Source organism: Miscanthus floridulus, chromosome 15, assembly GCF_019320115.1.
Source record: "Miscanthus floridulus cultivar M001 chromosome 15, ASM1932011v1, whole genome shotgun sequence".
In the NCBI taxonomy this organism is placed as follows: domain Eukaryota; kingdom Viridiplantae; phylum Streptophyta; class Magnoliopsida; order Poales; family Poaceae; genus Miscanthus; species Miscanthus floridulus.
The window spans coordinates 71,554,825-71,611,228 of NC_089594.1; the positions used below are offsets into that span (position 1 = coordinate 71,554,825).

At 44.8% G+C, this 56,404-nt stretch overlaps 1 long non-coding RNA gene and 1 pseudogene across 1 annotated transcript; one reads left to right on the forward strand and one right to left on the reverse strand.

Annotated features, from left to right (window-relative positions):
- Positions 1 to 22,411: 22,411 nt before the first annotated feature.
- LOC136506606 (uncharacterized) lies at positions 22,412 to 27,332 on the reverse strand. The gene is made up of 3 exons (XR_010771671.1): positions 27,194 to 27,332; positions 26,791 to 27,080; positions 22,412 to 22,631 (listed from the first exon to the last, which is right to left on the reverse strand). It is a non-coding gene; the product is annotated as an uncharacterized lncRNA (long non-coding RNA).
- Positions 27,333 to 35,894: 8,562 nt separating this feature from the next.
- On the forward strand, positions 35,895 to 55,667 carry LOC136507629 (cytochrome P450 81D11-like; annotated as a pseudogene).
- The last annotated feature ends 737 nt before the right edge of the window (positions 55,668 to 56,404 follow it).

A 56,404-nucleotide genomic window follows, 5' to 3' on the forward strand; every position in this document is an offset into this window, starting at 1 on the left:
GGGTCATTTCGCTGCGTGCCCTGCGAACGCCGTCGGTGTCGGGTCCATTATCGTCCCATTTTTGCATGGCCGCGGCATCGTGTAGTGCTCGCCACGTCTGTGCACTGTGCGTTGCTCCTTTTCCCCAGCATCCGGTCGGCTCTCGACTCTCACTCCTCGTCCCTCGTACCAGACCCCCCCTTCCCCTACCTCTTTTCTTCTTTTGCAAACATGGTCGCCCGCACGCCTGCCTCGTCGAGCGGACCCCCTCTCCTCTCCTTTATTTCCCCCTCCGTCGCTCACGCAGGGAGCGCAACATGTCCAATCTTATCTCCACTCCGGTGTGTTGCGCCCCACCTCCGTTCGCCTCTATAAATGCCTTGGTCCTTGCTCTTCTTCTTCATCCCCATTCCCCCATATTCGGAGCATAGCTATGAGATCCAGTCGACATTGTAAAGCTAGGTTCGTCAGTTTGAGGTGATGATGTGATCTGAGAAGAAGAAGAAAGGATCCGGTTCATCGAAGAAGTTCAAGTTCCCTTGGTTAGTAGGTCTTAGGATTCACGATGTTTTACTTCTCAGTCGTCTGTTTCTGAATTTGTTGGTGCTACGCTATGTTTTGGATAATCATTATCTTGTTGTTTCTCCATTGTCCTCATCTATCTCGACTTCTGGATTAGATCTCGGTTGTACCAAATTGCTCCTAACCATGTATCCCTGGCTCCCCGTGTGGTTTAGAATTCGAAGTCGTGTAATCTTTCGTGTAGTCCCTGGTCTACGGAATGTAATCGTGTTTCTCCTTTTCTTCTTCGAGTTTCGAATCTCGGGTCGAGATTCTTTTTAAGGGGGTTGGTTGTAACACCCCGGTGTTACGATCGCATTTAGCACCGCGTTTTAGGCCTAATAAAATTTACCGAAACGATTATGTCGGATTTTAAAATTTTAAATTATCTTAAAATATATGCTAGTGAGTCTAGCAAGTAAATGGTGAATGGCTTGTTCTGTTGGATTGAGCATGAAAACAATTTTAGTTACAAAATAAAATATCACTTGTAATTAGAACTGAAATAAAATTTGGGAGTTAATCGTGTTAAAACTTAAAATAAAATAAATAAAAACCAGCTTTTCACGTCGACATCTGAGATTATATTTAAAAGCGATGTTGTCCTTGCTGCATTATGTTCTGGACGTTTGAGTACAGTGGTGCATCTCCCTTGCTCTGAATAAATCCGTTATCCGAATTAGTAACGTCGCGCCATTGCAGAGTGAAGCCGAGTCAGTCCTGCCTCCCCGCTTGCTCGCTCTCTCGGACTCTGCTTGTCTTTTACGCCAGTACTCCCTGCTCATCGCTGCTACTGCCGTTGTACTACTTTTTACCTGCCTCCGTTGTCCCGTCGCTCTACAACGTTGCCGGGGCACGTCGCGCGGTCCCTAATTAATGGAAGTTGACCGGGCTGCTGCTGCCGTGCACTGCCTATCTTGATTTCTTTTGTCTGGCCTCTACCAACATGTCTGTACTGGCTCCTGTTGCTGCCTCTGTTGGACTGGCAAGTTGCTGAACCATCGGCGTTGTTTTCGGCATCGCAGCACTTACAAGTTGCCTGCATTGGCCATGCATCTGCTTGCGTGCGGCGTTGCGATGCAGCTGTAGAGCTTAGCTTTTCCCCCTTTTCTATTTCAGTGTCGTGGCCCTGTCTGACTACCTCTGCTTCTCTACCTTTCTTTTCCTTTTACCAAAGCAAGGCACGCACGCAAGCATTGAACATCATCGTCGTGAACGCCGCTAGTGCCAGGCATCCAACAGGTAGCAGGTCCTTGCTTGTTTGCTATCCCTTGCGCTCGCTTGCCTAGGCGTCCGCTCCTTTGCCATGGACGCAAACACACGCCGCCCCTCTCCCTTCCTACTGTGCCATGGAGAAGGTGCCCCAGCCCTGGAGCGCCACCGCCGGGCCAGTAGCTATGACTCTCCCAAGCTCCAGCGCCACCTTCCTTGCTCTCCCTCCCGTGCGCCGTGCCTGGAGCACCGCCCGCGGTCCTGCGCTGGACCACAGCCGCTGCGCCTCGCCGGCGGCCATGCCGCAGCACCCAGCCATGGCTATGCCACCGTCCGCACGTGCGAGCCTCCGTGCCCGCGCGCCCGAGCCGCGTGCGATTGCCCTCGGTCCCGCAGCTGTGCGCCGCACATCCGGTCACCTACGCCCCTGTCCTACTCGCTCCTCCCATGGATACGCTGACCCCGCAGTGCCACTCCATTCCCGATCGGCAGCGCCCCTTGTCCCGCACGTTGCCGAACAGAGTCGCATCACCTTGTCTCCACCCCAGCGCCGCAGCCGCCATTGCCTACCTCCTGGCACGCGCTGCCTGGCCGCGGTGGCCTTGGTCGATCACTGGCCGCCGGAAGCTCTCGTTCGCTCCTTCCCCGCGCACGTGCGTCCGCCGTGCGCCACCTCCAGTGCAGCGAGGCCGCTGCCATGCCGCCGTGTGTCGAGGCTGCTGTCGCTGCGTCCCTCGCCTGCCCTCGTCGGTCATCTCCGCGTGAGCGCGTGCGAGCCCACGGCCGTTCCGAACCGCCACATCCTCCGTGCCGCATGCCCGAGCCTCCTGCACCACCGCACCGTGCATCGTCTAGCCGCCCTCGCCTGGCCGGCGTTACCACGGTCGGCGTGCCCGCCACCTCGGCTCTCGTGGGCAAGCTGCCTGGGGTCCACTCAAGCCTTGCCGCGGCCTGGCGTGGTTGCGCAGGCTCCCCGGGCAGCTCGCCGATGGGTGGTTCGCCGTCGTCATGTCTTCCCCAACCCCAATGCGCCATTGCCGCCACCGCCGGTCGATGCCCTGTGCCGTGCTCTGCTTTGTGGAGGTAGAAGAGGGTAAGAATCCATGACGGAAATTTATGTAGGGTCCTTGCTGCAAATACGTAACTTGTTTGAATAGTGCTCGTGGACCTCAGCGCGATTAGGGAAAGCGTAAGGGGCCATTTTGCAAAAATTTCTATCGCCATGTCTGCTGGGCCATCCGCGTGTGCCCGTCCACCGGGCTGGTTCGCTGGGCCGCGCGTAGCTGCTCGCCGCCTGGGCCGTTCACGCCCGCGTGGGCTGGCTGCTTGCAGCCTGGGCCGTTCACGCCGCATGGGCTGGCTGCTCACTCGCCCAGGCGACATGGCCGCTGGCTCTGTTCGTTTCTAAAAGCCTTTGTTAATTTAGTTGGAAATAAACTTGTAAAATTCGTAGTGAATCCTAGAAAAATCGTAAAAATATCAAACCAGTTTTGTTAGTCTCCAAACATCATACTCTACCTGTTAGTATATTTTGTTCATATAGTTTGGTAATATTTTTGGGAGCTATATAATTATTTTAAAAAAATGCTTAATATTGTACAAGATGAACTTGTAGGAATTTCTTGGGTAAATTGGTAATAGCGTTAGCTCTGAAAATTCGACAGTAGATTTCTAGCAATAATTAGTTGCTAGATAGACAATGAGGTCCTAATCCGAATATAGTATATCGGATAGAAGGAATGAAGAAACAACGTTGGTTTATATAACTAAAAGAATTGTTGACAAATAACGTCTTATGCGACAACATTGATATGTAGCCTAAGTACGGTCGTCGTTAGAACTAGCTCGTTCACTTGAGAGACATAGAGCATATTTATACGAGTCACGATTGCAGTCAGTTGATCATACCCTTGCATTTCATTACATTGCAAATCATGATAGGGACGTCGATGGATCACGGAGTCATAGGGAGTTGCTGGAGAAATGGTGCTTTTGGAGATCATGTCGCCATGATGGAAAGCTAACTTCTGATTATATTTTACCTAGGCAAGCCCCGGTGCATAACCCCTACTTTCTGCAGTTTAAATTATATTTGTGCATTAAGTTTCAAGGAGTTGAATGAAACCACTTGCATATATATCTTCATCCCATGAGTCTTACTAGTATGACAGGATCATGTAGATTGCTATGCTACAGGACTCCGGTAGAAGTCGGGTGATTGTCTGTCTCTCGCGAGATATAGGAAATATGTTACTGCATGATCATCACTTGAAATATAAATGGTGGAAAGGAAAATGGTGACCGGGCAGGGATATGGTTTGGGTATTGGTGGGTGTAAGAAGTTGTGTCGCCGTGGAGGCGGGTCATAATTTGGTTACACCGTTTTTCCCTGTCTGGTCGGTTAAGGACCGATCGTTGCATATGACTCTAGGCAGGTCACAGACTTATTATCCCGAGCACATACTTGTGTATGGGCGCTTGGAAGACTTGTTGCTCTCTTGTCGCGGATCCGGCTCTTTCTGGACTGATTGTTAGGGTTTGTTTTTGGTGGAGGAGGTCCTTGCACCACGCTGAGTCCGAGACTCAGGGGCGGGGGCTTAGAGTCCCAGTTTAGACGGGGACCTAGACACCCGGGACAGGAGAGTGATGGGTTGGTCCTGCTTGTGCCCGGGGTACAAGCGGGGTGTGTGTTTTCGGGGTACCCAGCTGGGGGCATTGATTCACGAATCACCGAGAAATCCGGTACGGCTTGTCTGCGGTTTAGCATCGTAGTAAGAACTAAAAGATGAAAGATGGACAAAGGAAATCTGATTGCTTACCACCTGCTTGAAAGTAGCACAGGTGCTTACGTAGAATGGTTAGTTAATGAACCAATGCGGCTATTAATAAAAACCGAATATAAGGACGCACGTTTAGTAATGCTTCCTGCAAATGCAATGAACTCACAAGCCAAATAGCTTTGCATATCCTTGGAGTCTTTTCTTTTCTCCTATCGGGTAAGTCTTGCTGAGTACAATTGAGTACTCATGGTTTTATTCCCCTGTTGTAGGTGACAGGTGGATGCTAAAGCTGACTCTTGTGTGTGGATTCCTCCTGGTGGGCTCAGAGAGGATTTCCTTTACGCTGCGATCATAGTTTTTATTTATAACTCTCACTAAATGCTTTTATTAATGGAAGTTTAATAATCTGTTGTCATAGTCTATATGTCAATACTTTCTCATGTCATGTTTAGATATCTATTTCCGCTGTAACTCTATTCACATGTTTCTATTCCGCTGTTCAAGTAAATTGTTTGTAACTCTAATAATATGATTTCATTCCGCTATCATATTAATAAATATTATACTCTGATGTTGTATTAAAAGTGATGTAAGAAATGGTTACGAATGATGTAAGCTTTATTCTCTCATTTGTGATCCTGATGGCAAAAATGTGGATTTTCGGGTTCTCCCCTGGGGTGTGCCCGACGGAATCGAGTAATTTAGTGTTCTCCCTCGAGTGCTTAGTGTCTAATGGAAGACAAGCGCTCCTGTGAGGCATTAAATTAGGCGGTTCTGCCACAGCAAGTATGACGCCAGAATGGATGACTAAGACTAATGCTTTCTTGGAGCATTCATTTGGCGAGGCTGCTAGAGGGTCGAGTCAGATGCCATGTCCCTGCAGCAAATGTGACAACCGTGTAAGAAAGAATAGGAAGAACATGGGGGAAGATCTTTGCAAGTATGGATTCACGCCAAACTATACCCGCTGGATCCACCATGGTGAAGCCGATCATATTAGAGAGGAGGTGGTGAGACCATGCCTCGAGGCTTTTGATGGAGATGTGGGGGTTGTAGACTGGATGGATGACTTTCAGGAGGCACGGTTCAGTGAAGGATTAGAGGACGAGCCAGAGGAATCCGCAAAGGCGTACTACGATATGCTATCTTCGGCACAGAAGCCCCTTCACGAAAAGACAATGGTTTCGCAACTGGATGCCATTGGACGCCTAATGGCGTTCAAGTCGTAGTGTAGCATGAGTTGAGACAACTTCGATGGTATGTTGGCAGTTGTTGGATCCCTACTTTCGGAGGGTCACATTCTGCCGAAGAACTTGTACGAGTCACAGAAACTTCTTCGTGCCCTTAAGATGCCGTATGAGCACATCCATGCTTGTCCGAATGGTTGCGTCCTATTTAGGAAAGATCATGAGAAAGCAACGCACTGTCCAAAGTGCAAATCCTCTAGGTATCTGGAGGTCGACACTAGTGATGGCAAGAAGGAACAGCTTGGTATCCCCGCGAAGGTCCTACGGTACCTTCCTGTCATACCAAGGATCCAACGGTTGTACATGATAGAGGAGTCCATGAAACAGATGACATGGCACAAACATGGCAAAAGATACAATGCTGACAAGATGGTACACCCATCGGATGGCGATGCATGGACCCACTTTGATGGCATACATCATGGTAAAGCTGAGGAGGCTCAGAATGTATGTGTAGCGCTGGCAACAGATGGGTTCAACCCCTATGGATTGCTGGCGGCCCCGTACAATTGTTGGCCCATGTTCATGATCCCCCTCAATGCCCCCCGGTGTCATGTTTCAACCCAAGAACGTATTCTTATCACTAATAATTCCTGGACACCCAGGGAACAAGATGGGTTTGTTCATAGAGCCTCTCATTGATGAATTGATCCTTGCTTGGGAAAAGGGGGTACTGACATACGACCGAGCTACAAAGAAGAACTTCACAATGCATGTGTGGTACCACTACTCCCTGCATGACTTCTTGGCGTATGGCATATTTTGCGCGTGGTGTGTTCACGAGAAGTTCCCATGCCCAATATGCAAGATAGCTGTGAGGTTCACTTGGCTGAAGAGGGGTGGCAAGTTTTCTTCATTTGACCAACATCGTCAATTCCTCCCTCTTGACCATCCATTTAGACGAGACGTCAAGAACTTCAGGAAAGGGGTTCAAGTCACCGACCCTGCACCTCAGATGATGACCGGTGCCGAGGTCCATGCTGAGATAGAGGCTCTCAAAGGTGATAAAGAGAAAGGTGGTTTTATTGCATATGGTGAGGAACACCAGTGGACTCATAAATCGAGCTTGACTAGGCTCCCCTATTTCAATGACCTTCTTGTTCCACACAACATTGATGTAATGCACACAGAAAAGAATATCGCCGAGGCACTTTTTGCAACACTCATGGACATTCCTGATAAGTCAAAGGACAACGTTAAGGCTAGACTAGACCTGGCAACGATGTGCAATAGGCCAAAGCAAGTGATGAAGCCTCCCGCGCTCGGCAAGATATGGAGAAGGACTCCGATCGATTTTGTCTTGAAAAAGGACCAAAGGAAGGAAGTACTATAGTGGATCCAGACGTTAATGTTCCCTGATGGGCATGTGGTGAATTTGAGTAGGGGAGTGAACTTGTCCACTATACGAGTCTTAGGGATAAAGAGTCATGACTACCACATATGGATTGAGCGGCTCCTTCCTACGATGACCCGGGGATACATCCCTGAGCATGTGTGGCGCATGCTGGCAGAGTTGAGCTATTTCTTCTGCTAGCTTTGTGCCAAGGAGTTATCTCGGGGCGTGATTGATGACTTGGAGAAAGTGGCACATGTGTTGCTCTGCAAGTTGGAGAAGATCTTCCCACCCGGCTTCTTCCTGGCAATGCAACATCTGATTTTGCACCTACCATACGAGGCACGAATGGGGGGCCGTGCAGGCCCATTGGTGCTATACAATTGAGAGATGTCTAAAGATTCTTCGGAAAAAGTGTAGAAATAAAGCCAAAATTGAGGCTTCTATGGTAGAGGCATTCATTCTGGAGGAGGTGTCAAACTTCACAATAGCATACTATAAGGATGGCCTTCCCAGCATGCACAATCGTCCCCCTCGTTACAACGTGGACAAGAGTTCATCGAACCTCAGCCTTTTCAAAGGGCAACTTGGAAAGGCAAGCACATCGAGCACCAAGACCTTGCGGCATGATGAGTGGTGCACTATCATGTTGTATGTGTTGTTGAACCTTGACGAAGTGAAGCCTTATGTGCAGTAAGTTCTCAATGAGCTTGTTACATACGCCCTTGTCACTATCCTCCATCTATCGAACCCCCTTATCTCTTGTTTTTTTAGGGAATTTCTGAAAAAATACTGGAGAGGGAATAGGGCTCCTTCCCCTCAAGAAGAAGATAGTCTTCTCAAAGATGGTGTGCCTGATTTCATATCATGGTTCGATACGAAGGTACCATCCAATTTACTGCGTTCAATCTTTGACATCCCACTTTGCTCCTACGAGCGAGTAATGTAACGATCTATCCGGCCTCACCTTGTAGGCCCGTAAGGATGCGGAAATGGATGCTCAGTTGAAAGGGCTCGCCAAAGGCTTCGCCTACAAGGTCAAGTCATTCACCGTTTATGATGTGAATGGCTATCGCTTTCACACAAGAAACTACGGGCGGAGTCGGCCCAATTGGAAAACCATGAATACCGAAGTTCGTACGCCCGGCACCGATGAGCGCGACTACTATGGCATAGTAGAAGAAATATATGAGCTCAATTTTAAGTGTCGCAAAGCTCCTAATCAAGTCATATTCAAATGCCATTGGTTCGATCCTAATGTCACGAGAACAGCCCCTAAGATTGGACAAGTTGAATTTCGATAGGATTCTATCTATCAAGGAGAGGATGTCTATATTGTGGCTCAACAGGCCACACAAGTTTATTATCTCCCATGGGCATGCCAAAAAGACCCCAATCTTATCGGTTGGTACCTTGTGCAGTTGGTATCGCCGCACGGTAAATTGTTTGTCCCAAACGATGAGGATTACAACTTTGACCCAAACACATGGGAGTTGTATCAACCAGAGGGGCTAGAAGGGAGGTTTGACATAGACATGTTTTCGCTGATGGGCATGGAAGTAGACAATGACATTGACCAGGACGATGGAGATGAGGACGATGAAGAAGAGGTGCAAAATGCTAAGGACTTACAAAAGCTTGAGCGATTACAGTTAGGCGATGACAACAATAGAGATGAGCCCGATTTACTCGACAATATTGATAGTGATGACGACACCTATGATCCAGCCGCTGCCGATCGTGAAGAATATTTCTAATTCATGTAATACTATATTATTATTATTATTATTATTATTATTATTATTATTATTATTATTATTATTATTATTATTATTATTATTATTATTATTATTATTATTGCAATTATGTTTCGTTCATTTTGCATCTCTTTATAAGTACTTGTAATTTAACTATGCTAATTGGTTTACTCTTTGAAATTGCAAGCACACGACATAATGCCGGGCGAAAGGCAGGCCCATCAGGGGGTCAACTCCCTCTACATGAGGGAGCGCTCACCACCCCACGCTGAGGAGGACCCCTTGCTGGAGCCGCCGATGAGGAGGACGAGGAGCGGCCACCCCTACAGCCGTCCGAGGACGAGGGTGCAGCCGGCTGCCACCCCGTCGATGGACAAGGACGACTAGGTGGTGGGCCTGTACATAGGAGGGGGTGGCACTTCCTCTGACTCGTTGGACCATGAGGAGGAGGCGATAGCGACACTAGGGGGTTCCACTAGCACTGTCTCTGGCTCTACCTCGTCGGGAGTCTACTTGCGGGGGCCCTCGCTGCTCTCGGCACAGCCGATCCCACTTCACCGGTGCCCGGTGATTCGACCCAGTGGCGACAAGTAAGTATTATTTCACTACTATTTCATATGACATGTTGAAAATCAAACTGGAGACCAACAATTCTCCTTAATGACTCTTGCAGCAACTAGAAAGTTGTGCCCGGAACGGGCCGGCACATCAATGGCACCCTAGGCCTTCTGATTCGGCAGCACTACCCTGGCATGGTCACCTACACCTTGGTGACTTCACCGCCCTAGACGTGGGACCACTTCTACGCCGCCGAGGATAGCGAGTTCGTCACCGTTGCGGCGCGGATCAAGGCCGAGTTCTGGGTGAGTATTCATCGCACTAAATTGGTCAATACTATGCATTCATTGGTCGTTCTTGAAATAATGAAACGATACATGATGTCTGTATGCAGGACTTCTTCAGGTGCGATGAAGGGTTTGAGGACCGGGCGGCGCGAGTGCAGGACAAGGTCTGTAGGTCCTGACTCTTGGACCTGTACAATGAGACGTGGCTCCAGTGCATCATCAACTACAACGCCGACGTCCTTGGTCAGGTGGTGAGGAAGGCCAATGCCAGGACCAGGACGCTCACCAAGGAGCAGTACCTCTTGGTAAGTACGAAACATTAATACTGACTCCTTCCATGAAGAATAGGTAGGCTTCATTTCATCTTCTGACATATCAATAACTTGATGGCATGCAGCAATGTCCTGATTGGTGCGCCAGGCACCGCCTCTGCTGGGAGGCCATTGTGGACAGGTGGCTCTCGGAGGAGTGGGCGGAGAAGCACAACATCCGTCGGGACTGTCGCCTGTAGATGGGTGGGGCGCCACACCACCAAGGCAACCGGAACCTCAGTGCGTATGCCCGGACATGGGTAATCTTCTTTGTGTTTTCATCTTTATTTATTTAATCTAACGCTCAATTCTCATTACTTGTAATCATCTTTGTGTTTTCCTCGCAGTCCCAGGCACACCAAGGTCAGGAATGCAACGAGTTCATGGCGTACGCCCTGGCACACAAGGGCAAGGCGACGACCCTGGAAGTCACCTACAACCCGGCGGACAGGCCCAAGGCGTACACCAGCGCGAGCGTCCATAGCAAGCTTAGCGAGTACACCTCGGCAGCCCGCGAGCATCATGGGAAGGACTTTGATTCGGCCACCCAGCCCCTAGACACAGACCTCCTGATGAGGCTGGGAGGATGGGAAGCAGCACGGCCGGTACTGGATGGCGGACAGCACAGTCGACTCCGCCTCTGTTCCCAACCTCACCAAGATTCGAGCAAGGAGCATGAGTTCTTCCCTCCCCATATGCTCTCGGCAGCAGAGCTCACAGCAGCAGATGGTGAAACTCCAGGTTAGTACTGTTTTATTCGTCATTCATTGCTTTTACACATCTACCTTGCCTTTGCATTATTTAAACATTGCAGGTGGAATGTTGCAGGCCGACTTGCGGAGGTTGGAGGCCTAGCAGGCGGCCCAAGCAGAGGTCCATCGACTGGAGATGGAGGCTGTACAAGCCCAGAGGGCGGCCGAGACGCAGAGGCTGCAGGACATGTTCAGCTTCATGGAGAGCCTTCAGACCTTGCCAGGTGTGGTCGTGCCCCAGTCGCTGCTCGCTCCAGTTGTGGCTCCTCCTCCTCCTATAGGGACTCCGGTGAGTATATATGGTTGTTTATTCCTTTAGCTTGTGCGGCCCTTCTGTAGATACTCATGAATTCGCTTCTCCTTTGTGCAGCAACAGTCGGCGGGTTCGAACCCGACTCCTCAAGGTGGCCCTTCTCCACAGGCCGGGTGGACAACTGGCCCTCCTCAAGGTGGCAGTTCACACTCCGGGTGGGGAGGCTGGCAGTATGTATCGTTTATTTATTTCTTTTCATGTTGCATGGACTTGTGTTAGACTTAGCCTTATGTTGGACTACTACTAGAGACATATATATATTATGATGGATATTGTCATGGATGATGCGAATGTATGATGGATTATGGACAATGGATTTGTATGTGATGTATTATGGATGGTGGATGTGTATGTGATGGATTATGGATGTGTATGTGATGGAATATGGATGTGTATGTGATATATCCTGTGCTGTGTGTTGATATATATATGTGATTTCTTTGTTTGCGCTGATGGAAAGTAAAAAAACAAAAAATATAGCATTTTTCCCCTCTTTGTCGAGTACCGTGACCACGACACTCGGCAAAGCTGGGAAGCAGAGACCCAATTTCCCAGCTTTGTCGAGTGCCAGAGCCATGGCACTCGACAAAGATTTTTTAAAAAGAAAAAAGAAAAAATTTCTTTGCCGAGTGCAAGAGTATGGCACTCGGCAAAGAATTTTTTTTAAAAAAAGAAAAAATTCTTTGCCGAGTGCCGCTGAGGTGGCACTCGGCAAAGAGGCCGTCAGAGTTGACGTCGGTTTTTTTTTGCCGAGTGCTGACGTGACACTCGGCAAAGGCTTTATCGAATGCCCGATATGTGGCACTCGACAAAGAAACCTTTGCCGACGGGTTCTTTTTGCCGACTGCTCTTTGCCGAGGGCGGCACTCGGCAAAGCCTTTACCGAATGTATTTCGGGCTTTGCCGAGTGCCGCAGGCACTCGGCAAATTGCTGGTTTCCAGTAGTGTGTATGCTAGCTGTTGCATTTGTACCTAACGAGGTATACATATGTGATATGTCCGTGTTATCACGGAAGATGGAGATCGACCGGAGACCCATCGTCGATCCAACAGCATGCCTGGCGATTTGTCATGTTCGATATATTGGATTGTTTGATCCCAACTCGTGAACGAACGAATGAATGAATTAAGCATCTAGTTAACCACCTCTACTTTGAGACATGCCCCTTGCATTTGGCCTTTTGTACGTGTACTTATGGCCCCCCACTTGTCATCTAATAAAGCTGAAAACTGATTAATACACGTACGTACGGGTACGGCCCCAGCTACTGGTACTGATACCTACTAAGAACATGTAAAATATAGTTTAATTTAACGCAAGACTAAAACTACGTACAGTTTGTCAGACAAATGTTTTTTTTTCGTGTAATTTTGGTATTAGTAAAATTTGGAATATATCTAACTGCGTGAACATGCATATAGAAATAAAACAGCATATATAGTATTATATAGTGAGTGTAATGCTGGGCGGAAAACACGGGTCAGTTTATTACATGTTTTTTTTTCTTCGTTCAAACATGCATGGCTCATCTATCTGTTGTCAACTTGTCATCCTTTACCCCTAAAAAAATCCTTTACAATTTAATTTATACTTATATATATATATATATATATATATATATATATATATATATATATATATATATATATATAGGGAGAGGCTATTCAGTAGCCGGCTACAAAATAAGTTATTCTGTAGCCACCTCCATTTACTATAATTTTATATACTAATTTACCATAATATAAATACATATTTACGATAGTTGAGTTACTATAACACATGGGGATATTTACCATAACGTTATATTAAACCACTTAGTAAGGAGTTACTATAATCTCGTAAAATAACATAGTAATTATCGTAACTCAAAGTGGCTACAGAATAAGTTATTCTGTAGCCAGCTACAGGATAGTAGTTCTATATATATATATATATATATATATATATATATATATATATATATATATATATATATATATATATATATATATATATATATATATAAGCGCAAACCGATGCGATTTTTTTTCCCATTAGGGGACCAATAGCTTTACATGCATATATAGATCCTCGAGGAGAGGGGGGGGGGGGGGGGGGGGGGGGGGGGGACACCACTTGGCCGGTCTATTAACATGCATAGTCGTCGGTCTGTTGGGTTTTGGAGGTATTCATGCACGTGCAGCTGCCACAATACCGCCCGGGAATAACACTGCGCAGAAAGGATTATTACAAAAAGACGTTAGCTGGTGTATATATCCAAAATTCCAAACACACAATATAATGGTCCCGGCTGATATTCGTTGGCTCCCATCAATGTTCCCATAAAGTAGTGTATGTAACAGCTAACCAGTTTGACCTTGTAAAAAAATGCAGGGAATTTTAGTTCTTTTTAATTTTGTGGTCGTAAGTTGAACTTGTCTAAATTTGGCAAATAAGCAGATATTAATATAGGAGTATTAGACTAAGGGCTTGTTTGACCTATTAGCTGCTAATAGTTAGCTAGCTAATAGGTCCCAACTATTACTAGATGCTATTATTAGCTACTTTGGTTCAACCGGTGAAACAGTTGTTAGTTGTGTATTCAGCTAATAATTACCTAAACTAGCTATTAGGTAGACCGGCCTGTGTTTGGATCCAAAGAACTAATGATTAGCAGCTAACTATTATCTATTTAGATCCAAACAAGGCCTAAATTAGACTAGGTTAACATCAAGTATATCAAATAACTAACTTTCGGATTCATATAATAGAGCAACGTTGCGCGCGCGCGCGCACACACACGTACGTGCCCTTGTGTCTCGCGATGGCAAAAAAAACCAAAGAAGTTCTTTTTCGGTGAGGGGAACACACTTCATTCACCATGACCAAGTCGGTGTAGAAGGCAGTGGTGATCGTAAAGACAAACTAAAGATCAGACGACTGAGTGTATGTGATCGGACAGCTTGCGTTCTGAGCTACGTACTGCTGGAACTCAAGGGGGGGAAAAACCCCCATCGAGCAACATGTCTCACCCGGCGTCATCTCCAACTCTAAAGGACATGCATGCATATGCAATCATGCATGCATGGCAGGATACCTGCGTGGCGGCAGTAGTGCGTACTGTACATATTGTGGTACGTACGGTACGCGTCCTACCGTACTGCTATATTGTGGATCCATCCATGCATGCATAGACGACAGTGCACTTCTAGTCCTGGCAAACAATATACGCCGAAGCTCTTTTGGGCGAGGGACGAGGACGATGCATGCACACAAACACAAGCAAGCAACACTTTTTTCCAAGCCCTGCATCTAGCTACTGAAGTACATGGATGCAGCATATGCTAATCTGGCCGCCTTCGCATGCGTGATTCTGATTGATTTGGCATTTGAGCCAAGAAGGCCTGCAAAAAGCTTTCAAGAAGTGTTTTTTTATAAAATAAAGCTACAAGGATCTATATATGATGACTACCTTTTTCCATTTTCTTTTAAAGACCACTAATAAGCTTATTTCAAGCTCCAGCTAGGCCCCTTAAACTTACTTACAATCCAGCTGGTAATTTTGCATATCAGCACAGCCAGCGGTTGTGTGGCTGGCCCTTGCCGGCATTGTCGTACGTACTTACAAAAAGGCTATATAAAGTACTACCTCCGTTTTCGTTTACTTATCACCGAATTTTTACTGTAATAATTTTGATCATACGTTTTTTTCTGTAAAAGATTTTTAGATACATCAAGTTTTCACATATATGATTCTTTATTGAACATACTTCATTAGTGTTATATACATTGAAGTATCTAAAATTTTTTAGAAGAAAAAACAATTGATCACATTTGCTACAGTAAAAAGTTTCTGACGATTAGACACAAACGGAGGGAAGTACTAGCAACTTGCAAGCTGAGGTACGCCCGGCGAGGCCGGTGCTGTTAGTGTTCTGTGGTTAGGGCATCTGGGCATGCATGCACCAGCTGTATCACCGGTACGGCCGTGTAGGAGGCCGAGGTGTAAGCAGTGAGGTCATGAGCTCAGGACTCGAGATATCAGACGACGATGGTCGATCGATGGCTGGCAACTGGCTCAGGCTCAGATCGATCAGGAGACTTTGGGCCCGTTTAGATGTCCCCTAAAACCTAAAAAATTTTGCATAGTATCTATCACATCGAATCTTACGACGCATGCATGAAGTACTAAATGTAGACGAAAAAAAACTAATTGCACAGTTAGGTGAGAAATCGCGAGACGAAACTTTCGAACCTAATTAGTCCATAATTAGATACTAATTGCCAAATAAAAACGAAAGTGCTACGATAGCCCAAATCCAAAAATTTTTGGATCTAAACGGGGCCTTTGATGACCAGCCGGAGCGCAGGACTGAACACTGAAGTCTCTGCATGCATGGATCAGTGTGGAGTGAAATGCAAGTCTGATGCAAGAATGCTGTCGTGTTGCGCATGAACCCAACCTGAATGCTTCCAGGATAGGGATCAAGTGAATCCGGTTGGTTCACTTATTCCGGTTAAGTTCGATTTCAGACAAGGAATCATTCCTTCGCCTCAAAATCATTGTTCGGTTACACAAGAATAAAACCTTCCTCACTTCAGCATTAATCATTCATCAAGTTAATGCATCTTTTTTTTACCAAGTCAGCTGGGCAGTCCCCTACCTATTTTTTTTCTTTTCAATTGAATAAAAGAATGTAAAGTACAAAGCTTAAAGAGAGAAGGAAAAAAAGACAAAAGACAATTACAAGGCATAGTTAATGCATCCTATAGAATGGATCGCTCATATACCAGATATTGCACACTCCTTACAAGTTCACACAAAGAAACATTGCACATCGGTGCTGTTGATTTTCAAACTGGCTTGAACTCACATGCATGTTCATTACATAAACATACGAAAATATTTGAATCTTTTATCGTATACTATCAAACAAACTGAAAATAAATACCCAGCTACGAGTCTTTACATAAGAGACCTCCGAAACCAACACGTGAACAAACATTGGTAGAGAAACATTGGTTCTTTCACTAGTTTCGTCACGTCATCACAGCAAACATTGGCTGCATGACTGCAACAAAATAGATGGAAATGGTAAGTTGCATAAAAGTTGAGTCTCGCCTGACTTCTGAAACTAGCTAATTCAGCTCATTTCCGATCAAAAAAAGAAAAGAAAATATATGCTGATAATAAGATGGTAGCAGCATCGATTGTTCATGCAATGCAGCATGTCATCATGCAGGCGAACTGACATGCAGAGAGAGGCTCGTCACATCCTCACTCTCACAGAGTCACAGTTCCTTCCACTCTGAACTAGTACAATTAAGGGTCCATTTGGTTGGGTTTTTGGTTTTAGCTTTTGGCCTCAAAAGCCAAAAGTCTAACCAAAAGGGTTGTTTTTTCAGGTGATTTTTTCAGAAGCAGCTGTTTTTTCATACTACATTTTTGAAAGCTGGTTTGACCCTGCTTTTGGCTTTTGGCTTTCTACTTTTCGAAATTGGTGGAATAAAAAGCTCTTCCATAGTTATTTAATCAAACAGCTTTTAGCTTTTCTACAGCTCACAGCTCACAGCAGCTTTCCCACAGCTCATAGCCCACAGCAGCTTTTTTTCCACAGCCACAACTCAACCAAACACACCCTAAAAACCTAGGAACAACTTCTCTTCCTGATTCTTAAACCACTTGGTTCCCGATAATAAACTAATAAAAAGATCACCTTTATGCAACACTACAGTCTACTACTTGCTAATGAAACAACTAAAATCACTACAGAAAACTGGCTCTTTATCGAGTGTTTTTATGTTTGCCGAGTGCATTTCCTCGGACACTCGACAAACAAGCTCTTTACCGAGTACTGCGAAAAAAATACTCGACAAAATAATTGCACTCGATAAACAAACTCTTTGCCGAGTGCTGAAAAAAAACACTTGGCAAAGAAGTAAGTTTGCCGATTGTTTTTTTTTTTGCACTCGACAAAGAAATAAGTTTGCCGGATGTTTTTTTTACACTCGACAAAGAAATAAGTTTTTCAAAGTACATCATAACAACTTTAGAAAAACACGTTATGGAAAAGAAGAGGAGGAAAAAAAAAGGTTTGCCGAGTGTCAGATCTAGGACACTCGGCAAAGCTCCTATACTAAAACTCTCGGCAATGCTCCCCGGCCCCAGGCGTCTCGGCCTCTCGCCGCTCTTCCCTGGCTTTTTCTCTCCTTTATTCTCTCTCCTCCCATGCATCGACACAAACGGTGCTGGCGGCGGCTTTCCCACGGTTCTCCCCGGCGCCACCCTCCACACCGCAACCCACCGGCGTTCCCTCGGCCTCCCCACCGACGACGTCGATCTCGTCATCCGCACCGGCGGCGTCGACCTCGTCATCCCCACCGGCAGCGTCGACCCCGTCATCCCCACTGGCGACGGCCCTGTGGGAGTACCTTTGCGCCCCCTCCCCCATACCTTCGCCCCGCGGGGGGCGAGGCTAGCAGATCCCGGCGGCTGCGCCCTCCCCCTCCCCTCCCCTCCCCTCCCTCCGGTGATGGCAGCGGCAGGGGGACCTGCATCCGGCGGCACCACGGCTCTCTCCGTGCACACGACAGCCACCGACGGTGCCGCGGCCTCACCCGATCTACGCGCAGGGTGGCACTCGGTGGTGGGGCAACCCAATCTGCGCGCACGGCGGCCCTTAGTGATGGCGCAACCCAATCCATGCGCATGACCGCTCCCTCGGCTTTTTCGCCTCGGTCCGTGACTCAACTGCGCGGCACGTCGGTGCCCTGCTCCGCTCCCTACTCGACTGCCCAAAAGGGAGCAGCAGCTAGCTCCTCAGGTAGGCCTTGCGTCTCCTTGGCATGTGGTGCGGACGCGGTGCACCAGCGAGGCGACGAGGCGATGCGAGCGTGGCCGCCCGACCGTGGCGTGGGATGGCCACCGACGAAGCCAGCATCCGCGTGGGAGCCCTCCTAAGTAAGCCTGCATCTCGTCCGCAGGAAGACTTCACATCTTCCAACTTGGATGTGTACGGTATGTCGTCGTTGTACCTACAACTTTCTGAGCATCATGGCGGCCGCGGCGGCGGGCGTGGTGGCGGCCGCGGCGTGGTGGCGGGGGACGTGGTGGCGGCGGCGGGCATGGTGGCGGCCGCGGCGGCGTGGTGGTGGCGGCGGGCGGCGTGGTGTTGGCGCCTGGTGGCGTGGTTTTTTTATATTTTTCGAAAATTCTTTGCCGAGTGTCAGTTTAGAACTCGACAAAGTGTTTGCCGAGTGCTCGACAAAAAAACACTCGGTAAAGACAGCTTTTACCGAGTCTTTGTTCGCCGAGTACCGTTTGTTGAGTGTAACACTCGGCAAAGCCTTTGCCGAGTATTTTTTGGGCTTCGCCGTGTGCCCTGGACACACGGCAAAGCTACTGATTCCGGTAGTGAATCTTACGTGACTCTAACACTAGAGTCTAATGATATGGAGGACATGGTAGTGGCTACTAGCAGTTCCAGTGACCCACAATTAGGCTTAGGCTAGCTACCACTTTACAGGTTATAGGTTTACTAAAACTGCTATTTTTTCTAATTCAGCTTATAGGATTACAGTCAAATTCAGCTCAAAACTCTAAACCTTAGCCATTTTTCTAAAAAATAGTTCTAACCTTGATTTCACAACTGCATGCCTTTTATTTATGTACCTGCAGTTGAGCAACTAAGGCTGCATTTAGTTCGCGAAATGAAAATTTTTGGATGTCACAACGGATGTTTCGGGGATGTCGGAATGGGGTTTTGGATACTAATAAAAAAATCAATTACATAGCTCGCCTGGAAACTGCGAGACGAATTTATTAAGCCTAATTAATCCATCATTAGCGCATGTTAGTTACTGTAGCACTTATGACTAATCATGGACTAATTAGTCTTAAAACATTCGTCTCGCGATTTCCAACCAAACTGTGCAATTAGTTTTTTTTCGTCTATATTTAGTACTCCATACATGTGCCGTAAGATTCGATGTGATAGTTTAGGGTGAAAATTTTTGGGAAGTAAACCAGGCCTAAATGAAGGCTGGCTGGTGCATTCATTCTTATTATCCTGAATGATGAATGAATGATATATTGTGTTTCACCATCTCCAACTCTAAAGGACACGCATGCAAATGCAATCATGCATGCATGGCAGGATACCTGCGTGGCGGCAGTAGTGCGTACTGTACATGCATGATCACACTTGTGGTACGTACGGTACGCGTCCTACAGTACTGCTATACTGTGGATCCATCCATGCATGCATAGACGACAGTGCACTTCTAGTCCTGGCAAACAATATCTGTTCGATTGGCTGGTTCGTATCGTTGCTGATTCGTGAAGAAGTACTGCTGGCTGGTTTGTGTGAGAGAAAAATACTGTTCTGATTGAAAATTTACGATCGTTTACGACACAACACAGCCAAACTAACAGCCTGATACGCCGAAGCTCTTTTGGGCGAGGGACGAGGACGATGCATGCACACAAACACAAGCAAGCAACACTTTTTTCCAAGCCCTGCATCTAGCTACTGAAGTACATGGATGCAGCATGCTAATCTGGCCGCCTTCGCATGCGTGATTCTGATTGATTTGGCATTTGAGCCAAGAAGGCCTGCAAAAAGCTTTCAAGAAGTGTTTTTTTATAAAATAAAGCTACAAGGATCTATATATGATGACTACCTTTTTCCATTTTCTTTTAAAGACCACTAATAAGCTTTTTTCAAGCTCCAGCAGGGCCCTTAAACTTACTTCAATCCAGCTGCTAATTTTGCATATCAGCACAGCCAGCGGTTGTGGCTGGCCCTTGCCGGCATTGTCGTACGTACTTACAAAAAGGCTATATAAAGTACTACTTCCGTTTTCGTTTACTTGCCACCGATTTTTTTTACTGTAGCAATTTTGATCATATGTTTTTTCTGTAAAAGATTTTTAGATACATCAAGTTTTCACATATATAATTCTTTATTAAACATACTTTATTAGTGTTATATACATTGAAGTATCTAAGATTTTTTTAAAAGAAAAAACAGATGATCAAATTTGCTATAATACAAAGTTACTGAGAAGTAAACACAAACGCAGAGAAGTACTAGCAACTTGCAAGCTGAGGTACGCCCGGCGAGGCCGGTGCTGTTAGTGTTCTGTGGTTAGGGCATCTGGGCATGCATGCACCAGCTGTATCACCGGTACGGCCGTGTAGGAGGCCGAGGTGTAAGCAGTGAGGTCATGAGCTCAGGACTCGAGATCTCAGACGACGATGGTCGATCGATGGCTGGCAGCTGGCTCAGGCTCAGATCGATCAGGAGACTTTGATGACCAGCCGGAGCGCAGGACTGAACACTGAAGTCTCTGCATGCATGGATCAGTGTGGAGTGAAATGCAAGACTGATGCATGAATGCTGTCGCGTTGCGCATGAACCCAACCTGAATGCTTCCAGGGATAAGGTGTATGAGACCGCGACGCCGAGAAGGAAAATGAATTACTTAAAATTCTACTTCTAACTAAGACCTATTTTTCTACCTAGTCAAAATATATATAAGAAAGTAATCTAAATATGTAACTATGATTTTGGTAGTGTGTTGTTGTCTCTATTTCAAAAAGAAGTTATGCAACCTAGGTTCCAAACCTATCAACTAGCCTATCACTGAGCTAGAAAAGTAAAGCACAAACCAAGATTGCAATGTAAATGTGGAAGCTAAAGAGTAAGGTAGAGATATGCAAACTCTCATCGACGACTCTGGTATTTTTACCGAGGTATCGAGAAGCGCGCAAGCTTCTCCCTAGTCCTCGTTGGAGCCCCTCGCAAGGACCAAGCTCCCGGTCGGATAACTCCGTGGATAGCCCCGGGCCTTCCACACACACAAGTGGATCTCTGGTGTGCCTTCCGGCAAGCCTGTCCCGAACCGCTCCCCGTCGTCTTCACTATCAAACTTCTGGCCAAACCGCCACGGGCCTTGTTCCCTTCGATACACGGTGGCGACCACACCACAAACACGGTTAGTGTGATCTCACAAGACTACAAGGCCCTCCGATGTACAACAATGGTGCGCACAAGCACCGAGTGGAAAGAGGTATGCAAACCTCACTACACACTAGGCCAAAACCTAGAGCAAGCGCATAAGCGGTGGTCTAATCAACCTAAGCACTTCGCAAAGCACCTATATTAATCACCTAATGAATCACTAAGTACTATGCAAATGGAGATCACTAAAATAGTGTATCAACACACTTGGTATGTTTCCTCAGCTCTCCACATCTCAAATGGCCAGTTGGGGGTCCATTTATAAGCTCCATGGAGAAAGTAGCCGTTGGAGACGAAACCCAGCTTTCTAGTACTGACCGGACGATGCTGTCGTCCTGACCAGACGTGTCCGGTCGTCCCGACCGTTGAGCACGCGCGTTGATCAGACTCTAGGCCGAGTCCGGTCTCCCTCGATCGGACGCGTCCGGTCGCGTTGGCGCCGCTCTGGAACCTTTCAGGACTCGATCGGACGCCACTGTCTGGCGCGTCCGATCGTCCACAGCCGTTGCGTCCGGTCACGCTGAATTATTGCCGCGACGATGAATAGTGAAGTCCGTGGTCCGGTCACTACCTCGCTCAGCGTCTGGTCGCTGTTGCTGACGCCTGCTGTTGCTGAGCCACTGATCGGACGCGTCCGGTCACTCATAGGGTCATGTCCGGTCACCTCTGTGGAGCTCATTTCTTCACGATCTTGTGTCCAGCTTGGTTCCCATCTTCGTGCTTGGACTTTATTTGATATCTTGGGTCTTCTCCTGTGCTTCTAGGGTCTTGCTTACGGTGTTGATCATGGGATCACCATGTCGCCTTCATCTAAGTCACGTCTTACACCCTATTGAACTACAAAACAATTACTTGTAAATTCATTAGTCCAATTTAATTGTGTTGGTCATCAAACACTAAAAACCAAAGTAAATAGGTCTAGGGTCCATTTTCCTTACATAAGGATCAAGTGAATTCGGTTGGTTCACTTATTCCGGTTAAGTTCGATTTCAGACAAGGAATCATTCCTTCCCCTCAAAATCATTGTTCGGTTGCACAAGAATAAAACCTTCGTCACTTCAGCATTAATCATTCATCAAGTTAATGCATCCTCTTTTTTTTTGACCGAGTCAGCTGGGCAGTCCCCTACCTTTTTTTTTCTTTTCAATTGAATAAAAGAATGTAAAGCACAAAGCTTAAAGAGAGAAGGAAAAAAAGACAAAAGACAATTACAAGGCATAGTTAATGCATCCTTTAGAATGGATCGCTCATATACCAGATATTGCACACTCCTTGCAAGTTCACACAAAGAAACATTGCACATCGGTGTTGTTGATTTTCAAACTGGCCTGAACTCACATGCATGTTCATTACATAAACATACGAACATATTTGAATTTTTTATCGTATACTATCAAATAAACTGAAAATAAATATCCAACTATGAGTCTTTACATAAGAGACCTCCGAAACCAACACCTGAACAAACATTGGTAGAGAAACATAGGTTCTTTCACTAGTATTGTCACGTCATCACAGCAAATATTGGCTGCACGCCTGTAACAAGATAGATGGAAATGGTAAGTTCCATAAAAGTTGAGTCTTGCCCGACTTCTGAAACTAGCTAATTTAGCTCATTTCCGATCAAAAAAAGAAAAGAAAATATATGCTGATAATAAGATGGTAGCAGCATCGATTGTTCACGCAATGCAGCATGTCATCATGCAGGCGAACTGACATGCAGAGAGAGGTTCGTCACATCCTCAAATCACTCTCACAGAGTCACAGTTCCTTCCATTCTGAACTAGTACAATTAGGTCTGGTTTAGATTGAGGTTAGAAATCAGTATTTTGGCACTGTAGCACTTTCGTTTGTATTTGATAATTATTGTCCAATCATGGTCTAACTAGGCTCAAAAGATTCGTCTCGTAATTTACAATCAAACTGTGTAATTAGTTATTTTTTTTATCTATATTTAATACTCCATGCATGTGTCCAAAGATTTGATGTGATGGAGAGAGAGTGAAAAAACTTACAATCTAAACAAGGCCTTAAAACCCCCAGGAACAACTTCCCTTCCTGATCCTTAACAGCATGTTCGGTTGGCTGGTTCGTATCGTTGCTGGTTCGTGAAGAAGTACTGCTGGCTGGTTTGTGCGAGAGAAAAAATATTGTTCCGACTAAAAATTTACGATCGTTTACGACAAGCCACAGCCAAACGAACAGGCTATAAACCACTTGGTTCCCCATAATAAACTAATAAAAAGATCACCTTTATGCAACACTACAGTCTACTACTTGCTAATGAAACCGCTAAAATCACTACCAGAAACCGACTCTTTGACGAGTGTTTTTATGTTTACCGAGTGCATTCCCTCGGATACTCAACAAACAAGCTCTCTTTGCCGAGTGCTGCGAAAAAAACACTCGACAAAACAATTACACTCTGTAAACAAACTCTTTGCCGAGTGCTGAAAAAAACACTCGGCAAAGAAGTAAGTTTGCCGAGTGTTTTTTTTTTTTTGCACTCGGCAAGTAACAAATTTAGAAAAAACACGTTATGGAAAAGAAGGAAAAGGAGAAAAAAAAGGGTTTGCCGAGTGCCCCCAATTTGGCGCTCGGCAAACACTGCTTTGCCGAGTGTCAGATCTAGAACACTCGCAAAGCTCCTATACTATAACTCTCGGCAATGCTCCCCGGCCCCAGGCGTCTCGGCCTCTCGCCGCTCTTCCCCGGCTTTTTCTCTCCTTTATTCTCTCTCCTCCCATGCATCGACACAAAAGGTGCTGCCGGCGGCTTCTCCACGGTTCTCCTCAGCGCCACCCTCCACACCCCAACCCACTGGCGTTCCCTCGTCCTCCCCACTGGCGGCGTCGACCTCGTCATCCCCACCGGCAGCGTCGACCCCGTCATCCCCACTAGCAGTGGCCCTATGGGAGTACCTTTGCGCCCCCTCCCCCATACCTTCGCCCGGCGAGGGGGCGAGGCTAGCAGATCCCGGTGGCTGCACCCTCCCCCCCCTCCCCTCCCCTCCCTCCGGTGATGGCGGCGGCAGGGGGACCTGCATCCGGCGGCACCACGGCTCACTCCGTGCACACGACAGCCATCGGCGGTGCCACGGCCTCACCCAATCCGCGCGCATGGCGGCACTCGGTGGTGGGGCAACCCAATCCGCGCGCACGGCGGCCCTTAGTGATGGTGCAACCCGATCCATGCGCACGATCGCTCCCTCGGCTTTTCCGCCTCGGTCCGCGACTCAACTACGCGGCACGTCGGCGCCCTACTCCGCTCCCTACTCGGCTGCCCAAAAGGGAGCAACAGCCAGCTCCTCAGGCATGCCTTGCGTCTCCTTGGCCTGTGGTGTGGACGCGGTGCACCAGTGAGGCGGCGAGGCGATTCGAGCGCGGCGGCATGACCGTGGCGTGGGATGGCCACCGGCGAAGCCAGCATCCGCGTGGGAGCCCTCCTAAGTAAGCCAGCATCTCGTCCGTAGGAAGACTTCACATCTTCCAACTTGGATGTGTACGGTATGTCATCGTTGTACCTACAACTTTCTAAGAATCATGGTGGCCGCGACATCGTGGTGTTGGCGGCGGGCGTGGTGGCGGGGGACGTGGTGGCGACGGTGGCAGGCATGGTGGCGGCCGCGGCAGCGTGGTGGTGGCAGCGGGCGGCATGGTGGTGGCGCGGGTTTTTTTATATTTTTCGAAAATTCTTTGCCGAGTGTCGATTTAGCACTCGGCAAAAGTGTTTGCCGAGTGCTCGACAAAAAACACTTGGCAAAGACAGCTTTGCCGAGTCTTTGTTCACCGAGTGCCGTTTGTTGAGTGTAACACTCGGCAAAGCCTTTGCCGAGTGTTTTTTGGGTTTCGCCGTATGCCCTGGACACACGGCAAAGCTACTGATTCCGGTAGTGAATCTAACGTGACTCTAACACTAGAGTCTAATGATATGGAGGACATGGTAGTGGCTACTAGCAGTTCCAGTGACCCACAATTAGGCTTAGGCTAGCTACCACTTTACAGGTTATAGGTTTACTAAAACTATTATTTTTCTAATTCAGCTTACAGGATTACAGTCAAATTCACCTCAAAACTCTAAACCTTAGCCATTTTTCTAAAAAATAGTTCTAACCTTGATTTCACAACAGCATGCCTTTTATTTATGTACCTGCAGTTGAGCAACTAAATGAAGGCTGCCTACTGCATTCATTCTTATTATCCTGAATGATGAATGAATGATATATGCATTCATTCTTACAATATAATTGGAGAACAAAGCTACTACATATATGCAGGAGCAAGCAGAGCATATCATATATGCATTCATTCTTAGGGGTGTTTGGTTCTCTAGTCACTCCTAAAATTTATGTCACATCGAATGCTTAGATACTAATAAGGAGTATTAAATATAGATTAATTACAAAACCAATTACATAGATGGAGGCTAATTTGCGAGACGATTTTTTAAGCCTAATTAATCTGTCATTAGCACATGTTTACTGTAGCATCACGTTGTCGAATCATGGACTAATTAGGCTTAAAAGATTTGTCTCGCAAATTAGTCACAAGTTGTGCAATTAGTTTCGTAATTAGTCTATATTTAATACTCCATGTATGTGCCCAAATATTTGATGTGACAAGAATTTTAGGAGGCACTGCAGAAACCGAGTGGGCCCTTACTATATAATTAAAATAGTACTATATGCTGGAGCAAGCAGAGCAAACAGGGGAACCTGCTGCCACTTCCCAGCTGGCTACAATTTGTCTCTTCATAATTCAAGAACAAAGCTACTATACATGCTAGTACTTGTAAACAGGATCAGTGTTATTTTGGAAGCCTAATAATACAAAGATAGTACATCATTTACACATACTTGCCCCCTGAGATAGTGTACATAAGCACGCTCATGAGATAATTTGTGGCAACTTTTGGCATGCACCGCACGATCATGTACTGAAATAGTACGTCATATCATACCAGGAAACAAAATATTCATGTTGGTATTAGTGGTGGAACCAGAACTTTTGAATAACGGGAGACAGACAATACGATGACATCTCATAAACATGATAAATATGTACAACAAATATATATGTCAATAGCTTTTCAATGTTTTTACATATATATTTAGTATTCATAACGAAAAAACACAATATTTATCATCAAACTAGAGTGAAATAATAATTTTTTTAGCTAGGCAATTGAATTTTCTATAGGTATTAAAAAATCACTATGCTTTGGGGGGGGGGGGGGGGAGGGGTCCCCCCCTTTCAGAACTTGTAAAGTTGGCCCTTGTTTACTTCTCAAAAAGTGCACTATGCAAAAAGAAGATTCTCCGTCATATCAAACTTACGGTACATGCATGAAGTACTAAATGTAGACGAAATAAAAAATTAATTGCACAGTTTGCTTTAACTTTGCGAGACTAATCTTTTGAGCCTAATTAGTTAATGTTTGGACAATAATTCACAAATACAAACAAAATGCTACATTGGAGAATCGTACACTATGCAACGTCATACAGTTACCCTAGTTAAGAGAGCATAGAAACGTATTTGCATCTTACTATGATTTAGGGGCCATCAAGGACATTATCAGAAACGAACTGAACTGCTCCGGAATCAAAATAGAGAGATAAAGAACTACAGATATAGTATATCAAAATAACAGGGCATGATTTCATAACTTTGTGACATGAGTATTGAACATATACCTCTCGCACCTCTGAGATAATAAATCTGAATCACAGACAATACGGCCACTGCCCTGCGGTTGAACTATCCTTTGCTCTGATCTCATCGATAACTGACGGGAAGCCCTGCATGAGGCACAAGTATCCCTCCGCCGGCACTGCAATCTTGAGCGATAGCTAACCTTCCTCGGGATTGCCTGCATGCCGGCCAGTCCTTGCGGATGTCGGTGGTGGTGGAGTCCTACTCATTGGCCCACCCAGTGGCCAACCCCAAGGATGCGGTGCTGCTTCGTCGGCGACGAGTGACGGAACTAGCGAGGATAGAGCGCAAGGCAAGCAAGAACACTAGCACCGGTGAGAACCCTAGCAAGAACCCTAGCGCTGGGGAGAGAAGAGGGCAAGGAAGACGAGGACGATGCGTTACCGGCGAGAAGGCGGCGGAGAGCGTGGACAATGGATGGGAAGCGGTCGCCGTCGCCTCACAATGCGCCGTTACCTCCCCTCGCAACGCACCGCGCCGTCGCCTCTCCTCGCATCGCCAAGAAGGAATCCCGACGTATGAGAGAGTCCGTCTCCATTCCGGGCCAAGAGGGGGAAAAAAGGCCCGGATTGATCACTTTTTATTTCGGGCCGCATCTAAGCGAACGGCCATTTCTGTTCGGACCTGACTTCGAATCGGGCCATATCGATCCGGGCGAAACAGGCCACGTTCCGGACCGTTCCAGGCCAAAACGAACAAGGCCTAGTTTACCGCGTACTTCTACCTATAATAATAATAAGTACTGGCAGCAGGAGTACATTTCACTCGTGTTTCTCCCCATGCATTTGCATGGTGCATCGATCGATAATATGTAGTAGTACGATATATATCCATCAGCACATGCACGTATTATAAGCCCACCCGGAAAAGGCGGACTCGTTCTGATGAGTTTAGGAATAATGTACTGTCGGCCCATCCGATCAATGCCCTTTTTTAAATAGCGATCTCTGCCTGACTCGAACCCAGCCCGCATGAAACAATGAAGCCCAGCCCATCTAGTTACACTTCTAGAAAAAAAAAAGGCCGTGCGGTGATCAAGGACATGACAAAAGTAGAACCAACATTATTACCATGCCATGACTATTCTTAACGTGTAAAAAAGTCAATAAAAAATAAATCATAACTGTTTCCTGATATGTTTTCTGGACGTGATAAATTTATTAAAGCAGCCACTTACAAAAATAAGCATAGTTTATAAATTTCATAATTTTTAGACAAGTTATACCACCTACGACAATACTACAACAGAAGCCTAAATTAAATGAATTTATATATAAACTATTTGAGCTTTCTAGGGCATGAAACTTTTAATGTGGTGTCGTACTAACATGTATAACTAATTATAACTTTTAGGTTGTAAAAAAACTAAAAATAATTTTGTTAAGATTTATTAAAGACAAAAATTGTATTAAACGGATCTAAGGATGACATATTAGTAATTATTTAGAAAACACCGGACCACAAATACATGATTTTCTACTTCTACTGTGTATTTTTAGTAAAGGCAGTTCTAACAAAATTCGTTCCATTATTTTTGGACCAAACACTGATTTTATAGATTCAAAAAAATAAATAAAGTCTAATAAATGCTCTTTTGCGCAAAGGCTATTAACTATTCAGTGACAAAAACACCAACAAGTAGTTAGCCGTTATTAACTATTAGAGCTAATAGGTCTAAACAGGATCTAAGTTATATTTTGGCTTTTAACTTTTGCTCTTATGAGTTGTTCCATGTTTTTAACCATGTGTTAAGTTCAATTTTTAGTGCTTCTATCTTCTATTCGAAATTACCTTTTTTTATTTATATTTGTCTCTCACTTTCTCCTCCTTCCATCCATCTCTCACACCTCTTCTATTTCTTGGTCCGACATTCTTTACTCTCTCCCTTCATGCTTTGGGTTAGTTGCAAAATCTTTGTTGGCGCCCCACCACTTGTGTCATGATTTAGCCAACAGAGTCTGTTCATGTCTCGACGACGTGCGCACGAGCATGCCGCTTGCCCTCCATCTTTTTCTTAAACTCACAAAACAAGTGCAAACAATATCCATCTCTTTAAATTGAGTCAATTTCCTATAAATTTTTCCCATATGGGATTAATCCTTTATTGCATTAGCATTTATTAAGAGTTTTGAAATCTATTTGATTTAAGATTGGGCTAAGCTCAATTAAATCCAATAAAAAAATAGCTAGCTCAGTATCATTGGCATGAACACTACACAATACATTGTATGTCCCACTGTAATGTATACATGCATGTTTCATATAGTTTGTTAAAAAAAAGATTATAGGTACAACACTCCGCATGTAGCTACTACAATTATTTTCAGTTTGCACCACGGTAATCGAGGGGAGGGGGTGTTGATCCATGTATCATCATTTGCACCGGCGGGTGCAATGTTGCGCAGTGGAACGGGGCTTCCAAACAACCATTTTTCATAGTTAGGGACGGGCAGATGCAGGCCCGTGAGAACCAAGCATCCAAACACATCCTTAAAAGGAGAGGGTGTTGGGCTGTTGGCAACTTGGCAGGAAGTATCACCCGTTTATATTACAGAGTTTCTAGATATCTTCCGGCAGTTTTTTTGTTTATGTTTTCTTCCACTTTTGTATGGTGGAGATGTTTGTTAAGATTCGTGCTCAGTCAAGTAATATTTTCCCGTTGCGCTCTGTGCTGTGAGCCGTTGTCTTTGTTTACAGTTATCCCGCTTCGTTTTGTATGTATCTAAAAATATTATCCCGCTGCCTCATTTCAATCTGGGACTGACTGTTCTCGGTCGACGACAGGTGTGGCCTGCGCTTGGCGTCGTGCGCCGTTCTTGTCTTCTATCCCATCCGTTGCAGCATACATGCCTATTTTTCAGTTTAAGTTCAGTTTTAGTGCAGTAGAATTTATTTTCAGTTTTACTTTTTTGTTGAGTTCAATTTCAAAGTTCAGTTTGTCCATCAAACAAATCTTAACCTATTTTTTGTTAAAGTTCAGTTCAAGTTTAGCAGAATCATAAATTAAGTATTGAGGAGTTAGTAAAAATTATTATGAGCTGCTAGTTTTCCAAAGCAAACATGATGACCAACACTTGTTACACAGTGCTATTTAGGGGTTCCTGCATAAAAGTTGGAGACAAAAAACCAAGCTGCATAACTGAAAGAGAGGCAAGCAGAGAAAATTCAGAAAGGAAATTGCAGCCCGACTGTCTTCCAAAAAGTAGCAGCAAGCCAATACAGCTTGCATATGTAAAATTCAGTTATAGTATTTTTTTTCCTTGAGTGTGTTCAGTTTCTGTTTTTTTTTTTTTTGCTTGTATTCAGTTTAAGTGTGTTCTCTGTCCGTCTTTGGTTCAAGTCTAGTAGAATCTGCGGGGTAATTTTTTCCCTTGTTTTTGCTCCAAGTTTCTTTGGTTTAAGTCCAGTAGAACTAGCATCCTGGTTCATATCATGTTCATTCCCTTTTGAAGAAATATCCATTCAGTAATTGTTTTTATTGTAGTCTGATTTTATTTAAAATTGTTTTACTAGGCATGAGAAATATCATGGATATTATGGAGGGAAGCAGGAAGCAAGAAAGTCCAACTACACTGATATGGTAATAGGGCCTTTCAAAGAGATCTTTTTGTTTTTTTACAAATTTGATGCCCCTTATTCTAGTTGTACCGTAGGTTTTTATATAAACTGCAGCTCTACAGCTAAAAGGTTTGCCGCCTTGCAATTGTGCTCAACTAGATTTGCCTTCAGGATAGATGTTAATCTAAAAATAATGTGAAGTATTGGCAGGCCACATCACTCCTATTAAGTATTAACAGATCCATGATGCTGAAACTGTTTTTTTATTCTTTGGTGTTCCGTTCAGGCAAATTGTCGGCAGTCCTAGAGCCAGCGCAAATCAAAGGCCCAGCAAGACTTGTTTAGAATAGCTTATTGGGCCAAGATCTTAGCTTAAAAGGTAAGTGGGCCAAACGGGTAGCTTCCGATTAAGACATTAAGTCATGGGAGGTATTTGGTGCTGGCGCATGTTCTCTGCATTGATTGATATCTGCGCAGCCCGAGCCCTTTCGAGCCTGTAAACTCCGGACATGCATCTTATAGCTTGGTACAATAAGCAACACACAAGTAACTCTTAACGAACCCGTATCATGCATATCTTAACCATCGATCTGGACAACGAAACAAACCAACGGTAGTAAACAGCATGCTTCATGATTAGCGCTTAATTAGTTCGCTGCAGCACGAATATAATATACACGTGGACATGCATCTAGAGAAGAAAAAAACTAGTGAACTAATTAGTAAGAACTAAACAGCAACTCAGCAAGCTTGACGGTTAGCTTAACTCCGAGCTTAGGCACGACTACTGCAGAAGAGGTGGGCATCGGTATGTACTGCATGCCCTTGGTATGGCGGGTGTGGCGGCGGCAGCAGAAACCCCAAACAATCAGGTGGGTGAGCAGCAACACTCGGAGGAACGTGCGCAGAAAAAATCGATGAGGAAGACGAGAGAGTCGTCCAACCTGACCGCTGTTGTCGTCACCGCCGCTGCCGTCGTCGCCTACGACATCGATGGAGATGAAAGAATAGGAGGAACTAGATTACCCTCTCGGGCTCTAGGCTGCATGTTGATATAGTCCAGGAAACGTTCCTGGTGTGGCTTGTACAATAGGTAAGTTACAATACTTGCTATACAAGAAGATTTGTCTATCTATATTTAGTGTACAGCCAAGATACATATCTATATATGCCTATTACAATGCACGGATGCATGGCCCTCTAACAAACATATTTTAACACTCCCCCTCAATCTTAACCTTCTTCAAGGTTTAGATTGTTTCTGAACTTAATCAACTTTGGCAAACTCACTGATTTTGTGAATCCATCGGCAATCTGATCTCCTGAGTTTATGAACCTGACATCAAGCAAGCCTTGAGCAACTCTTTCTCTCACAAAGTGAAAATCAATCTCTATGTGTTTAGTTCTAGCATGGAACACTGGATTGGCTGATAAATATGTTGCTCCAATATTATCACACCAAAGTCTCCCTGCTCGAGGATGTGGTATTCTCAATTCACATAGCAATTTCTGAACCCACATTACCTCGGCTGTTGCATCAGCTAACGCTTTATATTCAGCCTCTATGCTAGATCTTGACACCGTGGCCTGCTTCTTTGCATTCCAAGAGATCAGATTCGAGCCAAGGAATACTGCAAAACCTCCTGTAGAGCGTCGATCATCAACGTCTCCTGCCCAATCTGCGTCTGTAAAGGCACTTACAAGCATAGACTTAGACTTTCTCAATTTCAGTCCAAGCCGAGGTGTACCATGTACATACCTTAAAATTCTTTTAACTGCGCTCCAGTGAGCACTGGTTGGTGCATGCAAGAATTGACATGCCTTGTTCACTGCAAATGAGATGTCAGGACGTGTCAATGTTAAATACTGCAAGGCTCCAACCACACTTCTGTAATTTGTTGCATCATTAGGTTCCAACAAGGTTCCTTCAGTTGCACTGAGCTTCTTAGTTGTTGACAAAGGAGTCCTACAGGTTTACTGAGACTCATTCCTGCTCTTTTTACTACATCAGCAGCATATCTTTCTTGTGTCATGATCAAACCATCTGTAGATCTTTTTACCTCTATACCGAGAAAGTAATGTAAGTTTCCCAAATCCTTCAATGCAAATTCCTTCTCCAAGTCCTTCAGCAATGCTTGTGTGGCTTCCTGTGAAGAGCTTGCAACTATTATATCATCAACATAAACAAGAACAAATATAGTATGACCACCTTTGTTATAGTAAAAAAGTGAAGTATCTGCCTTCGAAGGGATAAAGCCAAGAGACTGCAGTTTCTTGCATAATCTGTCATACCAGGCTCTTGGTGCCTGTTTCAATCCATAGAGAGCCTTATCGAGTTTACACAAGATTCGGCCTTGTCTTGTTCTCATACCCTGGTGGTTGATACATATATACTTCCTCCAGCAAGATGCCATGCAAAAAAGCATTTTGAACATCGAGTTGTCGTAGTGACCAACCCCTGGATACAGCAATAGACAACACAAGTCTGATAGTAGCTGCTTTCACCACCGGACTGAATGTATCCTCATAGTCCAGCCCATATCTTTGTTTATACCCTTTCGCCACAAGTCTTGCTTTATACCTATCAATAGATCCATCAGCCTTCTTCTTGATTTTGTATACCCATTTGCAACCGATGATATTTTTCCCTTTTGGTGCTTGCACAAGATGCCAAGTTTTATTTTGAAGAAGTGCATTATACTCGGCATTCATAGCATCTGCCCATTTTGGATCTTGAAGTGCTACTGAAATAGTTGAAGGTTCTTCTACAGAAGAAGCACAAAACATTCCCCATCGCACAGTTCCATCTGTAAATATCCTTGGTTGATGTATACCATGCATAGACCGAGTGACAGGCCGAAGAGGTGCAGGATCAGCCGCTGAATGGGTAGCCATAGATGACCCAGGGCCGAGATCTCCCTGTGTCGCAGCAGACGCTGTCTCCCCCTGGGCTGGATCAAGCTGTGGCTGCTGCTGTGGTGCCGCAGTAGTAGGCGTAGGCGGTCCTGACGAGGCGGCAGCATCTGGCAACGTGGGCACAACAGCGCCCGAGGATGATCCTGTCGCCCCTGTCCCGCTCACTGCAGTCATACGGTGGGCAGGGGAAGCATCTCCAGCATCTGTGCTGCTCCCGTCGGGGGGCACACATGATATTGACGCCCACCATGACATCCCGGTCCATTTTCTTCAGAATTTCCTGCATTTTCTCGCACAACTCGATCACCAGATGTTAGACCATTAGTATTAGTCGGACTACATGCATGTGAATCAGTAGATGCATCCTCATAAACAGTGCTAGGATTTTGAAGGTGTTCAGGCAAAAGGTTAATCTCAGCCTGGAGTCGAGCACTAGCATTAGGGTGAAGGGTGCTAAAAGGGAAGAGTTGCTCATCAAACATCACATCCCGAGAGATATAGACTCTCCCTTCGGAGGGATCAAGACACTTGAAGCCTTTATGATGGTGACTATAACCAAGGAAAACACATCGTTTGGATCGAAACGCAAGCTTGCGTGTATTGAAAGGGCGTAGATTGGGCCACACGACACACCCAAAAACTCTGAGCAAAGAATAATCTGGTGTTTGTTTGAGAAGACGCTCATAAGGTGTCTCATTATTAATAACTCTAGAAGGAACACGGTTGATGAGGTACACAGCCGTGGTAAAGGCTTCATCCCAAAATTTAAGAGGAATAGAAGCATGAGCAAGGAGGGTAAGCCCGACTTCAACTATATGGTGATGCTTTTGTTCTACTGCACCGTTTTGTTGGTGAGCATGAGGGCATGAGACACGATGGGTGATGCCAATGCGGTTGAAGAATGAATTTAGTGTTTGGTACTCTCCTCCCCAATCGGTTTGGAGTGATAGGATTTTTTTATCAAATTGTCTCTCAACTAAGTTTTGGAAGTCACGAAATCGTTCAAAAACTTCAGATTTGTGTCTCAAAAGATAGATCCATGTGAACTTGCTATAATCATCAACAAAAGACACATAATAATTATGTCTACCGACTGATGTTGGGGCAGGTCCCCATACATCGGAAAAAACAAGTTCGAGAGGACTCAATGACACACTAGATGATCTAGAATAAGGAAGCTGATGCATCTTCCCTTTCTGACACGCATCAGAGACACCGTGTTTATTCAAAACTTTGACAAAAGGAATTTTGTGATGACTCAAAACTTGCTGAACTACTTGACTCGACAGATGACCTAAACGATGATGCCAAATGGAAGAAGACACCTTGGTGATGCCTAGCGCCTGCTTATTGTGATCAATCTTGAGAGGATACAACCCCCTCTCACATCTGCCTTCTAGAATTGTCTTCTTCGTGGTTCGTTCCTTGATAAATAAATTATCAGGGTGAAATTCAAGAAAGAAATTATTGTCACGTGTAAGACGATTCACATAACATAGATTCTTATGTGCACTAGGAACATGGAGAATATTCTTAAGATGAATAGCACTGTTTTGAGAATGCAAAGTACTAGATCCAACATGATGTATGTCCATACCTGCACCATTTGCTGCGTGAACTTGATCATGTCCATTGTATCTGTCTTGAGTTGTGAGCTTCTCCAACTCTCCAGTAACATGATCTGTTGCTCCTGTATCCATATACCAATTCGTATCTATGCCATACGAGTTGGTGTTTGCTGATGCTGCAATCTTCTGTGGAGGACCAGAATAGTTCTGATCGAACCTCTTGAAGCACCGATGTGCTGGATGCCCTTCCTTGCTGCAGATTTGGCAAAAAATTCCTGGCTAGAAATTGGATCCGCGGCCGCCACCATTATGACCACCTCCTCCTCGCTAGAATCCTCCATGCCCCCACCTCCGCGGCCACCACCATTGCGGCCACGAGATGGGTTGTAGTTGTTTCCTCCATGGCCACCATGGGCCGCTATATTGATAGAGGAACTAGAGCCTCTATTCTTCATCTCATAACGTTGTTCAAAAGCAGTAAGCTGGGTCAGACATTCGCTCACTGTGATGGGCTCCATCCTTGTGCTGATGGCGGTCACGATGGCGTCCCAACTGAGATCGAGTCCACTCGAGATGTAGGACATGAACTCATCATCTTCTATCTTCTTCCCTGCAGACGCCATATCGTCCGCAAGACTCTTCATCCTGGCGAAGTACTCACTGATGGTAGACAACCCCTTTGTTGCCATCGTGAGCGCCATCCACGTACTAATAATTCGAGCATGCGAAGATGAGGCATACATGGCCTCAATCGTAGCCCATGCATCCTTTGTAGATTGGACTGTCGTAGGCACCTGCCCAAGAACCTCCTTGGACAAGGAGTTCAACAAAAAACTGAGAACCATCTGGTCCTTTGCAAACCACCCTTCATAATCAGGGTTCAGTTTGGTCTCTCCCTTCTGTTCTCCTCCTTGGTGCGCGCCAGAAATGGCGACGGTGGCGCTGCCATTCCCTCAATAACCGATGCCATCTGAGCACCGCGAAGCATGGATAGGGCTTACATGCGCCATGTTGGGTAATTTCCCTTCGTGAGTTTTTCAGTGATGGGGAAGATGATGGCTAGAGCAGATGAGCCACCGGAGGATGACGTGAGTGCGTGACAAGCCATGGGATCAATCCGCTAGGATGACGGCTCTGAATACCATGAAAGAATAGGAGGAACTAGATTACCCTCTCGGGCTCTAGGTTGCATGTTGATATAGTCCAGGAAACGCCCCTGGTGTGGCTTGTACAATAGGTAAGTTACAATACTTGCTATACAAGAAGATCTGTCTATCTATATTTAGTGTATAGCCAAGATACATATCTATATATACCTATTACAATGCACAGATGCATGGCCCTCTAACAAACATATTTTAACAAGAGATAGATGTGTTAGATGATCTCCAACCACGGTCAATTGGGCCCTTAGATCCGCCCTGATCGAAGGTGCCCAACCATTTCATGGTTGGTAGGCCCCTATCGCACAGCGCTATAAAAAGGGAGGTGGGGGCCAGGGCATAAGGCACGAGGTTTACCTAAGCCACCAGACGCCCCCACCTACGGTCCTAAAACCCTAACCAATCTAAGTGAGGGGGCAAAATGATGTACAAGTGAACTAATCGATGGCTTGCTACCTAATGAAATTCGACGATCCGGTGACCGACAAGCAAAGGAGAGTATCACGAGGCACCACCGGAATTGGCAAGTTTACGCCAGGCTAGGGTTTGGCGTCGTGAAGCAGTACGACAGCTGAGGAGGCGCGACGGCACAATGCAGGCGCTGGCACGGGCGCTAGCGAGGCAGTGGAGGCACAGGTGTGGCACGGAGGAGATGTAGGCGGAGCAGGCGCCATGGCACCACGGCGAAGGTAGGCGTGGGCGCTGGGAGGCAAGTGCAGGCACGGGCGCGGGCACGGTAGGCGCAGGCACGACGACGCAATGGCAAAGGCAGGCACGGGCACGGGAAGGCAAGAGCAGGCATGGCGGCGCGATGGTAGCGCGTGAGACCTAGGTGCGGGTGAGGTGAATACAGAGGAAGAATGATTTAAGGTGGACCCCGCGTGATAGAGAAGAAAAAGAAGTTAGATCCACTCAGATACAACTGACCGGACACACCGGTGGCAATGACCGAACGCTGCCACACGGAGTTCGGTCAACAACAAAGAGGTCCAAAACCCCTCAAATCGTGATCGGACGTGTCCAGTCCCTCACGATTGGACACACAACAGAGTCTGGTCGATCCTGACATCTTCTTCTTCGTTTGACTGGACGTAGGGCCATCTTCACACCGGACGCTGGAGGAACACTGAGGTGCCAGACACCCCACCTACAGCCCCACCTACATGATTTTCACTTGTACATCATCTTTGGGCTTGATGTCTCCAACCGGAATGTTCTTCATGGCCTCCCTCTATGGTTCATCACCTACATCATCAAGATTCTCATGTGCTCCTTGGGAGCCGTTAGATTCATCAAATTCCATATCATATGTTTCTTCTACCAAGCCGGTGGCATGATTAAATATTCATATGCTTTGGACTTTGATGAGTAACCAGCAATAAAACCAATATCACGTCTTTGAAACTTCTCTAGGTGTTGCCGCTTCTTGTATATGTAGCATTTGCAACCAAACACCCGGAAGAATGATACGTCCGGCTTCTTTCCATTGAGTAACTCATAAAGAGTCTTGCCAAAAAACTTTTGAAGAAATAGGCGATTGGATGCATAACATGCGGTGTTGATAGCTTCCGCCCATAGAGCTTCGGGTGTGTTGTACTCATCAAGCATTGTTTTTGCAAGTGTGATAAGTGTCTGGTTCTTTCTCTCTACTACACCATTTTGTTGAGGAGTGTATGTTGCGGAGACCTCATGCTTGATCCCAACTTCATCACAATATGCCTCAATGTTTGTGTTATCAAATTCTTTTTCATTGTCACTTCTTATCTTCTTGAGCTTCACATCAAATTCATTTTATGCTCTCTTGGCAAACTTCTTGAAACTTGCGGCCACTTCGGTCTTGTCATGAAGGAAGAACACCCAAGTATATCTAGAGTAGTCATCAATTATCATAAGACAATAGAGATTTCCTTCCAAACTCTTGTAAGTTGTTGGTCCAAATAGATCCATGTGAAGGAGCTCTAACACTCTTGTTGTTGACATGTAAGCTTTTGTTGGATGAGTGTTTACAACTTGCTTGCCGGCTTGACATGCACTATAAAGTTTGTCCTTCTCAAATTTCACATCCTTCAAACCTCTCACCAATTCATTCTGAGTGAGCTCATCCTAACATGTGTAAGTCTTCTAAGCCATAGCCACCCAAGTGATGTTTTGGTGAAATATCTTTAAGTTTGCACCTTTGGATGTGAAATCCACTAGATATAGGTTGTTATATCTAAAACCCTTGAATATAACTTGATCATCATCTTTCTTTGATACAACCACCTCCTTCTCGGTAAACAAGCATTGAAAGCCAAGATCACACAATTGACCAACGGATAGCAAGTTAAAACTCAATGAAGCAACATATAGCACACTTGATATTGAATGATCATTGGATATTACAACTTTGCCCAATCCTTGAACTTTGCCCTTTGAATTATCATTAAATATAATCCTTTCTTGACCATCTACTTCTTCATCTAGTGAGGTGAACATACGAGGATCACCGGTCATATGTTGAGTGCAACCACTATCAATAACCCAATGACTTCCACCGGTCTTGTAGTTCACCTACACACAAGAGATCAAGCTTGTTGTTTAGGAACCCAAACTTGATGGGGGCCCTTGACTTTCTCAACTAGTGACTTTGTAACCCAAATTTGCTTAGGCCTATTCTTGTTGGGAGGACATAAGAAAATGACTTTCATTTTTCCATTAGAATCCTTTCTAAGCATGTAATAAGCATTGAAGGCAAAGGGTCTAGCATGCTTAGGCAAGGGTTGTGGTGGTAGAGTTTCACACTCATGGGCAAAGTGACCTTCTTGTCCACACTCAAAACATCTCTTTGGCTTAGGCTTTAACTTGTGTTGTTGTTGATGTTGAGCTTGAGATTTCTTCTCTTGATTTGACAAGTACCCAATACCACTTCTATCTATCTTTATCACGGTGTTCATGGGTAACTCACTTTGGAGATATTGGCCTCTTGTGAACTTGCTCAAACCGGTCTTGAGATGTTCTTTCTCCAACTTGAGCATCTTGTTTTCTTCTCTAAGTTCATCATGATTTTTCTCCATCTTGAGTCTCTTGTTCTTTTCTTTAAGCATCTCATTCTCAAGAGCTATATCACAATCATTGTCAAGATTCTCTATCACAATTGTGTTGGTGGTTGATAGCTTTTCAAGATCTTTCTTGAGCTTTATATTCTCATTCTTGAGCTTGACATACTCATCATAGTTGTCGTACTCAACCACTTTCTTGCATTTGCTACTAGAAGCTTGCTCAATGCTCTCAACAATCAAGTCATCACATGATGTAGCTACATCAATCTTAATAATATTGTTAGTAGCATCATGTGGCTCATTGTATAATAACTCATGAGAAAGAACAAGATTGTCATGATTGACCTTGAGATTAGTGTACTCTTCTTTTTGCAAATTGTAACTAGCAGTGAGCTCATTATGTATCCCCTCAAGTTTATCATATTTTTCTCTAAGCTCCTTTTTAGATGACTTGAGCTCCTTGAGAGTTTGGATGACATAATTTTATTTTCTTCTCTAAGCTCAACACTAGCTTTTCGGCTATGTCATATTTTGCTAAGAGTGAGCCCATCTCAAGTTCTAGCTTTTCATTTTTAGCTCTTGTCTTTCTTATGATTTTAGTGTATTGGTTTAGCAACTTGACAAGATCATCATAAGAAGGTGATTCAAATTCTTCATCACTATCACTATCATCATTGCTAGCATTATCATCGCCACTACTATCATCATCATTTTGTACCTTTGTTCACCCTTGACCATAAGGCATAGGTGTGTAGAGGATGACGATGGCGGTGGCGATGAAGATAGTGAAGAATCAATTACAATAGCGGCCACCTTCTCATTCTTATTCTCACTTTCATCATCGGATGAGCCACTTGATGATTCAATATCCATGAGCCAATCACCAACAATATTTGCCTTGCCATTCTTCTTCTTCTTGTGGAATTCCTTCTTCTTGCCATCCTTCTTCTTATATGGCTTGTTCTTCTTCTTCTCATCATCATCTTTATCACTTGAGTCATCTTTCTTGCCCTTATACTTGTCTTTCTTGGGTTTGGGGCATTGATGAGCTAGATGACCAAGTTCTCCATAATTATAACAATCCATTTCAGAGATGGGCTTCCTTCTATTACTAGTAAAGAATTTCTTCTTGCTATCAAACTTGACACCATTCTTATTGAGCTTCTTGAGCATCTTGGCAGTTCTTCTCACCATGAGAGCAAGACTTGCATCATCAATCTCATCATCACTTGAGCTATCATGATCAACTCTTGCTTTGCTCCTCTTCTCTTGGCTAGCCTTGAATGCCAAATCTTTCTTCTTGGTGGAAGAAGAGCCATCTTATGGAGTGATGTGCATGTACATCTCATGTGCATTGATCTTCCCCAATATTTGAGTTGGTGTAGCTATGGAAGGATCACCTTGATGAAGCACCATCATAATATGCCCATATTTGTTAACGGGGAGGACACTCAAGATCTTTCTTACAACATCAGAGGGTTGCATTTGTATGAGTCCAAGCACATTGACTTCCTCTATAAGAACATTCAAGCGTGAATACAACTCATTAGCACTTTCTCTAGAAGCATCTCAAATGAATTAAGCTTTTTCATCACAAGGTCGTAGTGTTCCTCATGCTCACTCTTGGTTCCCTCATGGAGCACACAAATGTCCGACCATAGTGCATGAATGCCTTTGTGGTTCCGCACATGGTTAAAAACATCCTTGCAAAGACCTCTAAAGAGGGTGTTTCTAGCCTTTGCATTCCACTTCTCGTAGTTAACCTCGTCGCCTTAAAGGTTTGTGGGATCCTTAGGTTTTGGGAAGCCATGTGTGGCGGCTCTAAGAACTCTAACATCTAAAGCTTCTAAGTATACCTCCATGCGAATTTTACAATAAGAAAAATCATCTTCCTCAAAGATAGGAGGGGGTTCATCCCATGGGACATCTTGTTCTAGGCGGTTAAGCCTAATTTAGCGAGCACGAGGCTCTGATACCAACTGAAAGGATCAAGATGCCCAAAGGGGGGGGTGAATTAGGCTAATTCTAAAATTTTGCAATAATTAAACCCTACACTTAGCCTACTTCATCCCTTGTGCCTAAAATATGTTTCTATTGTTCTCACACACAAAAGTTTTGCACTCTAGGTTCTAATCCTACTCTAGCATGGTAATTCTAGGAATGTAAAGACATAAAATAAATTGCTCAAATATAAATGCTCAAAGTAAAGACAGGGAAAGGAACGCAACTGATATTTTTCCGAGGTATCAGAGAGTCGCCACTCTCCACTAGTCCTCGTTGGAGCACCCACGCAAGGGTGTAGCTCCCCTTTGATCCGCGCAAGGATCAATGCTCTCTACGGGCTAATTCTTTAACACTTCCGTCATGGTGAATCACCCACAACCGCTCATAACTTGACTTGGGTCATCCACAAGCTCCACCAGGATGATCACCAAACTCCCAATCACCACCGAGCTATCTAGGTGATGGCGATCACCAAGAGTAACTAAGCACAAACTCTCACTTAATCATGATAAGCCTAATGAGAAGGGTGGATGCACACTTGCTACTCTCTATGCACTAATGAGGTCCTTAATCTTGGATTCTCAAATCTCAATCACCTCACTAGGCTCTTGCTCTCCCTTGCACTCCAAAGGTATTTCTCAGCAGAATAAATGGGCAAGAGGCCTCCTATAGACGAGTGGAGTAAGTATTTATACCCCCTCATTGAAAACATAACGTTTGGAGGCTGAGTCAGCACTCTGTGGGTTGACCGGACGCTTCTGTTAGGGTGACCGGATGCTCCGGTAGTTATACCCACCACTATGTCAGAAAGAGCTGTTAACCTTTGACCGGACTTTGACCAGCGTCCGGTCAGTACTGACCGGACGCATCTAGTCAAGAAAAACGCTCTCTAGAACCTTACTGATGTTGACCGGATGTTGGCACCTAGAGTCCGGTCACTTCACTGTTCAGTGTCCGGTCAGGTACCAGATTCTGACCAGCGTCCGGTCAGCACCGACCGAACACGTCCGATCAAGAAAAAAACCCTCTCTGAAACCTTACTGATGTTGACCAAACACTGGCACCCAGAGTTCGGTCACTTCACTGTTTAGCATTCGGTCAGTACCAGATGACTACAGTTGATCACATGAACTAACTAGACTCACCCTCCAGTGTCCGGTCAGTTATTTGATCCTCCATTCACTTCCAACTCGAAATCCTATATGAATAAGTTGACTCCAGTTGATCTTAAGGCTATTCCTGAGCTACCTAGTGCTAGGTTTGATAAGTGTGCACCACACCTAACCCACTAGACTTACCTAGGATCAAGCTACTAGTCCTATACCCCCCTTAATAGTATGGCCAAAGGAAAAACAAAGTCCTAAACTATTCTAAGTGTTTCTCCAACACCAAACGACACTTAGAACTAGTTCATCCTTAACCTTATCGTCCATCCTTTGAAAACCAAAATGAATTCCATCGATGGGGGCATGACAACCATGATTGCCCAATCAATTTCCATTACTATGACCTAACTCAAATTGCCTCTACAAAACACACATTAGTCATAATAATCTCAGTGTTGTCTTAATCACTGAAACCCAACTAGGGGCCGAGATGCTTTCACCAGGCATTGGGAAGCCTCGCCATCCGGCCAACGCCGCCACTACACCACCGCACCTCCATCGAGTCTCCACCGAGCACCGCTGATGGCCAGCTCATCTTCTGTGAAGGCGGCCAATGGTTTGCCACCCGCATCCCACTCTCTCTCTCTATTTCTCCGTACTAGTACATGTTCTAGGGTTTACACTTAATCAAACATCAGTAGGTATGCTAGATCTATGGGTAGTGATCCTATAATATTTCTATCAATGGTATCAGACATCTAACTAGGCGTAGATCTATCCTATCAGAGTAGAAAACCGAGTAGCAGCATTTAGAAGGAGGTGAGAGATCTGATTTGGATCTAAGCAGAGGGTTCACCGAACCCTAAACCCATATCGGGTGAAGAAAAGGACTAAGAAAGGGTCTCAGTTTTGAAAAGGAACTAGAACCCTAACCCTAACCCACGTAGAAAGCTTAGGGAAGAAGAACAGTACTCAAACCCTAACCCTAACTCGACCTAACCCTAACACTAACCCCTAGTCGAACAAGATCCTGAGAAGAATAGAGTGAGATACCAAGCAAGAGAAGAAGGGGAAAGGGGAAGGGCTTGGGAGATAGCTTACCTCGCCGCTACACTGCGTTGTTGTCTCATTGGTGCGCGAGAAGAAGGCCGAGCCGCTGCAGCTCGTTAGGCCTATGTGAGCTCTGGCCAAGGGCGCCACGGCTAGGCCACTCGATGGCAGCGCGCTCACCCACTAGGGGAGCGTGCGCCGGCGAGGGGGCCAGCGATGGCACCATCACCTCTCGCCTTCGCTCGGTGCCTACTGTTCACTACACTGAGAGAGGAAGGGGAGGGAAATGAATGAACCTAGGGTTCAGGGAGAGATGTCGCGTGCTGGTTTTGATCCGTCGAGATCACTGCATGACCGTTCGATCTGCATCGATAGCTGAGAACTATCGGGCCAGCATTTGGCCCAGGTGGGCGCGCACGACGGACGACTTTGCCGGCCTAGGGCCAGGTTGTGGCCTGGGAAGGCACAGCGCGTGCGAGAGCAGTGCAGGCTAGGCCGCTTCACTACTAGGGCGAGTACTGTTTCAACGGGCTAGGGCCAAATGAACAGTAGAGCTGAGTTATTATTTTATTCATTTCCTAGAAGCAAATTTTAATGATTTTCTGTCTAGTTTCAATCTCTATCAAAATTTGAATCAATGGGATAATTTTTTAGAGAGTAGATTAGTACAGTTAAATGCTTCTGAAAAGTAGATAAATAATTTTTTCATGTTTCTATTGCAATGTAATAGCTTATTATTTTCTAATTAAATTTGAACCAATGGAAGAATTTAATTTGAAGAGTAGTCATTTTTTAATCAGTAAATTATAATATTGTTATTTTTCTGACCAACGTTGATAAATAGTAATATTATAATGTTTATTCATAAGTTTTCTATACATTAATTCTACTTCTGCCCAACGGTGATGTAGAATTAGTGTATAAGAATGTTGTATGTTTTAATTTTGACCAACGTTAAATTAAAGCATGCAATTATGATGTCATATTTTCTCACTATCTCTGACGGTGTTTTTCAGGACTCAACCCAATGGCTTTTATCTCGCACATACCGCTTCTTGAAGGGGGCAACTATAGAGTATGGTGAGAGAAGTATGAACTAGCACTTGCGTTGTCTGAAAATAACCTAGCGCTTACCTCTCTGTGTCCTACTGAGCCAGTGGACCCTGGTAAGGAAAGAAAATGAGACTTGATGCTAATTTCACTGCTCCTGGCAGTGAGATTCATGCAGAATTGTGAATGAAATATGATCTCGAACGTAAGAAATGGGACTATTTCAAACTACAAGTGCTTGATGGTGGCTAAGTTCACAATTTCAGATGCTATAAGGGGGTCTATCCTAGATTGTGATACCAGCCACATAGTATCTTTAGAAGGTGGAGAGTCAATTCACTGGATCTTCAAAGGCTTATGCTAGTACTTTGATCAAAAAATTGTTCAATGAGAAATATACTAGTGATGGTATCAGAGAGCACATACTGAAGATGAGCAATATGGCTTCGAAGCTGAAGCCAATGGATTTGGGGCTCAAGGATGAGTTCCTGATTCATTTAGTTTTTGCTTCCTTGCCAAAGGAATATGAAACATTTGTTGTTAATTACAACATATAGCCTGATAAGTGGGACATAGAGAAGCTCATCGCAATGTGTATTCAAGAAGAGGAGAGGCTAAAATCCTTATAGGGTGACTCTATTAACCATGTGAAGGACAACAAGAAGAAGAATTTCAATATGAATGCCAAACCTCAAAGGAAAGCCCCTCAGAATGACTACCATTCGAAGAACAACAATGCTCAAGTTGAGAAGGATTAGTGTAAATGGTGCAAGAAGTATGAACACTACCTAGAGGGACTGTCAAGACTTCCTGAAGAACCTTCTGAAGAGAGGTGAGGATTTTCATTACATTCATAGATGAATCCTTATATTTAAGTTATGCAAAATCTACTTGGTGGATTGATTCAGGTGTAACTATTCATGTTGCAAATTCATTATAGGGATTCCGTACGAAGAGGACCCTACAAAGAGGAGAAAGAAGAATTAAAGTTGCAAATGGAGTTGAAGTCATTGGAGATCTATCTCTAGAATTAGATGATGGTTTTAGACTGCAGCTTTCAGATATTCTTTATGTACCATCTTTATGTAGAAACTTGATAAGTGTTTCAAGATTAGATGATGATGGATATGATTGCCATTTTGGTAATAGCAGATGTAGGATTGTGATTAATAATAAGTATGTTGGTCTTGCCTTCCGACAAGATAAGCTTTATTTATTATCACTTTCTGAGAATGTGAATGATGTAAGTACTAAGAATGAGAATGCCTCTTCATCTATGAATGCAAGTAATAAGCGAAAGAGAGTTCATGATGTATCATCAAAATTATGGCACTGTCGTTTAGGCCATATTTCGAGAGGGAGAATAGAGCGATTGATTAAGAAATTAATTCTTTCGCCATTAGAATTTTCAGATTTAGAATAATGCATAGATTGCATAAAAGGAAAGTACATTAAGAAAATAAGAAAGATGTCAAACAAAGCGCAAGAATTTTAGAAATAGTTCACACAGACATATGTGGTTCTTTTCCTATGAAGAGTGTGGATGGTTATGATTCATTTATAACATTCACAGATGACTATTCTCGTTTTGGCTATATTTATCCAATTAAGGAAAGATCGGAAGCATTGGATAATTTTAAGATATTTAAGGCTGAAGTAGAAAATTAGCACAACTTAAAGATTAAGGTAGTAAGGTCCGACCATAGGGGAGATTACTACGGTCGACACACCCCATATGACTAAGTTCCTAGACCCTTTGTAAGGTTCTTACAGGAAAAATGGCATAGTAGCTCAGGTATTCTACACTGGACGAGGCTCAGTGGAATAGAGTAGCTAAAAGACGCAATCCGTACCTTAATGGATATGGTGAGAAGTATGATAAGTTACTCTAGTGATAAATTTATGGATGGAGGCGTTGAAAACTGCCATTCATATTCTTAATCGAGTGTCAAGTAAGTCAATGCCCAAAACACCGTACGAGTTATGGATAGGAAAGGAACCCTCACTAAACTATATACGTGTGTGGGATTGTCCAACTAAGGCAAAAGTATTTAACCCAAACATAGAAAAGCTAGACTCCAAGACAGTCCAGTTGGCATTTCATTGGCTATTCAGAAAAGTCAAAAGATTATCGTTTCTATTGTCCTAATAGACAAACGAAGTTTGTAGAAACAAGATATGCTGTCTTCTTGGAGGATGATATGATCAGGGGAGCATGGTAGCACGAGAAATTAGTTTTGAAGAGAAGCGGGTATACGTGCCCACTCTTATGGTTCAGGAGCCATTCTTCACGCTACTTGTTGTTGTACCAACAGTGCAAGACACTGTAGTAACAGCACATGTTGTTAGTTCTCCTGTGACTAATAATAAATGAACATGAGGAACCTGTCCCTCAGGATCCCTAAGAACCCATTGTTATACATGAGGGAGAGCAACAACAGCCTCATGTAGAACAAGCATCATCTAATGATGCCCCTAGAAGGTCTCAAAGAGTCAGGAGATCAGTCATTCCTGATGATTATGATGTTTATAAATGTGAGGAATTTCAAATGAGGGATGATCTCACCTCATTTGAAGAAGCCATGAGAAGCGCTCACTCATCTAAGTGGCTTGAAGCCATAGAAGATGAAATAAAATCAATGAAAACCAATGGTGTTTGGGACTTAGAAATAATTTCTAAAGGAGCCAAGACAGTAGACTATAAATGGGTCTATAAAACTAAACATGACTCCAAAGGGGATATAGAAAGATTTAAAGCGTGACTTGTGGCGAAATGCTTCATGCAAAGAGAAGGTATAGATTACAATGAGATATTTTCTCCAGTCTCATGTAAGGATTCTTTTAGAATCATAATAGGCGTTTGTAGTATATTACGATTTAGAATTATATCAGATGGATGTAAAGACGGTATTCCTAAATGAGAATCTGGAGGAAAATGTTTACATGGCACAACCGAAAGGTTTTATTGTGGAAGGAAAAGAACGCATGGGATGCCGCCTGAAGAAATCTATTTATGGATTAAAATAAGCTAAGACAGTGGCATTTAAAGTTTGATAGTACAATAAGAAAATTTGGGTTTTAAGAAAATATAGAGGACAATTGCGTTTATGCAAAGTTCAAGAATGAAAATATATTTTCCTAGTCATGTATGTGGATGACATCTTGCTCGCTAGCAGTGATGTTAATCTACTACTAGAAACAAATAAGTTTTTGTCCTCAAAGTTTGATATGAAGGATCTCGGTGAAGCTTCGTTCGTCCTAGAAATAGAGATTCACCGAGATAGAGAAAATGGGGTTTTAGAATTATCACAAAAGGCATACCTAAAAAAAGTTCTAAAGAAATACAGTATACAAAATTATAAGTCTTTACCTGCTCCTATAGTCAAGGGCGATAAATATGAGGAATTTCAATGTCCCATGAACCAATATGAGATCGATCAAATAAAAACGGTTCCATATAGTTCAGCTATCGGAAGTTTACATGCTCAAGTGTATACTCGCTTTAACTTAGTATTTGTTACCGGGTTACTTGGTAGATATCAGAGTAATCCAAGAATAGAACACTAGAAATTAGTAAAGAAAATTTTACGTTACCTATAAGGTACGAAGGGTCTCATACTAACGTACAGAAGATCTGATTCCCTACACATAGAGAGATATACAGATTCTAATTATGCGGGAGATGATAGAAAGTTCACGTCAGGATACATATTCACTCTCGCAGGAGGAGCTATATCGTGAAAAAGCTTAAAGCAAACCGTCACTACATCATCCACAATATATGCTAAGTTTGTAGCATGTTATGAGGCCACAGGGCAAGTGAATAAGCTGAAAAAAATTCATGTCCAGGGTTGAAAGTGGTAGACGACATACATAAACCACTCAAGTTATACTACGATAATAATTCAGAAGTATATTATGCTTACAACAATAAGTCAAGTGGTGCTGTCAAACATATTGACATAAAGTATTATATTGTGAAAGATAAAGTCCGGAATCATATAATTAGTCTTGAGCATATAAGAACAGAAAAGATGTTCGTGGACCCGCTTACAAAAGGCTTACCACCCAGCGTGTTCAGAAAATACTTAGCCGGCATGGGTTTAAGGAAAAGCCTATGATTTCTGGATAACAAGGGACTAGTTGAGAATATGTTTTCAAATAGAGAGATGCATTGTAGCTGTTTAATCTAATAGCAACTGACTGTGACGATGAGGCACGCTCTATGCACTGATTTGTAATGGAATGAGAATAAAATAAAGTAAAGTAAGTTGAGTTTAAATCTAAGGTGAAATTAAGGGGAAGAATGTTAACCCACTGGCCAATTGGGCCATTGAATCCGCGCCGCTCCTGTCCCTGCGCCTGGGCGCGCGGCGCGCGCTGCTGGTGTCCGGGCACGCCGTGGCCGAGGAGTGCTTCACGGCGCACGACGCCGCGCTGGCGGGCAGGCCGCGGCTGCTGGTCGGGGACAGGCTAAACTACGGGTACACCACGGTGGGGTGGTCCTCCCACGGCGACCACTGGCGCTCCCTCCGCCGGTTCCTCGCCGTCGAGCTCTTCACGGCGTCCCGCCTCGCCGCGCTCGTCGGCAGCCTGCTCTGTGACGCCGCCGGCGCCGCCGGGACAGATCCCTCCCGCGCCGGCGCCGCCGCGGTGACGCTCCGGCCCAGGCTCTTCGAGCTGGTGCTGAACGTGATGCTGCGCGCGCTCACCAGCGCGCCGCCCGGGCACGGCGGCGACGTGCGCGGTCTCCAGGAGATCATAGAGGAGACCTTACGCGGTGACCGGCGTCATGAGCGTCGGGGACTACTACCCGGCGCTTCGGTGGGTCGACCGTCTGCGCGGGGTCGATGCGGCTCTGATCCATCTCCAGGCGAGACGCGACGCGTTCGTCGCCGGCCTCGTTCACGACAAACGCCAAAGTCGCAAAGCCGGTGGCCCAGACACGGAGAAGAAGAGCACCATTGACGAGCTCTTGTCACTGCAGGAAACTGATCCTGAGTACTACAATGACACTGTCATCAAAGGCATCGTCTCGGTGAGTAGTCTCTCCTTTTAATCAGCTATTGTGGCACCAACGCGGTTGCAATCTCAGTTCTCCTTCTCCATGATGATGGTTGATGCATCTGCAGGTACTGCTCAGTGCCGGCACAGACACATCGGCGCTGACCATTGAGTGGGCAATGGCGCTGCTGCTGACTTACCCGGAAGCGATTCTGAAGGCGAGAGCTGAGATCGACGCCAACGTCGGCAGATCCCGGCTGGTGGAGGAGTCGGATATGACGAACCTCCCATATCTGCAATGTGTGGTCAAGGAGACCCTCCGGCTCTGTCCTGTCGGGCCAGTCATCCCAGCACACGAGGCCATGGAAGACTGCACCGTCGGTGGGTTCCATGTCCGGCGCGGCACCATGATCCTCGTGAACGCTTGGGTGATCCATCGGGATCCCAAATTGTGGGAGGCGCCAGAGGAGTTCAGGCCGGAGCGGTTCTTGGACACTGCCATGGTGACGGTCACCGCCCCCTTGCTGCCGTTCGGGCTTGGACGGAGGCGCTGCCCTGGGGAGGGGATGGCAATTCGTCTCATGGGCTTGACACTGGCAGCGCTCCTGCAATGCTTCGACTGGGATGTAGATGAATGTGGTGCTGTTGACATGACCGAAGGTGTCGGGCTGTCAATGCCGATGGCCAAGCCATTGGCAGCAATCTGTCGGCCCAGGGAGTTTGTCAAGAGTGTGTTATCTGCTTCAACATGAATAGCCGAATGCAGGTTTCTGAAGAATACTTGCAGCTAGATGTGGATTATCAATGTTGTAGCTTATTCCATCTCCACTATGCATTTGTTCATGAAGTGAAACTGAATGAGGATGCAAAAGGGCGAGACGAGGGAATTTGATGGTTTCATGATATATTTTTGGTGGAATATCTGGAAAGAAAGCAATAGAAGAACATTCTTGAGCAAAGCAGATGTTGATCAATATCAACTGGCCTTTAATAGTCGCGACATCAACAATGAATTGTAGCCGGTGACATGGTTCAAGGCAGGATGTTTCTTGTTCAGTCTGCAATGAGTTGCGGGTGATCTTAGTTGAGTCCTTGTTTCCCTGTTGCTTCGGTTCCTCTGTTAGCACTTTGGCTGTTGCCGTATGCAGGTTGTTTCAGCTGCTGTATTATTTGGCTGCTGGCTGTTCTTTAGTCTTGGTTTTCTGGGCCTGTTTTTTTTTTCAATTTTGGGCTGTACCTATTGTTCTCTCTTCTAATAATAATATAACACGGCAAATCTCTTGCCGTATTTTCAAAATACATAAAAATTTATGCAGCGGTTTCATAGAACAAACAGACTGAAAAATGCCAGTTGCAATTAGCGATGATGTATGCCCACTGAAACTGATTTCAAATCTCAAACCAGCAGTGCCCTCTGATTGAATCATTTAGAAATGCCTCTGGTTTCTGATGGTTCAAATTAGCTTTCTGATTCAGAGATCCACTTGATGGTTAACATTACCCTTCTTACTTCTGACGATCAGAAAATTAATATTAGCTGTCTGATGCATAGACGGTCTTATATTTAACATACAAGAATGTAACATGAAAGATTAGGCGTATTTGAATTACCCTTCTGAATTCTGATTGAGGTATCTTATTAGTTTTCTATTTTGTCTTTTTTTTTTTGGAAGTTTCCTGTTTTGTCATGTAACCTGTAAGCAATATAAAAAACCCAGATTGCCGGTTCCAGATGAAATTGCTAGAAGCAGTATCATGTTCTGCTTGCAATAGCATATACGAAACAGAATTCACCAAGGACCCTTGGTACCTAACATGGGTCTGTTCTTTCATTGCTGAAACGAAGCAAACAATCTGAAGGATATGGATATAGTGAGCATCCACTATCCACCACCTTGTCAACGTCAAAAAAGAAAAGAAAAAACTAGTTGGAGAAGTGCCCCAGCTCCAGTTGCCTCTGTTTTTTTCTTTGCAGCTGTACCTTCTGTCTTTGTTCTCTCTTCTAATGAAAACTTCACACCAAAGCTCTTGCCGTCCTTTTCAGATGAAAAGAAAGCCTGGAGTGAGAGCAAGAGATGAAGAGAACATAACTTTTGGTATTAGGTTGCAGATCTTAGGTGTGCATACTAATGTCACCTGAAAATAAATTCAGTATACTCAGCTGCTTATGAAAGACTCTTTCTCAGAGAAACTTCTCAGTCATGGTACAACGTTTTTCTCTCACAACAAAACAGCAGCAGGTGGCTTATCAGCCGCAAAAACTATCAGCGGAACAGCTTGTAATACAAGTGTAAAAAAAATTAGTGTACTAGCCCGATGGTGGAATTTGAAAACACAACAAACGGTAAAAAGAACTACTAATAACTAGCCCCATGAGGAAAAATAGAGAAATAAAATAACATTTTCTCTGAAGTAATCAGATCGTGCGATCTTCCTATGAAAAAGTAATCTCCGTATCTGAGATCAGGTAAGCAATCTGCATACGACAAGTATCCTCCCGTGTTCGGATTAGCCAAGAAATATATATATATATATGTGCATACGAAAAGCATGAGCATAAACTATCTTGTGGCACTTGTCACAGACAAGAGTCAGTTTCAGTTACCTTTAACAGGTCTCACTACTGCTGAAAATTACTGCCCAACGTCTTGAGAAGCTTCTGTACATCTTCTCAACAAATCTTACCTTGAGGTCAATGTCGTGTCGTACCAGAAAGGCGGCTAATACGGACACAGGATCGTGGAGGTAGGCCTGATCAAGTCCAGATTTTCTTGCACCCATGTCAACCACTCTATGTACTTCGGCAGCACCAACCATGCACCACGTCACCAGTAGACATCTCTTTCTCACATTTTTTTTTCCTGCTTTCTAGACTAGATCTAGACATGTAATGCCTCCTTCAGGATGCATCCACCTAGAGCTGCTGTGGCCGAACATGACACCGAGAGAGGAGACTTTTACAGACCACATGCATCTGCAACCAACGGTGTAAGCCTGTTCGGCTGGGGCTGAATCGATCGTATACGATCGTGGATTATTACTGCTGGCTGGTTTGGTGTGAGAGAAAAATACTATTTTTGCTGGAAATTTACGATCGTTTACGACTAAAGCGAACATGCTTGTCTGATGAGTCAGTAATCCAGTACATGAATTGGCAGAAGAGTACCGTGGAAGAAACTCCTAGTAGAAAAGGAACTTTGTCTGGCTTTTGGAACAGGATATTTGACTAATCTTCATCGTTTTCCCTCTCAGGAGGAATACTTGTGCTCATTTATCACATGAACTGGCATCCAGCATACTGTCTAATCGGTTTGGAAAACTTTGGCAGTTGCCCTCCCTCTGAAGACAGGAATATCAGAACAAATCGGCTTTTTCGCCAATTAGCAACCACTATCACTTTCAGGTTGTAGTGTCCTAGACGATAAGCCAAATGGACAGAACATCTGGAGTTAAGATCATACTGCAAGTTACAGGATGGAGGGCAACTTGGTACCTGAACTGACATCAGCGCAGCACTTGCAACAGGGAACAGGCCAACAGGGTTAGCAAACAAGCGATGTGTTTCCTGTTCAGGCCATAGAACAAAAAGGCAGTGAGTGATAGACAAGGACCTTCAGCTCAGCCAAGTAATAATGAAATAAAGAAGCATACCAGAGTGGACAAACAAAGGAACAAGATACCAATGGGTCCCTGCGAAATTGTGCTTGAAAATATGCACCTAGATCTGCATATCTGACCGAAAAGGACATATGTTGGTCCTGCCCCCTGCAGATATGGTTAAGGGGGTGTTTAGTTCCATGGACTAAAGTATTTTGGACTAAAATCTATATTTTAGTTGGACTAAACAGCCAAACACTTGGACTAAAAGTGGACTAAAATCTTTTAGTCCTTTAGTCCACAAAACTGGACTAAAATAGACTAAAAGGTGTTGGGAATACCCATGCCTCTTATTTATTGCCCTCTCCTCTCCACTTTAATTCCATTTTAGTTCAAGGAACCAAACACCATTTTAGCCTACTTTTAGTTCATGGACTAAAGTGGACTAAAACTTTTAGTCCATGAACTAGAGAACCAAACAGGGCCTAAGTATGTGGGAGCCTGGGAGGAGAGGAACCCTAGGTGCCTCTCCTTTTCTATCTTGATCAAGTTGACTCAGTATCAAATGCAAGCCCTATCCATCCCCTAACCCAAAGCATCCGGATTCCGACGTCATCGCCGTCACACTTGCACAAACAAAGGAGAGCAAGATGGCAAGAACTCGGCTTCCGTCTCATCTCATTCTCACCATGAAAGACTACCTAAAAAGTACAGGTGGTCAGCTTCCAGTGCACTTGTGACAGCAGCAGTCTCCCACTAAAGCAAAAAGAGAGAGAAAATTGATGCCTGGTGAGAGTTAGGAGAAAGAACAGCATGTGGCCATGATGCATCTACAGTATATAATAACTCAATTATTGGATCCCAAAGGAACAGCACCGGGCATAAAACAATATACTATTGCCCTCACCTTTGCAGCTTTAGTTGTTAGTTCTCTCATCACTTTTTTTTCAGATCACAAGGCTGTAATACTGATAGGGGAGATCCCGGAAAGCATGTGTGTTTTATAGAATAGAACATCGTTGAATAATGATCAGTACTAGTCTTGCTGTTGTCGCCTGCAGATCTGGATTATTGTGAGTTCTGACCTAACCAGCGTGCTTTTAGTACAAAAAAGGTTGTGTTGAACTGTGTCAGCAGTGCACAGCACACAATTGTCCAACCAACAGTAGTGCACAAGGTCGACAAGACAAGATACCAGTTGCAGGATTGCCTGTTTTGGCCTAACCTAAGAGTCACCCTAGAGTCCGAAATTGTCGGCATTCCTGATAATCCCAACAAGATTCATGACTTTGTGAAATGGCAAATCGCTTTCATGCATAACATAACATCCTCTGCAGAGTAGTAGCCAAATGGCACCTGTATGAATGGGAGAAACTTTGCCATGAATTGTATTGTCACTCTCTTTTCTTTTGGAAAAAAGAACAGGGGTGCACACATCAACAAGTGAGATGGGGGTGAACCAGGAAATCAAATCGCCATGGGCCATGGCAAGTGGAGTAGTAAAGATTTATATATATGTATATGTATATGTATATGTATATGTATATGTATATGTATATGTATATGTATATGTATATGTATATGTATATGTATATGGCCAGAGCACAGAGCCAGACAGGGAAGAAAGAGGAGATCGATAAGCAACTTGATAGATATCCACTAACTCCAGACAAAATTCTTTACCTCCAGATTCCTCACAAAGGCCCTCCACCAGACCTCAATTATTACCCTCCAAAAAAAATCCATGTTCCTCCTACCTCGTCCTCCTTTATAAAGCAGCAAACTGCAAACTGCTTCTGATGCACCATCCAGGGGCTGCAACCTAAAGCAAGAACAAGCTTCAACCTTGCAGAGAGCAGAGCTAGAGCAAAGCAAGAGAGATGGAGCAAGGAGACGAGGCGTCGTCAGTGAACAAGGAGAGCCCAGAGCAGCAGCTTACCAGGGACGACGGCGCGACGTGGCTGAACCTCACGCTGGGCGCGAGCGAATCGCCCTCGCCGGACGCCGCGGCGGTAGCCGCGGCCGCGAGCTGCTCCGCCGAGTACGGGTCCGGGTCCGGGTCCGGGTCCGAGCCCGGCGCCAACAAGCCGTCCGCCGCCGTCCCGCACAAGGTGTTCTCCTGCAACTTCTGCCTGCGCAAGTTCTTCAGCTCGCAGGCGCTGGGCGGGCACCAGAACGCGCACAAGCGGGAGCGCAGCGCCGCCAAGCGGTCCTACCACGCGCAGCGGATGATCGTGGGCCTGCCGCTGCACGCGCACGCCGCGCTCATGCACTCGCTCCGGGTCAACCCGGCCTCGTCGGCGATCCACAAGGCGGCGGCGAGCCAGCAGGCGGCGCCGATCAGAACGGCGGCGAGGTTCCTCGAGGACAGCGGCGTGGCCGCGGCCTGGGGCACGATCGCCTGCGAGGAAGCGCCCAATTCGGCGTGGCCTGGGAGCTTCAGGCTTAGAGCACAGCACACACGAGCATGAGCAAGCGTCTGAACAGAGTAAGATCGACTTGAACCTCAGGCTCTGATAAACTGCTGAGGTGCATGAGCAGGTCTGGTTTGTTGAAGTGCATGAGCTAATCAAGGTTCATCTGCTGAATAAACTGGTCTGGAGATGTGATCAGGTTCAGCTCACTATGACACTGTCAGATGAAAAACCAGTATGGTGGTACTGAATTTTGGACATATTGGTGTTGTTTATGAGTTGCTGTTAGAATTATTTAATGGTACTACAAATTAAGTACTCCGTATTTCTGTAGCTGGAAAATGTACTTAGCTCTATTGACATCAGTGAGAAGAACTCGTTGATTCTGCACTTTCTAGTTCCTACTGACCATATATCGGCCACATCCTCATCAGTTTTCTTCCATGTTTTGACAGTTTTTGTTAACAAATCCTCTCAAAAGAAATTGAGACAAAAGTATTTGCGCACAATAATTGTGCAGAAACTCCCTGAATTCTTATGACAAACAATTCAGGATCAGAATAACACACAGCTCTGGGGACAAGGACAGCAACATAAGCAGGAAAACATGGAGTTAGAAGTTGTACTGTGTTGCGTGCTACATAAGTTCATCCAAATTTAGTTATGCAACACATAAATTTGTCACGACAAAGTAGTGTTCATCCCAATTTAGTTATGAACACATGAACTTGTCACGACAAAGTAGTACTGTGTTGCGTACTACATAAGTTCATCCCAGTTTAGTTATGCAACACATAAATTTGTCATGACAAGTATGCCCATTTCAATCCATGTACTCCGTTTATAGTGAGGCAATAGCAGGAAGTAACTTGGCACAATTAGTTGCCTTGGAAGCTCAATCAAAGTACTCCATCTTGCAAGACCTGCACAGTGGCTGTTGTAGGTAAACGAGAAGCATGCTTTCAGGGTTCATACACACAAAAAAAATACAAGTGATAATACAGATCATTGAAACCTCATGAGAGCACTTACACAAGACAGGCCTGAAGCAAGTTGTGCCAATTTTGTTATGTTGACAGGGAACACGTTTCAGGCATGCAGCCAACACACTGTTTCAAATATATTTC